This window comes from Abramis brama (assembly GCF_963993115.1).
Source record: "Abramis brama genome assembly, chromosome: 20".
NCBI lineage: Eukaryota > Metazoa > Chordata > Actinopteri > Cypriniformes > Leuciscidae > Abramis > Abramis brama.
Window position 1 is genome coordinate 24,766,043 of NC_139982.1, and position 59,531 is coordinate 24,825,573.

The following is a 59,531-nucleotide window of genomic DNA, read 5'->3' on the forward strand; positions in this document are numbered from 1 at the left end:
ATACTATGGAAGTCAATGGTACCAAAAACTGTCTGGTCAAGTCCCCGTGAACCGGAAGTTGCAAACGACTTTTCTCCAGTGTTGTGACGTATTTCCAAGTGAAACGGAATATTGAACAGAGGGCAGGTTTTTACTTTATCACTCCTCCTCTCCATCTCTGCTCAATAGCAGACTAACGGTTTGAGGGGAGTGGTTAAGCGTTTTCAACCCAAGCCGTCAAACTGACGTCATCAGAAAAGGAACGCCATTCCAGACCGGAAGTAACTTTTCAGATTTTGATTAAAGATTACTACGGCAAACAATTTTTTTCTGTGTATTAACTTGCACGGATTAATTGTTCACCACAAGACTAGTAATATGCGCTAACAAAGTAAATAGGGTCAATTTTGATTTCATGTCGACTTTAAAGTGGAGTATCCCTTTAACAAGAAATTCAATGTAGCTCAGCCGCACCAGCAGAGGTCGCCAGTAAAACCTCCTGCGCTTTTTTGCAGCTCGCTGTAACCTCTGCGCATGCGCACTCACCGCGCGTTTCTTCCCTCCCCGCAGGATCGAACTGCTGCTTGTCCGCGCCACCGAAACGCCGAGCCGACAATGGCACAACTGGTGGGACCTCTCCGTAAAGAGCTCGCCGACTCCCTCTCCTCATGCCGGGTGTTGGTGGTCGGGGCGGGAGGTATCGGTTGCGAGCTGCTGAAAAACTTGGTGCTCACCGGCTTTAAGAATATTGAAGTGGTAAGTTGGAGGAAGGCGGACTCTCTTTGTGCTGCATGAATCAGGCCCCATTATCACCGACCCTCATTTATAATAATCTACAATGAAAATGAGAGGCATGGACTGTATATAACATTGTATTACACGTTGCATTAAGCGGTTTAATAGAGTAATGCTGTTCGTCTCATCGTAAACATAGAGAACAGATTTTTTTTTCTTTGGCGCCATGCTCTGTGACGTAAAATATCCCTTGAAAACATTGACCATTGTGGCCATACTAAATTACCATAGTTTCCCCGGGTCATCACGCTAAAAGGTGCTTTTTCTATTAAATTTTTTTTTTAAATGCAATTTTCTTTAAACATGAAATCTGATATATAACATTTATACATGATATCCGACAAAGAATGTTTTAGTGTTAATAAACAGCTTCTTGCCATCTCTAAAGGTAATTTATGTTATGATATAGTCTCTGGTAACTGTATATAGTATAGTAAATAAATATAGTAACTGGGTTGATGGTAGCAGGATTGATTGTTTTGTAGTTTATTAAGCCATTATTCATATTGTACACAAGCTTATGAAACGTAAAGGTGTTTGTTAGATGGAATTATTTTAATTATCAGTTATCAATAATTAGTTATTTACTGTACAAAATCATGGTAACAGGGTTGATTATTAAAGAAAGTTTCCTACTGACAAATGGGAACAAGCACAAAGTGCTAAAAAGCAGAGACATATTTGACCTTGAGTGTATCTCCTGAAAGAAGGATTGATTATATCAAGTGTTTTATTTATTTATGTAATTGTACATAATTTTATTAAGGCGGTGTTACAATGGAACACAACCTGACAACTGTTAGGGTGTCTTTAAAATGCTTTGTGGGTTCATGGTGATATCAGGGTTTTCACTAACAATTTGTTCTCTTTTTCTTTTCTTTTCAGATTGACCTGGACACCATTGATGTCAGCAACCTCAACAGACAGTTCCTGTTTCAGAAGAAACATGTTGGGAAGTCCAAAGCTCAGGTAAATGGAAAAACTGACTTCAACTCGTGTGTGATTTAGAAATATCCACCAGACATTGACAACTTGGTGTGTTTCAGGTTGCCAAGGAGAGCGTGCTTCGGTTTTGCCCATCTGCGAACATCACTGCCTACCATGACAGCATCATGAAGTGAGTCCAGTTACGTTATTGCCAAGATAAAGACTTATCTTATGAACATGTCTCTGGTTACTGTATCAAACTCTAATTCTTTGTCCAAAAAGTTTGATCTCCATTGTTGTTGTCTTTGCTCCTTGCAGCCCAGACTACAATGTGGAATTCTTCAGGAATTTCCAACTTGTCATGAACGCTTTGGACAACAGAGGTATGATTTATTCAGCAAATCTGAAGGAACACTATCTTAATTCCATCTTAAATGTGTGTTTTCTGTCGTCCTTGCAGCGGCCAGGAATCACGTCAACAGAATGTGTTTGGCTGCTGACATTCCCCTCATCGAGAGCGGCACGGCTGGCTATCTGGGACAAGTCACAGTTATCAAGAAGGCAAGGCTCTTCTATTAAAGCAACTTTTTTTGTATATTTATTTCAATGTACTCTTGGCATTCATGGTTTGTAAATTTCCAAACTGCAGGGTCAGACGGAATGCTACGAGTGCCAGCCTAAACCTACACAGAAAACCTTCCCAGGTTGCACCATTCGCAACACGCCCTCTGAACCCATTCACTGCATTGTGTGGGCCAAATATCTCTTCAAGTAAGTTCTCTGCGATAACATCTGTCCCATCTCATCTCAGTGACTAAACTGATGTAGTTCCTAATCTAGAGCCCTATGAGATCAGTTTTATTTCTCTCCCAAATTACGTTTTTATTTTTCCCCAAATTCCAGAATGTTTTCTGTTCAGTTTTTTTTCTATTCTGTTTTTAATGTTAAGTTTTAATAATTAAAAAGGATTTCTAATCAACTGACTTCATAATTTTTTACTTTAAAACAATTTTATAATGTCTTAACATTTTTATAATAAAAATAATAATAGTGTGAAATGTTTAGTTTTTGCCTTTTTCTATATTCCTTGTTTTATAATTTAATACACATTTATTATCAAAAATGATGGAAATCAAATTAATGTGTAATACTTTGCCGCATTAATATTTTAAATGATCAAATGAAATTTGAACAATACCTTTAATTGTTTGGTAAACAGTGCTGCACAACAGTTGTTTACAGTTTAATTTAAAATATGGATGAAATATGCTGTGATATTCTTTAATTTTTTATTAGTATTATTATTACTTTGAGAAGTACATTGTATGGTACAATGGTAATATATTTCTGCTATAGTTTTTTTTTCAAACCAAACCTTTTTTTGGCTGGTTGTGGTGGAAAACCTTTGAGTTTATGTTTAGCTGGTGATATTTTTGTCAAGTGAAATGCTGTATGAATACAGGCCTGTTGTGGGTGGATTGTCTTGGTTTTGAGAGCTAATTAAATTGCCCTAAGCTTACATATCATATTGAATTGCTCCCATAGTCAGCTTTTTGGCGAAGAGGATGCGGATCAGGAGGTATCGCCCGACACGGCTGACCCCGAGGCTGCTTGTGAGTAGCCGCACATTTACAACACCTTATTTACTACTACAGTGGTGATTATTTGTGTGGTAGGGTGCTTTTATATATACTTGAACAAAAAATAATGTACGATTTGTTGTATAGAATCCAGAAACTACCTTTATATTTATTTATGGAAACTTGTTCTGTCGGGTATGTAATGCAAGTTAACTAATTCTCAACATGCTGTCGTTTTTTATTGGGACCGTTTGATGAAAATATGCTTGTGCATTGTTTATCAACCACAGGGAACCTCGCAGATGCAGCAGCCCGAGCTACAGCCTCAGATCAGGACGGAGACATCAAGCGGGTGTCCACTAAAGAGTGGGCTCGATCAACAGGCTTCGATCCCGTCAAACTCTTCAACAAGGTGCAAGCTCTTTTGCAAGCTTGGTGTTTAGGGGTGTAACAATACACTTGTGTCACGATACGATACTGAACTCATGATACAATACTATTGCGATACTTTAAGCCAAAATAAAGAAGAGGGTTATTACTTCTAAGACATGGTAACAAGTTAACAAAAAATTTACTGTTGATTAAAATGCTAAATTTGGAATAAACTTGGGAGTTTGTCCTGCATGCACAGGGCAGTGGTGAAACCAGAATAAAAAACCTGAACCTGAAAAGCCTTATGAATTAAAAGAATTATGTTAGACACACACACTTGCTAGGGATGAGTCATGATTTTTGAATATTCGATAAGTTGTTTAATTATAGAATATCGAATAGATATGGGGATTTTTTTTTTAAGACAAAAATCGCACTGTTTTCGGTGGTGACGCATTCATAACCAGAGGTTGACGCTGCCAATCTAGTCGACTTGCAGTTGTTCATTTACGCCTTTAGTCAACTTATTGCATATTTATATTAATTTAATTACTTAAATATATTTTGGAGAGAATACTAAATAATGAGGTTAAGTAATATATATACCGTTGTGTATGTGTATATATATATGTATATATGTGTATATATATATATATATATATATATATATATATATGTATATGTATATATATATGTGTGTGTGTGTGTGTGTGTGTGTATGTATGTATGTATATATATATATATATATATATATATATATATATACACATATACATATATATATATATATATATATATATATATATATACACATATATACATATACATATATACATATATACATATATATATATATATATATATATACATATATACATATATATATATATATATATATACACATATATATATATATATATATATATATATATATATATATATATATATATATATATATATATATATATATATATATATATATATATATATATATATAGCCTATTCCGCACTCAACCGCATGCATAAAGCTTGCCACAAAGAACCAGTAAAAGTAATGATTATGAATGTGTCAGATATAGCAAGGAGACATTTCAATTATTTTATATTGTCTGCTATATTTGCTTCTTATTTCGTAAATCCAGACATTTGATTGATTGAAACATTGATTAAAATTAAGATACAATTTATACAAAATGAAATTCACTTTAAAGAAAGGCTTTCTACAAAATTAAATTTAATGAAGTGGTCAAAATCTAATCATCGATCATCGAATATTATTTTGGCTTGAAACGCCCATCCCTAATACTTTCACAGATATAAATAATGTATGCACTTTTTATAGGGGAATTGACTTTAAATTGAGGGACAGAAATCTTAATTTGTGTTTAGAAGATGAACGAAAATCTTATAAATTAGAAACAACATGAGGGTGAGTACATGACAGAATTTACATTTTTGGGTGAATTACAATTTAGAAATACAGTAAACTAAGTCTTGGATAAAACTAACTAGTATCGCAAATCATATTGTTTACATCAAAGATACATGTCATCGGAATTTTTTATATCTCGATATTACGATGTATCATCACACCCCTACTGACATTACATCATTATCCAGTCCGTTCTTTTAGAAGCGGTCTAAAAGTGATCTTGTGCTTCCTTTCAGCTTTTTAAAGATGACATTATGTATCTGTTGACCATGGATAAGTTGTGGAAAAAGAGGAAAGCCCCATTACCTCTAGACTGGGTGGAAATCCAGCAGCATGGTGAGTCTGTTTATGAGTTAAATCTAGTTATGTAAACAAATATATGAAATTTAAAATTGTGTTTAATGAGGCTGTATGGTGTGTGTCAAAGCATGTTCTCAGGAGGAGGCCTGTGGCACAGGTCTGAAGGACCAGCAGGTGTTGGGTGTTCTGGGTTACGCTCAGCTCTTCCAACGCAGTGTAGAAACTCTCCGATCTCAGCTGAGAGAGAAGGGTGAGGGTGCAGAGCTAGTCTGGGACAAGGTGAGTTTCCACAAAATGGCTTGAATTGTCCAAAAGTTATGGTTATGGGAACGGGTTCAAACTAGAGAACAACCAATACACTCAGTGGTCAGGCCAATGTGAGTGTCCAGCAGAATTAATTCAAAATGGTTATGGTTTCTACAGAAATATTAAGCTGCACAACTGATTTTAACATTGATCATAAGAAATGTTTCTAGTGCAGCAATAAGCTTATTTAAATGATTTCTGAAGGATCATGTGACACTGTAGACTGGAGTAATAATGCAGATATTTTTTTTAACAAGCAAAAGTGTTGAATTATATAAAAAAAATATCATCGCTATCTGTCAATTTCTATATATTTAATCAAAATAAAATAAATGCAGTTTTAATTTCTAATTATTAAAGATTGTTCAGCATGAATTTACATTTGTGGTGCTATTTTCAGGATGATCCTCCAGCCATGGACTTCGTAACAGCAGCTTCAAACTTGCGAATGAACGTCTTCAGCATGAACATGAAAAGCCGCTTTGATGTCAAATGTAAGTGATTTCAAGGCTGTGTGGTCTCTGTGATTCTTACATTATTTGAAATTCTTTTTAGTTGTGGTTTAAAAACAATATTGTGGCACTTTTCCACTGCATGGTATGGCACACTTTTAGGGGGTTTTCCACTGTGTACAGTACCTAGTACCTGGTACTTTTTTTTAGTATCACCTCGGTTGAGGTTTTCAAGCAAGCCGTACCGATACTAAAATGTGTTAGAGAGACCGTCATACGCAACTTGGAAAAAAAGAAATGGCTGTATCTTGGTCATTAGACGAGGTGGCGGCCCACACTATAATCCCACCCACTTTGAAGCGGGACTAAACTGCAGTGGAAAAGCAAACCGAGCCCAAGTAAAGCGAGCCGAGTCATACCACGCAGTGGAAAAGCGCCAACAAACAAATGAAACAAATAAACAACATGCTTCTGAATGATGTTTCAATAAAAAGTTGGTTCTGAATTCAATGTGACTTAAAACCATGTTGTCTTCTCTTAGCCATGGCAGGAAACATCATTCCAGCAATAGCCACCACTAATGCTATCATTGCTGGTCTCATTGTTCTGGAAGGACTCAAAATTCTCAACTCAGACTTCGAACAGTGTCGCACGGTGAGCTTGCGGTTGTTCATTTCAAAGATTATGATCAGAAATTTGACAGCTGAATTGCATCATATCCTGTGTTATCTAACAGATCTTTATATTTCTTTTTCTCACTTGGTTTAATTTGATTACATCTCTACAGTTGTGAAGAACATTTTGACCTTTTCCTGTTTTGAAAGTTTTGTCAAGTGGTTTAGTTGGGAGTTATGGTTTTAATTATTATGTTTCTCTTTAGATCTTTCTGAACAAGCAGCCGAACCCCAGGAAAAAGCTTCTCGTACCGTGTGCGCTGGATCCTCCCAATCCCAACTGTTACGTGTGTACTAGCAAACCTGAGGTCACAGTCAAACTTAATGTGCACAAAACCATTGTGCAAGCTCTTCAGGACAAGGTACTGACAAGTTTTTCAGTGCTCAAGCTTTGTTTTAGATGCTGATCTTTGTGTGACCTCGATGAGAGGTTAAAGTTTGGATTGGAAAGTTCTTATTTATATTCACGGTGATGCTTTTTCAGATACTGAAGGAGAAGTTTGGCATGGTGGCACCAGATGTGCAAATTGAGGATGGAAAGGGAACAATCCTCATCTCCTCGGAGGAAGGAGAGACAGAAGGTGTGAATTAAGTCTGCCTCTAGAGGGCATCTTTCTCTACTATAACAAAACTCTGAGCTTTGCTTTAATGTTTTGGTGTCTCTGTTTCTCTATAGCAAACAATAACAAGTTTTTGTCCGACTTTGGGATTCGAAACGGGAGCCGTCTTCAAGCAGATGACTTCCTACAGGATTACACACTTCTGGTCAATGTCATTCACAGGTTGGTGTGTTCATTTGGCTAAGAGGATACTACTTTGCCCTTTCTTGAACATTAAAAGTATTCTTACATGTATTGTAGTGAGGAATTGGAAAAGGATGTTGAGTTTGAAGTAGTGGGTGACGCCCCGGATAAGGCGCCAACTCCCAGTGCCCCGGAAGAAGGGAAAAACATTGCCAACGGTAACAAAGATTCTGCCCAGCCTTCTACCTCATCTAAAGGTAAGAACAGCATTGATTGCCTGCAAACCTTTGGCAAAACATCAGCTTTTTAAAGGAATAGTTCACTTGAAAATGAAAAATATCATTCCAAACCTGCATTTTCAATGGTTCCTCGTGCAAAACTATCACATTTCTCCAAAAAACATGTAATAAAGCACACAGTACTCATACTTGCTTTCTGTCATTTTGGAGTTTTGCATTAAAAAAAATCCAGATTTATATTTCAGTTCTGCTGAACATCATCTGTGTTTCACGGGCGAAAGAAAATAATCCAGCATTGCAATGACAGAATTTTAATTTCATCATTGCTGTTTATGAATACTCTATCTGTGTGTTTGCAGCAGCTGCAGAGGATGATGACATCCTCATCGTAGACTCAGACGAAGAACCGTCCTCGAGCACCATGGAAACTTCCCCGGAGTCTAGTAACCGCAAGAGGAAGCATCATGATGCTGAAACAGACGATTCTGCGTCTAAGCGCAAACGCCTCGACCAGCAGCCGGCCGATGATGATGAAGACATCATCGCTCTAGACTAGCATCTTTGACAAGATATCACCTGCCCAACAATAGAGGACTTTCCTCAAGTTGATTTTTTGTACTGTTTCTCTTACCAAACATGTAAATATATCTGTACAATATGGTTCAAGCTCAATGGATGTCGTCTTTTCCTTCTGTCCTTTGTTTTTTGGGAACAGAAAACGGCTGAGTTATGAACTGCACTCGGTTAGGTTTTCCTCAGATGGATAAAATGCTTTTCAACTTTGTATTTTTTACAAAATGTGTGTCCTGGTATTTTGCAGTGTTTTAGAAAAGGTGACACGGTATTTGAATGCATTTTTCATCTTAAAAACCATATTCCATATTTATTACAGGTTGTTTTTGTTGCCAACCTCAGTAATATTTCAAAATAACCAAATCATTGTACAGTAACACTATTACTGTATGATGGCTTGTCTATCTTCTGTTGCTTTGCTTTAGCACCGCAATGAAAAATATTGTGACTTAAAAAAAAAGAAGGAAAAAAAAAAAGAAAATACACTCAGACAACTATTTATACCATTGTGTTTCATTCTTATTTTGTCTTTAGCAGTATAAATGGAGTCATGCCTCATTTACTGACCAAACTGAGGAGCTGAATAAAGGACATCATCTCATTTAACCTTTATTCATCATAAAAGCTTCTTGAAAGGGTACAATGTCCTAATTGCACGTTGTTTACATTTAGAATGTTTGACGTAAGAACATTCTGTTTTCACTTATTACTCACGTAGGTGTCAAGAGTCCACAGTTCACGTGATAGATGTCGTCAGACTCAGTAGGGTTCATAAGATGCTACGTGACCCGTTTACCCTTCCCCTAGTTGGCACCCCAAGTAAAATACAAGGTTTACGTTTTCAGTGGCATGTTTTGTGGGCGATGGTCAATGTTTTTTGTTTGTTTTTTTTTGGTCTAGATATTTATTTCTTCCGTCTGCGTGATATAAGAAAATAGTCTTTGTAGAAAAATATATTGTACACGACAAATATGTAATACCATCTCGAATACATTTGGAGCAATAATTTAGAAATGTTAGTTTCGTAAAGGAAAGGGAAAAAAAAAAAGACGAGGGAATTTATTTTGCTGGACCATGTGCTGGACGCTCACATCGGCCCGGCCGTAGTTTTTGAGGTGCATTATGGGATTGAATGAGTGCACTCGATGTTCTTTTTAAGGGTTATAGAGCGATTTTTCTTTTACAACATTTTTTTCATTAACATAACCATATAAGTTTTGGACAATCAAACTCAAAACAAGTTGCATTTTAAGACGTATTTGCTTTTATCTAAGTATGATTTTTAGCATCATTTATTATTGTAAATGCAAATTATGTTGGCTCTAAATTAGTTTTACTAGGCATAAAAATGCATGATATGCGGGATGCATGATATGACAATAAACATAATTAAAACTTACATGAAAAAAGTAACACAACAATTTGTTATAAATATTTATTTATAATATTATGGTCACCACAATAACCCAGTTTTAATGTGCATATTTCATTAAATAAATACCCTAAATAAACCTTGAATGTTGGTCCAGCCTCCGCATATAATTAAGACCCAACGCCCCTCAGAGGATGAAGCTGATTGGATTGAGGCGGGACACACGACCCCCAACTGGACCTAGTCCTCCATTTTATCCACCATCTACTGGGATATTTAAACCTGTTCGTCCACATTTCGCCCTGCTGTCTCGACTACAAACAAAAGCCTTTTGAGTTTCGTAAGACCGAGACAATTGGAAACATCTAGATTCCCATTCGTAGTTTGGTGGGTGTTAACCAGCTCTTTTTTTTTTACCTTCATCCGCCAATCGGGAGGGCGCGAGACTAAGTTAGTTCAGTGTTGTTGGCACGAGCTCTGCGCGAGCGCGCACGCTAAAGGACTTACGTTATATTTCACTTGGCGTGGAGTGACACCTTCAATTAATCAAGCTTTTAAGTTTTAATCCGAGTCTTTAGGCAGTTTGGTCCTTCATAATTCATTTTTAGATTGGTAAAGTGAACTGAACACACCATGGTGACACTGACAGCGATCGTAGCGCCTCTCGGTCGACAGATACACAGACATCTGGTGAATCATGTCAGAAGTCAGCGCTGGATACCTGCTCGGGCATGCAACCTGAGTGCATGCTCCAGCAAACTAGCCCTGAGTCAAGGTTAGTGTTTTTTTGCTGTACGTACTTTTTGTTTGTTTGTTTTTTTGCTGAAGTTTTTGCGTTATGTAAATAGTACCCCCTTCCCGGGCCCTCGAATGTTTGGTATTTTTGATGGGCCACTTGTGCACTATTTTTCATTCTCTTACCTCTAAGTTTTATTACAGATGTTATAATGTAATTTATGGCTGGGATGATGATTATGGAGTCACAATGTGTATGTTTAATATCAGCGACACCGCCCTCCTGAATGACTTCCGGGTTTTGAATGACAGAGAATGTTTACATGAAACACGATGATAAATGATCACTGCATTGATTATGTCAGGACAGCTGCAGTAATGCGTTGTGCATCGTTTTTGTGTGGCAAATACACCTTGCGTGGTATCATTTTGGATGTATGAATTGTGAAATAACCCCATCCTTTTACATCGTGCTCTACATGTTTTACATGTCACTGTTTTTCCACAGGCCACGCCCACAAGGTATATGGGCCATGTTTATGATGTCTGCAGAACATTTCTTTGAAAACAGCCCTGAAGATGCAATATAAGTCACAAGTTGTTGTCTGTAAGAGCTTTTAAAAATATAGTTTTATCAGGTTGTAGCAAGTAGGCAAATAAAGAACATTAAAAAACTCATAAAAGTGTTTTTTTATGTAATTTTTGCAAGAATGAGTTGGACACAAGGTTATAATTTTAGGCTAAACAAAGCTGTCTCTCAGTGGGAGTTATTTATAAACTTAGATTTCATAATTTTTGTAATTGGTTTGCATGCAAGAAGTATATCATGTAAAAATGTCCTATTCTTGAATATTATTATTATAACTGTTGTATATGTTTGTACTCATATCTTTACCATGCAATTAGAAGCTGCTTATAGCTTTCATTTCTATTGTGTAGACCTTGTCTTATCTGAACCCGATTAGTTTATCAACGCATAAAGCCAGTCTTTTCCGATTTTAATTGTTTAAGCCTCACATTGAACACCTCATAAAAGCAAAGAACAGTTAAAGTTAAATAAATAAAGATTAAATAGCCTAGTTGTTAAAACAAGAGAAAATTAGCAAAGAAATAGAATTCATTACATTAGTTAACCACTTTACATGAAACTAAGAATGAACAATACTTTTACAGCATTCATTAATCTTAGTTAATGTTAATTTCATAATTTACTAATGCATTGTTAAAATCAAAAATATTTCTTAACATTAGTTAATGCGCTGTAAACTAACATGAACAATGAACAACTGTATTTTTAATAACTAACATTATGAATAAATACTGTAACAAATGTATTGCTCATTGTTTGATCATGTTAGTTAATGCATCAACTAATGTTAACAAATGAAATCTTATTGTGAAGTGTTGCCAAAAAAAAAATAAAAATTTTTTAGTTATTGTGGTCTGACATCTACATGGTTTTGGTAATGAAAATTACAGAGTAAACATCCCAAATCAAGTTTATTACAAAAGTTTATTTTAATTTACATTTAATCAAAGACTAAGCTTAAATAAGTATGTCTTTTGAGATTTTATAAGAGTTATAGTTAGAACCCATGCTGTGTTTGCTTACCACAAAATGTGTCAGGACAGTTATAATCCCCTTTTACTACACCACTTAAATGGTGGACAGGAATGAAAGTAAAGGCCATTTTAATCTCATGAAAGGCCCGTTGGTCACATTCTCTGGCTGATTTAATTCCTTTTGTTGAATCTAGATCATGTGACCACAATATAAGCAGTTATTGTGTAAGAAGAGCTCCGATGGCAAACCTTCTTGCTGTATGTAGGAACTTGTGTTCATGTTTGCTCAAGGATTGGCTATAACGTTCCCAACGCAATGTCTATTCATAAATGTGGCATGCAACTCTGCTGACTGTCTTCCTGTTAAGCGTTACAGTCAGTTTTTCCCTGACATTCCAAACGTCAGTTTTTTTCCTCTTCTTCTTCTTCTTCTTTTGAGTTATCGAGTCACAGGAGGAAGCATAGTTTCTTTTCGACTTTTACTTCTCTAACACATTCCAGAAGGACGGCTCGTCGGCTCTTGGTGCCGCTTTGTGTTGGATTTATTTTTGCTGCTTTTTTCCTGTTGGGATTTTAAGCATTTAATTTTAGAATCAGAAAAAATGTATAACGCAACATGTGAGGCTGCCCTGTGTGCCATAAAATGTAGGTTTATGTCTATCTATCTATCTATCTATCTATCTATCTATCTATCTATCTATCTATCTATCTATCTATCTATCTATCTATCTAGTGTACTGTATGTTTTATAAAGCATTTTTATTCAGCTGTTTTTGTCATATTTGTTGTAAAAAGCTGCATACATTTTCTGAAATGTCTTGTGCTGTTGTCAGACTGTCTAAAAGCCTAGTGTGCTGCCTGTCTAGACAGCATTTTGGAGCATCATGTTTGTTTTTGCACATTTTTTTAATTTTTTATAGCTAAAATGCTGCCTAGATTGCTAGGTTTCCCTATCCTGACCGGTCATTCTCTCCCCAGTACATCCGATGTGGCAGGGGCCACTTGCTATTCCCGGTGGAGATCGCCAGTCACCTATTGACATCGTGGAGCGTAGAAGCGTCTTTGATCCGCAGCTCAGACCGCTGAAGGTCCAGTATGACCCAAGGACCTGCCAGCAGATCTGGAACAATGGCTACTCTTTTCTGGTCGAGTATGACGACACCACTGACAAATCCAGTAAGTCATCTTCATTGTGTTAATTTTAAAATTTGCTATGGTATCCATAGTATGTTTGGTACTACAGTTGCTAAAATAAAACTGCATTAGGAAGTACTGTCATCTATAAAATAAATTAAAATGACTTTAGTTATATTAATTAATAATGGTTTTACAATAGTAACTTTATATATTACTTTGGTGGAGGCTTTGCTTCCCTTATTTCAAGTAGGAATTTCCTATGTGAGCTTGGTTAAAATTTTGGTACCAAGAACAAAACAAAACATTGTTTTAAAAGTTTTGTGAACTGAAATGAACTTTCAGCTCTGAAGGGAGGACCACTGGAGGATCAGTTCAGACTGTGTCAGTTTCATTTCCACTGGGGAGAGAACAACGCCTGGGGCTCTGAACACTCCATAGACCGCCACCTTTACCCTGCTGAGGTACCCTTACGTAAGATTTCAGTATATTTGAAGGATTTATAAAACAACAAAGAATGAAAACTACTTAGTGTCTGACTCATTTTTTACAATGAGGAAGCATTTCTCTCTTGCGAAATAGACAGAGCTTCTCTATAATAAAGGCGGAGACTTTACCGTTAGGAACAACCCACTATTTCTATTGTAAAATCTGAAAGATTGTCACCTCCATGAATATGTGGCACTAACCCTGGATAAGTTCTGTACTTTTTAACTCATCATAGCCGCTTGCATAAGGAGGCATGTGTGAGTGAAAAAGCCCAGTTTGCGCCGGTGAGAATGTGACCTTGTTACGGCTCTCAACACTCCTTTAGCTTTACTGATTTGTCTGTGTGAGTGCGTGTAACAAAGAAAGCTCAGATTTCAGCCCTGTAAATGGATCCTCTATTGCGTAAAGTGCTTTTATTCCCTCCTCCTCGGTTCAATCTAATCGTGCCAGAATGAATGGAGGACTGTCAGATTGTACGGATGTTGGTTTAAGCTATCGTGGCTCTTAAAAAACACAAAACCCTGCTATGTTCAACTGCAGGATTGTGTAATCGTAAACTGAACCAAGTAAAAAGCACAATGGAAAAAGAGCCCTTAATTATAGTTCATATTAGCATGAGTGTTTATCTGTTTTTTTTTGTTTTTTTCACAGCTCCATATTGTTCACTGGAACTCTGACAAGTACAGTTTGTTTGAAGAGGCTGTTATGGAGGATAATGGACTAGCTGTTATTGGAGTCTTTCTTAAGGTACTGATGTGTGTAATTATTCTCAAACTTCTTGGATCTTTAAGCTTAGTAGGCCTTGTAATTAAAAAGCTAATTTGATTTGGTATTTTCACAGATTGGAAAGAGGCACGAGGGTCTACAAAAACTGGTGGATGCTTTGCCAGCAGTCAGACACAAGGTTAGGCATCAAATATTGTGTTTTGTACACACTGGCACTGTTGTGAGTCATAAACTGAGATTAAGAACCTCAGAGAATGATATTTTGGAAACCGAGGGATGAGGGTGGTTAATCTTGTTGCATACATTATTATTTATTTTTTTTGTGTGCAGTCTTGCAGTATGTAATATTCTAATCCTTTGTCACCCAGGATAGCTTGGTAGAGTTTACCAAGTTCGACCCTTCATGTCTCCTTCCGGAGAACATCGATGACTATTGGACATACGCAGGTTCTCTGACCACTCCTCCTCTTACTGAGGCGGTGACATGGCTTGTGATGAAACAGCATATTGAAGTCAGTCACGATCAGGTAGGAGGCTGATATGAGACAGGAAATTAAAGGAATATTTTCCTCAATGGCATATTTAAAGAAATAAAAAATGTTCTATTATTCTATGTAATATTCGTGGACATTACACACACGGACAAGGTAGTCAGTTGATCTTTAAGTCTTACTGTAAAGTAATTAGCGACAGATCAGTTCTCACGTATTCTAACGTATTGTGAATGAAACGAATTATCGTAAGAAAACAATGCATCACGTGGACTGTTCAATCCATCGGTTGTTGTTGATTGGATGGAGTTGCAGTTGATTGTAAAAAAGGGGTGGGGTTTAAGCAGAATAAATGATAAATGAGCCAAATCCAGCCTCAGTCACTCAGTCAAACGCATGGATGAATTGTTCACAAGAGCATTAAGATGCATTTAGAAAACAGATAAAGTGAATTTTTTGTTTCATGCCGATTTTAATGAATCCCTTTTACAGCAAAACATTGTCAATGTAAATTACTGCAGCTAAATTTAAGTGTGATTGTGCAGTAAAATGTCAAAAAGAATTCCCCTGAGGTCTAGTGTTGCATCCAAAACAGTCATAATTAGAGATAAAGGATTTTTAAGGCTGATACCGATACAAATATTTGGTGATTTAAAAATCCGATATTCCGATATATTCCGATATAAAAAAAATCCAGAAACGCGTAACAAAACATGAACAGATTTCCCTAACATTAGTTATTTGTCGTTATTTAAGAGTCCTCAGCCTTACTAAAATAATATGATAATGCAGTTTAAAAATAAACTTGTTTGTTTTATTGTCACAACAGAACAGAATATATTTAAGTTCTGATAAATATAATGTATAAAATACAAACTTAAGATATGAAATAAAGTCCTTTGAACAAAAAAAAGTCAACTATTATTATTAATATTGACAGTAATAATTAAATTATGTAATAATGTGTGTGTGTGTGTGTGTGTGTGTGTGTGTGTGTGTGTGTGTGTGTGAAGAACTGATAAGATTGTAAATGTGTACCTTGAAATGCAATGTAAGTTGCTTTTGATAAAAGCGTCTGCCAAATGTCAATGTTATAATAAGCTACCTTATAATTACAATGTCAACTTGCTTATCCCTTTACCTGCACTCTTTTAATTCTATCCATCTATTCCATCAAGCTACAACAAACCATTTTCAATCATCATTTGCTGCCTGCCTCCTAAAATCTACTACTTAGTGATGCACTAAATACATGATGTGACTCGTTAATGCTGCGGCTAAACGAAGTCAGCAACGCACACTTGGATTTCACACACGTGTAAAAGAAAAGCTAACTTTTATGCACAGGCTATGTTTGATACTTTTCTAAATGTCTAAATGTTCACTCCTCGCGTGCCTAACTTACGTTTTACAATGCAGAGACTGGAACTACAGATATGCTAGTTATAAACACAGTAATCATTACTTTATTTAGGCAGAATAAGTTCGTTGTGATTTCCAAGCTCATTGATGTTAGCGATCTTCCTTGTAGAGTGCCCTCTGGTGGACAAACTATGCAGCGCCAACACTCATAACATGGTTGAAGGGTGTTTCGTCCGCTTTTATTTTATTTTTTAAATATTCATTTATCGGCCATTATAAATGCCGATACCGATAGTTTGGAAAATGCCTAATATCGGCCCGCCGATATATCGGTCCGGCTCTAGTCATAATATAGTTTGACTATTTTCCACCTTCTGTCCAACCTTTAGAATTAAATGGTCAGTTTTTGCTGCTGCACCTTTAAGAAACACCTTCTTCTAATGTAAAATTAGCATTAAAGGAACACTCCACCGTTTTTTCATATTAAACTATGTTATTCCCTTAACTAAGACGAGTTGATACATACATCTCTCGTCTCAGTGCGTGCACTCAATCGCTCTGGCGCGCGGCGATACTTTGATAGCACTTAGCTTAGCCCAGTTCATTCATTAGGAACCAAACAGAGATGAAGTTAAAGCGACCAAACACCTCCATGTTTTCCCTATTTAAATACAGTTACACGAGTAGTTACACGACCAAGTATTGTGACACAAAATAAAACGTGGCGCTTTAAAAAGGATAACTATAATGTATGGCGGAATAGCACTTGGGAGCACTTTGACTCGGCGTAGTAAAAAGTCACTCCTGAAAAATCCTCTCCCCCTCTCCGTCTCACTTCTGTCATTAGAACCAACGTGACTTTTTACTACGCCGAGTCAGTGGAGTGTTCCTTTAAGTGAATATGTTCTCCATCTCTGCTTTAGCTTTGCTGTTGTGCCTGTCCAGTATTGTTTTTTAATTCTACATACTTCAATAACAGCCCCTTTGCAAAACCTCTATTAGATTGTAAATGGATCTAAAAAAAATCTCTATAGACCCTTTTCACATTTCCAGGGTTTTCAGAAGCGGAAGTCGTCGTAGTTGGGTAAACTTCTATAGTGGTGAACGGGAGACGAGATGTTGATAATTGTGGAATCTCGTCATCACACTGTGTGAAAATGGTCCATTAAATTGTAAAAGATGTGTAGGAACAGAGCAGGGTTTGACAAACGTTTGCATTTAACGCTAGTCGTTAGTTCTTCTGGTGTTTAGGAATAATAGTATGGTATATATTCTGCTTCCTTTTGACGTCAGAAAGCTGTGGAAGATCAGAGCAATTTGGATTTTTGCAGCTTATTTCAATAAATGTAAGATGTTTGTGTTCTGAAAGTCTGCGCAGTGGGCCTACATCAAACTACCAACAGCTTATGAAAGCTATGAATTTAAGCTTCAACTCACCTCACACTGGAGGTTTGGACTCTGCTGGGAGTCTTGTTTGTTATTCCGACTTCATGTTCCACCGCTCCATGGTAACCTGGGAAATGGAACGGAAAAGCTCATCTGGCTGACTGCTGACATCTGTTTTCTCTGTTCACCCTGTTTGTCTTTTACATATAATCTCCCTTTTTTTTTCTCTCATTCTAAATACCAATATTTGGATGTTTTCTTTTTTTAAACTTTCTCTCCTATTCTTTTTGTTTCTCTTTCTCTCAGTTGGCAGTGTTTCGAAGCTTGCTGTTCACGTCGGCCGAAGAGCAGGTGCAAAGAAGCATGGTCAACAACTTCCGCGTTCAGCAGGCTTTGAAGGGACGGACTGTACGTTCTTCGTTTTCCCCCTTCCTCAAAGATGATCCCCCGATGGAGTAGCAACACAACTCAGTGACCTTATTCACATCCAAATCACAAAAAGACTCATCAGTCACTTTTTATTATGGGGTTCTGATATCCGTATGGTCTTAACTGGATTTTAAAAAATATTTTCACCATTTCCAACCAGACATATAGAGTATAGATTGGAGAGATTCCATTGAAAGGGATTAGCAAAGATTTCTAGTTATTGAAAGAGTTTGTTTATTCCTCTATGTCAAAAGGTTCATCCAATTCATCGTCATTTTGCTGTATTTGTACAAGTATTGAAAAAAAAAGCTAGAATTCAAGAAATTCTAATTTCACTATGAAACGCACATTTTCTCTACTATAGTAGCAAGGGGTGTCCACGTTTGACAAACTGCCCCCTCTTGTGGATCGCTGACAGAATACACATGCCTTGTTTTGAGGCATTTTTAATTTATGTATACAGTAGTTTTAGTTTAGTGGTACACTTACCTTGTTTGCTGCGAGGTCATTTATTTTACGCATGATACTGCACAATGCCTTTCACTTTTTTAGATGCTAATAAATAATCTAAAGTATTTTCAGTAGATCTAATACACATCTAAAGAGAAAATCTGACATATTTAAAGGCTCTACATTTGAGCATTGCAGTATAAATAAGACTTTAATATAAGACTATAAATAAGAAATGCAGCCTTTATAAAAGGTGCACAAGACATTTAGAAATGTAAAAAGAAAAGGAGTAGATTAATGCGCACAGTTGTTTAGTGAATATGCATTACTGTAGTTGCTATGTGCTTCAGATTTGTGCAAAATAGGTTATTATCATCTCTAGTGCCTTTTGCATTGGACATAATCTCTGATTAGTTCTCCATTGCTCTCATTTAATCAGTAATCTGATCAACTGCACAAGTGGTTGGCCATATTTGCCTTTTGGTAAAATGTGCCTCCAAATCTCTTATAGTTTTTGTTGTTGTCATGATATCACAGTCGTATTTGTTCATCTGTGGATCTTGAAAGTGTATTTAGTGTTGGTGATTTTAAAAAACAATAACAGAGAAACTAGTCTTTATGTGAGAACGTCTTGTAAAATGTATTTGGGAGCACCTGGATGTGTCTTTCCACTATTTCATGGAACACCTTTCAGAGAGGAACCTCTGTTTTTCGAGCATGTGTGCTCTAATAAATTCCTCCACTAGAGGTGGACATGAAACCAGGCACAATGTAGAAATGAGATCTACAGTAAGACCAACTGATTGTTATACTTCAATATTGGTGCATTCCGTTTTCCTTGTCTGAAATATGCTGTAAATGCAATAAGAATGAAAAACTTAAAAACGAGACACTAAAATTGTTAGAAACATCCAGGACCTCTTATGTTAATAGTTTTATTTCTGTGCAAATGAATTTTGCATTTACATCAATGTTTTTAGATTGATGATGATAATATTTAGAGGATGGTTGAAAAGTAACATGGGAGCTGCAGAAGTTCAACACGCAGCTGTAACTGTGAAGAGACGCCGACGGTCTCTTTGTGATGGCTGAATATCAATGCTCTTCTGTAAACTGTCCCTAAAGTGGCCTCTCGTTTGAATGGGCCACCTGGTATTTTCCCTATTGGGTTCATGGTTGAAATTCAAAGAAATACTAACTAGACTGGAAAGCTGGATTTACACTGTACAAACTTTAGGTTACAGGGAGACTCGGATCCCTCCCCTCCACCTGCCCGAGTCTTTAGTACACTCAGAGTTGTGAACATTCTTTCACATTAGGAGGTCCTGGAACAATGTTTTCTCATTGAAGCAGCAATGAATAGCGTGTGAAGACACCTTTTGTTGTTGAATTTGAATTATGCAGTGAATAAATTACGGTTTGAGGTTCTTGGATACTTTTTGCTGTTGGCATTGAGGGCCATGTTGGCCATGAAACATGACTGTTTTTGTTTTTTCCTCCATTGATAGGATTTGCCTCTGTTTTGTATATTTAAGTAGCTTGAGGCTTGTTACTTTTAAGGGAAATTAATAAACGTGATTTAACACTAAATCTAGTTTTGTTTTATAGACTTATCATCTGAATCCATTTACATAACTGTCACTTATGCTGCCTATTATACATTGTATGATGCAAATGTATGCAAAGCTTTATGATTTCATTCTTGTATTGTGTGCAAACACTGTATTATTCGTTGTAAGTTGTATGAGATTTTGTAGGAAATGGAAATGTCTTTTTTTGTATATGGCCCATATTTGGTTGATTTTCAATTTGTTTTACTTTTGGGTGTATGCAAGCTTGTGCCCTGGGGATTTAAGCAGGATGAGGGTGGTGCCGGAGGTTTATGGGGGCCCCATCCCAGCAAGTGTTGTTGCACCAGGTGCTGGTTAGGTCCGGATCAGAAAGTACGTGTTTTGGCAGATTTAGCGGGGGGGGAGCCTACAGACCTTTTTTTTTAGTCTGAAAAATGATATAAAACAATCTTGAGCCAAGTCTTTGGGGGTGGACTGTTACACAAAATTCCTTAAACTATTTTAAAATGCATTCATTACTCTTGTATGAAATAACTGTTTTATATTTAAACCTTTAATCAAAAATGAATTCACAGTGGTGCATAAGTAGCCTAACTACATATTATTAAAGCTTTCAAACCAAATTTACCTGAACTTCTCAATTGTTACATTTACATGTTAATGGCTGGTTATGGAGTGCCACTCAAGAAAGTGTATTTTTAGATTTTTTTTAAGCTGTATTTACAAAAAGAGAATAAATAAAGCTTGTTGTAGGATAATTCTGTTATCACATAAATGTTCCCTCTGCTAAGATCTCCGTCAACCAATATGAACCTTTTTTAGCGCAATTTTCCAACGGACAAAATTGCGATTGTTAACTCATGATTTCTGTTCTGTCTGTGCGCACCAATCTTGCACTTCTATCTCCTCCTCAACCAGACCACCTAGAGACTTCGGGTTTTCGGCATTATGTTAAGGAAGGTCTAATCTCGGGAACGCACACACACAAAAAAAAAAAAAAAACATAAAAAGATTTACTATCTCTTAGTGTTTGTGATCCCATGACGTCAGAAAATTGCGCTAAAACACTCACTGAGTTTTTATTACTTGTTTAGGAGTGTTCTCAAAGGTAAACACCTTTTTACTCATTTCATAACCATGGCCCGCTATCTATTGACCTTCTCTAAAAGTTAAGATTTCAGGCAATACATCTGAACCAGTGGAAAGCAAGTTTCAGATGAGTTAGGGGCTAGACAGCACCTTAAAAATCAAGAGACCGAGAATAAGGCCAGGGTGTGGGTGTTTGTAGAGGCTGGGGAATCTGGATTGAGTTTTGTCTCAAACTTGGTTCAAAAAGATTCCGTTCCATGTTTGTTGTTCTTGGCTGCATGAGTTATAAAAATGGGACGAGACACTGGGTTTTTGCGTATCCCAAACACACCATGGTTTCCCATCATTGTGTGAGAGAATTTAGGAACATGCTCTTTGAGCTCAACAGGAAAAACAAACTATAGAGGTGAACTGATTGAAGAGCAGGAGATCAAGACGACGACTTTGGATAACCCTGGAGATGGTCACAGTTTAGATGAAGAAAGATGTTCTGCAACTGTGGACTAGCTCAAGGGATGGTGGATGGATGCTGGTGTCTTCTGAGATTTCAGGCATCCATAATTGAATAGAAGTCATAGATGAAAGCTAATATGAGGCTTCTTACTATGGTTTAGTTCCTGTGTTTTTGCAGGTTATTTTAAGACAAAAAGAATACTCCATTCAGCTTTCTATAAACAGGAACCTATGGCTTAAAGATGTTTCTCAGAACTCCAATCAAGCTGTTTTCCTCTTTAGATCAAACAATGTTTTGACTTGGTTGAACTGAAAAAAGTTAACGTTTCAAACCAATCAATTGAGTGTTAATTTAAGATATTCACAGAGAGAATGTCAGCACTGATGCACCTGTCGGTGAATATCCCCAAAGTTACGAATTTGTCTAAAACGTACATTAAATCTTGGCACAAACCTGCACTGTAAAAAATGATCGTAATTTTAACGGTAAAAGAAAAAAATGCTACAGTGAAAAACTGTTAATTGGAAATTAAAAGTTTCCGTACTATATATGGTAAATAACTGTGATAGATCTAATGGTACATTTAATGTAATTTTACTGTAAAATACCGTTAAATTTACAGTTTTTGAAAGTGAAAAAGAACAACTCATTGTATAATTTACAGTGAAAAACCGTAAATTGACATTCCCACAATTCCCTGCGTGACACTTCACATTTGATGTATTTTTGTTGAAATAACAAAATTTTAAGTTAAGAAAACCAATAACGTTGCTACCGTATTTTGACGGTAAAGTTCTGGCAACCACAGCTGCCGGTTTTTTACCGTAAAAATCACGGTTACATTTTTTACAGTGTGATAGGCCCTCGAAAGTTTCAGAGCTGATTGTTTTCTGCTTCTAATGACATCCAGCTCTTGTGATGCCAGGGAACTGAGACACCCACGCCCATCTCTCCTGTAGAGAAAGAAAACTGAACTCTTAAATATCAGGCCGCAACACAGCAGAAACCACATAACTTATCAAATAAAAAGTCACCTGCTGTCTCATTTATCTTTAAGCTGAGAAAACATAAATAAAATGTAATTCTCATGATGGGGAGGTTAACTTAAAAAATGTGTAGCCTATATCAGAGCACATGTGCAAAGAGAAGGCAGGTGGCAGCAACATATTTGTCTAATGCTTGACGAATAACCTTTATGCAAACCTAGGTCATGAATTATTAACACACTTCCCCCCTGCAGATAATACTCTTCAGGTCGTCCGAGATTGATACCTTGAAGGCATGTGACATTTCTCTTTGAAACACACAAGCTTGTGGATGAAATTTTAAGTTGTTTTGTTTGAGAACTAATATCTTTAAAGCCCACTGGGAATGTGACATGATGTTTCAAGGGCCTTTACCTGAAAACAGGAAATTAGCAGGGACAACTTTTGTTATTTTTTCATATGCTTCTTCAGACATTATGATCAAGTTTGAGTCTAAAGAATTTTTAAGGGCTGAACCTGAAACGGCAAGTAATGGCAATTCACGTCTAGCCAAGGATTATCTGAATATATAAAACAGAAAATACTTGACTGAAGAAAAAAAAGAAAACAAGACTAATTATGCTACTGGGAAAACTGGTTTTCCAACAAGTTGTTCACACATTTTCAAAGTGAAACTGCAGTGGGGTTGTAAGATTGTGCTAATAAGGCAATTTGAATAATAAAAACAAGTTTATTCAAAATGTATAAAATTAAAAACATCAATTAAAATATTCCAACTGTGTAAGTTAAGAAAAGACTATAGAAAAAATGATAGCACAATTAATAATAAAAACAGCCAAGTCTTTTAGAATATTCTAGTAGCATTACTTGCTCTCTATAGCGTTCAAAAAGTAGGGTGAATTCAGGTTGATTTGCAAAAAGTGTCCGTATCAACTTGAATGCACCCCTATAGTTTGTCCATGCTGTTTGAAATTAATTATATTTGTAATATCAAGATAAATAATTGACCATATTGATTGTCAGAAACATGCAGCCCTAATTAAATGATTATATTTATTTAAATGTCCTGACGTGTCTTCAAACTCAAGGGGTACTTAGGGAGTTCAACCGCATTACAAAATTATGAAAGGCCCTGGTTTGACTTGCTCAACTTGCTGGACCGCTCAGTCCATTGAGTAAATGAGACAGTAGAGGGCGATAGCTATGCCCAATACTACACTGAATGACGCGGTTTTAGGAGGAAAGAGGCAGGCCGAATCAGGAGATGCTTTTGTGAGCCTCACTACAACGTTGACTTGACACACTTCAGAAACCACGTTTCTCTGAGTCAGACCTGACTCCACGGTACCGCCGTGCATCAGAGAGCCCAGTCTGAAGGAGCTGAAAGGGTCGTTTTCACACTTAATAAAAGCAAAACAAAGAGTCTGGCTTTGTTTTACAAAAGGAAGCAATGTCAGCGTTGAAGAAACGGAGTTCAAATACATCCGCGGACCGGGATGAAGAGCAGGTGACGGAGAAGATGCTCTCCAGCAGAGGAGGGAATGGCAACATGAGCCGACCAGGAGACGGCACGCCTGAAAGCCCGACCGCAGATATCAGCGCTGCGGAGGGAGAAGGGACAGTCGAGCTTAAAAGAACTATTACTCTCGTCAACGGCGTGGCCATTATTGTAGGCACCATTATTGGCTCTGGTATCTTCGTGACTCCAACCGGAGTGGTGAAAGAAGCCGGTTCAGTCGGGTTGTCGCTGGTCGTGTGGTCTGTATGCGGCGTCTTCTCCACTATAGGCGCGCTGTGCTATGCCGAACTGGGGACCACCATCTCCAAATCAGGGGGTGACTACGCATACATCCTTGAAGTTTACGGCTCCCTACCTGCGTTTCTGAAACTCTGGATCGAGCTTCTCATCATAAGGCCGTCCTCGCAGTATATTGTCGCCTATGTTTTCGCCACATACCTCCTGAAGCCCATCTTTCCCTTCTGCCCTGTCCCTGAGTCAGGCGCAAAGCTGGTCGCCTGCCTATGTATCCGTAAGTAACCTGTTACCTACCTCGTTAGGTCACATAAAAATGTTTTACCCCTTTATTTCCTATATAAACAAAACCACAGAGGGTTTAAGTCAGTCCTTATTATGAATATCCACCGTTTAATGTTTCTAACGTTAGAATTTACATCCGCTGTCATTGCACGTGCCATTAACGCGCTTCCATCTTCTCAGCGTTCAAGTCTCCTCATTTACTCGCCGTCAAAATATTTATCTCAGTTCGGCCAAGTTATATCTTTTTTTTTATTTTTTTTACTACGTGTCTAACAGAAAAATGTGTAGTTCGAGACAGAAACGCCATGTTTTGACACTGATACGGCGTGTGTAGCTTCTATGAGGAAATGAATAGTATGTTGAAAAGGTACAAAACATTTCATCATCTAGTGGTGGAAGTGACACGCGCTGCTACATCACCTTGGCGGGCTTTATGCAAATTAATTGCATTGTTAGAATTCATTATACCAATTTAGCGACGCTTTAATATTAATTATATTTTTATTTCGAATGTATATTATATTTTGAGAAAATGCACATCAGATTTCTTTTAGCAAGGAACTTAAAAAAATGCAGAGTAATGTAGTGTTTTAAGTTATTAACCAATGCTAATAATGTAAAACAACTTACATTAATAACTTAATAATTACTCTGCTTTTTTATTTTTCAGAAACTCCACTTATATACCTGTTGGCCTGGCTGTATGCAATAATATAACCTGTCTTAACTAAGATTATTAATTGTAAATGATCTCACTACTAATTGTATTCCCATATAGATGGCACAAGTACATCTGGAAAGCATCTGCTGTGTACAAACATCTTATAAACATCTTTAAAAAGTCAGTTTTACATACATTCTTTATCATAAACATCTTAAAGACGTTTTCTAAATGTCTATTTAACATCTAACAGGAAACTTCTCATAGATGCTTTGCAGATGAGCAAACACTGTAAAAGAAATACGTCTTCCAGATGAAAACACGCACATCAAATAGACGTCCCAGAGAAGTATGTGTGCTATTAGGGATAGTGTGCCATAAAATGTGGGTGTTTCCTGCAGTGTGAGTAAAGACCAATAAGAGTTAATGAATGTAGCCCTGCAGTGCTACAATCACACATTCACAGATCTTTGACATTCATGCTCATGGCAATATGTTGAGGGTGTGATACACCATGGCAGCAATGTGAGCAATGAAGCCCTCCCGCAGGTTTAAACCAGTCAGGATTAGCAGAATTAGCTCAAGCCCTAATTAGCAATTGGCCAACAAATTAAAACCCATATTTGGTTCTTTCTTTCCCTGTATTTTTCTTTCTCACTCACCTCCTCCTTTCTCATTTAGGCCAGATGAATGCTTGATTGGGGTACAGGAATGTGTATTATTTGTGATTGTGAGGGAGTGAATTAACACAGCACCCACTATCCGCTGTAATCTCGCCCTGCTAGTCTAATCCTTCTATAAGAACCCACATGACAAGACAGAAAGGGAGGTAAAGACGACTATGACCATACGACAAGTTATGGGATTTACTCATTTGATATAAACACTGATTGTTAAGCTTAAGTGCCCAGTTTTATGGTCTGGTTCCTCATAGACAGTATTTGTGTCTGTTGGCGTAGCAGCTGGCCATTGTTCCCCTGACCCAATTTCTCATGTGTTTTGAGGTTATGATTGAAAAAGGGCCTTCGGGATTGGTTCGTGGCATTAAACTATGCTGCGTAAGTGTGTATCCATGTGAGACGCCCCTTGAGCCAGACCATGCTCTTGCCATGAGGGATTTCAGGGAGGAACCTGTCTCATGATCCTAGTCTATTAAGAACGAGAACTGCAATGCCCGACATTAATCCAACAGTGTGTGCATGTGTTCTTGCTTGAGGGGCCCAGGCTCTACTGTCCTACCCAATACAGACCCCCTTTTGTACATTAGGGGCACACAAAGGCTTTTGGGTTTCGCCTCTCTGTTTGGTGCCTAGACCAATTTACAGCTAATGCTGCTTTGAAGTATTCGTTAGGTAATCACATTTAATAGGGAGCTTGAGGCTGATGTGATTGGGGCTCATGATTTTTATTATTCCTTCAAAACCTGTTTACCAGTATTTGGTCGGTGAACTTTTATGTTTCAAGCCTGTGGCACATATACCTGCTCATTTTATTTTTTATACATCCATTTGTTTTTCAAACCACTTACCTTGTTTAACTCATCCGGTCCGTAGGCAGGGTAACACAGAAAGGCCTCATGGTTCATCCAGGACTCAAGCTGGGGACATACTTGCTATGCTACCCATTGAGCCACCATGCCACCTATATTCATACTGTACAGTTATAATCATACAGTCATACAATATAATTGTATGTATTTTGTACATTTTGTACAAATATTATGACTATAGTATATATATTTATTGAACAAAACAATATGACTAAATAATTTCCAAATTATTTTTTTGTTAATTCATACAGCCCTACACAAAAGCATAGCAAACCTGTGGGAAAAAATCAGAAAAAATTGCAATTAAATGTGTTTTCCTAAATCGTTACCCACACGGCTATCAGCCCAGACAAATTCAATCAGTCTTATTAAAAATTATGTCACATAGTCGTCCAGTCAATAGGCTTTCTGTTAAAGGGTTTCCATCCGTGATTAAAGTAATCCATACAGCTCCAGGGGGTGAATAAGGCCTTCTGAAGCAAAGCGTTTTTGTGAGAAAAATATAAATTGTTATAACTTTATAAACTAGAGGCCTAATCAGTATATTGGGCAACAAACTCAAGCTCCTCCGTCATTTCTCTTTAAAAATTCTCATTTTAGACTTCTAATTCGTGACCAGTGTTTTGTTTCGCTCTATCCTCTGCGCTTCCACGTTCATCAGTACGTCACGCGTCGGGTCAGAGTTCACTCATCCGCCAGAACTAGACTTGCGTACAGCTATTATCAGAAGCCAGTGATTGTAGTTATACAGTTAAAAATATGGATATCTTTCTTACAAAAACGCAACGCTTTGCTTCAGAAGGTCAGTCAATTATGGGATACTTTTTATTTTTGGGTGAACTAACCCTTTAACCACATTGAAACAGAATTAACCAGACAAAAAAGTAAGTGGATGGAATAAGTAGGGCTGAGACATTTGAGTATGATTCAGGTAATCGTTTGCAGATCCACCCTGTAATACAATTAGAACCCATTAGGCAGATTAATGTGTCCTGGAGAATATGATATTTATATTCATTTGAACCTTACATTTGGTGCTGACATTTTCAAGATCGGACAGATATTTGACCGCACTTTATTTGATGTCTGATAATAAGTAAGTACAATTTGGCAGCCATGCTATTTCATTAGAAAAATGACGCACTAGCGAGCGTGCTGCCACGTGTAACTAAACGTAAACAGCGCTTTGTGAGCGACGCCTCCTGAGTTAAAGCATGGCTGACAAATTCCCTCCTAATTAGTTTACCAAGTATTTAGGTTAACTTTCTCTGAACCTGTGTTGTGAAAGACTAAAAATAAGTGCCTGTGGTTCTTTTTCTGCCTCCTCTTCTCCCCATAGTGTTGTTGACTGCTATCAACTGCTACAGCGTGAAGGCCGCCACAAGGGTCCAAGATGCCTTTGCCGCTGCTAAGCTACTCGCCCTGGCCCTCATCATCATTATTGGCTTTGTGCAGATTGGCAAAGGTGGGTAACACACACAAACACATACAATATACAGTTCCAACAATTTTCATTACAATGTTGCTTTTGCGCTTTGCTTAGCTGGGTTGAAAGTATTTGCAAGCTACACCAAGTTTGACTCCAAGTTCAGTTCAACATCAAAAGAGATTTTCTATGAAAAGGGTACAAATTGGTGTCCCATTATTTTTTTTAAATCAATTAATAGATAAACTATTAGCTAACATAAAATAAACATAGCATGTATTTTTAAACACATCAAATATCCTACCTCAGAGGTTCTGGACTTCTCGACTGTATCCAACAATTAAAATCACACATTATTAGAAATAATTTCAAAATTAAAATCATACAAAATAAGTAAATAATCTCATTTCATAATCTCAAATTTGACATAGATTTAGTGTTATATTTCTTTAGCCATTTAACCCTTTTTCAAAATATATGATGAAACCATTATTTTACTATAATTTATATTAAATGTAAGTATAGCACTAAAAACAAACATTTGATCCCAAACTATCTAGGTTTTTTTGTCATTTTAATTTTTTTTTAATCTAATCATTATATTGTATTTACAATTTTGTTTACGTTTTAATTTAATTTAATTTGAATATATATATATTTTTCATTTTTATATTCAATTTACTGGTTATTTCTTGAAAATAATGTATATGATCGTATATAAAAATAAGGTTTATCAGCAGTCTTGGTTCAGCAATCTCGACGCATGCCTCAGCCACTGATACGTCAGCACTCCATCACTTTTAGGGCTTTCTGTTGCCTGGACTCAGATTCAGAGAATTGGACTCCACCACCATTGTAGACCACCTGAATGTGGAGCCAGAACAGCAGCTCTGATTGTTTGCCATTGAGACACTAAAGCACTGACAGCAATAGTCTAGAGAAATAGTGTGCAAACAAAAAGAAAGATTTGTAGTACTAGCTGGCAGACCTTACCCCCTGCCTTGACATGAACTACAGTAGTTTCTGTTTAAATGGGCCACAGTAACCAAATGGAATTAACATCAGTGGTTTATACATTTAGCAGATGCATTTTTGGGTGCACTGTTCCTTTATGTAACTTTTTTGGTTCGGTTTCTCATTAGCTTACTGTATAAGCTCACAAATTCAGAAAGGAACAATAGGATTTCACAGTCTGAGATGGAGATTAAGAAAGGTCCATTCACTTGCTACATGCCCATGTCTGCTGCACAAACAAAGGCCTGAAGCTGGTATCACTCAGTCAGTTGTGAGTCAGCAAGACAGGACAGGTTAATTCGAATGGATTATTAGATTATTAGATCTTTTATGTCCCCTCCACCTACTCTTACTGCCCACAGCAGTGGACATGTAGTGACAGACAGCAAGATGGTTATTGAAAGAAAGAAAAATGGGAAGGAGACACTGTGCTACTTGTTAATCACTGAATCCGGCAGTATGGGAGCCAGAACTGTTTTAATTGGACTGTCACACCCAAATTTCGGCAAGACTGCCAGAGTTTGGCCTTGCCTTTGGGTGTGGGTTTCTTTGATTGGTTAAGCCTTTGAGTGCGTCTTTTATTTGTTGAGGTTGCCACATGCATGATAGAGATAGAGTAAATTTCGAGCACTGAGAGGTCTCAAAAACAAGTACTCAAGTGCTCAGGGGCGGGGCCAGTCTGGGCAGCATGTTGTCTAAAGCTAACCAATCACACGGTTTCTTTTTTTCAGATTGGTTATTGTGGCAAAATACCGCAAAAACCAATCAGAATTTTCTTTTTCTTATATTTAAATAATATAATTTTTTTTAATATGCTGATTTGGTGCCCAAGAAACATTTATTATTGTTCTCATTGTTGAAAACAGTTGTGATGCTTAATATTTTTGTTCACTGATGAATAAAAAAAGCATTTATTTGAAAGTAAAAGTCTGTACTGTCACTTTAGACCAATTGAATGCATCCTTGCTGAATAAAGTATTCATTTCTTTTTTTCTTTTTTTTAAATAAAGAAAGTTTCACAGTGAAGCAATTCAAGAATGCACGGTGACAATCTTAAAAATACTGAACAAATATAAATAAAATCTCATTAAGCATTGCAACATGCTCAATGAAATAGTTGGTGAATGAGATGAGATGTTAAATTAAAATGGAAATATTATTTTAGCAGATATGTGCATGTATTTTGATGTTTAGAATGTGATATTCAGTTAGGGTCTAATGTGAATTGCATATTTAGCATAGCAACATAAGATTAAACTTTATAAATGCGTCCCAATTCTTGTACTTGTGCACTATTTTGTTGCCTTTTTTGTTAGTATAAATAGTGTGAGTAGTATTTTCACACTGAAAAAGTACACTTCAAATACCCAGAAATTGCAATTAATAAACTGAAAAACATTTTCAAAAACTGAAATGTTGGACATTTTATGAACTCAACTGTTGCAGCTTTTCTTATGTAGCTGAGGAGATTCTAATGATGGATGAGTGCACAGTGTATAGTATAGTATGCCATTTGGGACACAACTTATTTAAATTAGTTGTGAGATGAGTTGATTCCACCCATATGCCTATGCACAATGTTTCAGATTAGTCATGTGTAGCTTTCAGCTTTAGTTAGAATGCATTAGATGATTGTTCATGTTGACTGAAGACAGTTTGCTGGCTAACTATTGGGCGTATTTGTGGGCTAGCTAGATAAGCAAATGCAAAATGATTGTGAGAACAGCGAGGCCAGAGAATGATGCCTGTGTCTTTGATCCATAGATAGACACACCCTCCCTGTCCTGAGAGAGTAATATTTTATAACATATGTAGGTAGACATGTCCTAAGATATCTGTATGGCTAAAATGACAAGACAAGTGTCCTATTTAATTATTTATGAAGTCTTGCTGTTGAAAGAGCTGTTTAATTCATTGTCTTCTTCTGTGACATTTCCTCTGTCTGTGTCAGTTTCTGTGCACAAAGTGGCTTCTGTTTGACTGCTTGATAGACTTATCTCACTTAGAAGACCAGGAAAGGTCTCAATGTGTATCTTAGTGCTTGTGTTTGTTTTGAGAAAAGCACTAGTGCTTAATACCACTACGTTATCACAGCAAACCAGCCAGCCGTACAACAGGACACCTTGTGGTTTATCAACCATGGTGAACTTTTCAGGGACTGGAGCTCCGCCCACACTGAGACAGTGGGACTCTGCCCACTCCCCAGACTCCACTCGCTAATTAACATAATCATTGGTGGGAAGTTTTCAGCTTTGGTCTTTTTGCCACTGTAGTGATAATTTTAGTTGAGAGCTGAGTAATGATGGGTAAAAAGGAGGGAACAGGAAATGATGCAAGCTGTACTCAATCTGAGCATCGTGGCTCACGCTAAAATAGACTTGCCATTGTGTTTATAATTTGTTGTTTTGTTTTTGGATTTGTTAATTTGTTTTCAGTCACCGTACACTAAAGTCTAAAGTCATGCTGGGTTAAAACAACCCAAAATTGGACAAACCCAGTGTTGGGTTGTTTTTTTACCCAACTGGTTGGGTTAAATGTTGAGTCAACATGCTGGGTTGTTTTATTAAACTCAACTATTGATTAAAAATAACTATATTGCTGGCTTAAAATGAACCCAACATACGTTGAAAATTAAAATCACACACAGAATTACTATAGTAACAACACAGGCAACAGTAATAATCAAAAGCTGAACATTTATTAATAAGCAAGAACACCCAGAAATACACAAAAATATAGTCAAGAGTTAAAACATGTCAACTCAACAATTATATAGCTTATACAGTTCAACGAAATTGCTTTTTACAAGTAAAATATTTAATAACTTGCGTTTGAAAACAAATTTGACCATATTTAGCTTATTTTTCTCATGCCAACGAACAGACTAAAAGCACTATGGCCAAAACTCGCTGCAGCCAGTTTTCAAAGTTCTCTCTCCTCTCCACTTCAATTAGTTTTCCTCTATTTTCCTCATATATTCCTATTGTAAGAAACTTTTAATTTACTGAAGTAATGCACCAATTCGGCGGCGTTAAGATCTGCTCTCTCCTGATGAGGATGAAGAAGCCCACACTCTGTGTAACCCATCAGATGGGTTGTTGTAGTAAAGCCACCGCTGGGTTGTTGCGTCGGAGGGCTGTATTGTTTCAAATAACCCAACAAAATGACCTATAAAATGAAATTTTAGAGTGTAGGACGCTCAACTCACTGAACCGACTCACTTTCACACACTGAGCTGTTGCCTGTTAGAAAAGTGTGTGTTTGAGGTTGCGTGTTGTTTTTAGGAATTCTTCAGTTTGAATCTATGCTATGTAAGCTGAGATTTGCTGTCGAAGCATTTCTCTTAGACAGAGATTGGGTTGTTCTGTGCTAGCATAGTTCTCTGAAGCTCAGGTCTGAGCCTGTAATACTCAAGTTTATACAAAGAGTTTATACAGGCTTTCAGTCTCGTTCTGCGCCTGATTGCCTCGGGCCTACAGTCTCACACACACACACCTCGCCTGTCGTGTCATGTGACCTGGTGGCGTTGGCCTCCATCGATCACACTGATTCACATGAGCTCGCCTTGGGCAGCAATCGTTCTAACACCGCAAACATGTTCACAAAATTACTCTCACAATACATTGCCATAAGACAACACTTTACAATAAGTACTTAATTAATCTGGGTAATGTTAAGAATAGAATGTATAGTGTCTTATGTTCACTGAATACAGTAAAAAAAAAAAGAAGTATAAAATATTATACCAATGTAAAATGTTTTCTATTTTAATATATTTTAAAATGTAATTTATTCCGGTGATGGCAAAGCTTTTTTCTTTCACATGATCCGTTAGAAATCATTCTAATATGCTGATTTGTTGCAGTGTTTCTATTTAATATTTTAGTAGTAATAATATTTTTGTGGAAATTGTGATACATTTTTTCTGGATTTTCTGAAACAGTTATTTGAATTAGAATTTTTTTGTCACTTTTGATCAATTTTAATGTGCTTTTGCTGAATAAAAGAATTAATCTTACTGACCCCAGACTTTTGAACGGTAGTGTATACATAATATATACAGTATAAATCCCAGTTGCCATAGTTAACTATTAATTTACTATGGGGGAACAAAGAGAAATATTCTATTGATTGTCCATTTTTTAGATTTAAGAAGGTTGTGCTTATCATGTGCTTCTTGGCCTTAAGGTCGTTAAACCTGGAAAATATGCAAATTAGGACATTAAATCAGTTGATGCTATTGTGTTAAAGAGCTGCTCAGGAATGAAAGAAGAAATAACCACACACTCTCAAAGAAAAGAAAGAGCAAGCAAGAAAGAAAGTACAAGAGAGTCTCCTTGTGTAGCGATATTCACAGAGATTATATCTAGAGTACTCAAGTTGCAAGCCACTTTTTTATGATTTAGTCTCAGATTCTTCTGTTCTGCATATACATTTCTTCAAACCTGTGAAACTAGTTCGTTTCGGACCCCTGTTTCGTAATCATAAATTGAACCAATACGGCGTCTACTGTTAGGGAAGCCCTTGTCGTACGACCCACAGGCTTTGGAGAGATGGATGCACGTAGATGCTTGGTCTCCCCCGGCTTTCTCATGGAACGGATGGAGAGCGGGCCTCAGCCTGAAAAAACACTATGTTCATCTGTTGATCCAGAGGAAATTCACAGGCTTTGGGTGTTCAAGAATGTGCAAACCCTCCGGTTTCTCCGGTTCTTGTTTTCCCATCACTCTTGCGTTTCAGTTGTCATCTGCGACATTGACCCTCATGTGCCGACCTTCTGCCCACAACCAGCCTTGAGAATGTCAGCATGTTGATTTTGAAAATTCATCGTATTATGATAGCAGGAAACAGTCTTCCACCTTAAAACTCTTTCCATGCAAGCTTGTTTGTTCCTCTCATGGGACATATTATGGGAGTTGTAGAGTACTCTCCAGATATTATGACTTGTTTGGGTTGTTTATGTTACATAATGTTCCTGATAGTTTGCAACAGCACTGTAATCTCATGTTTCACGCTGATTGTTTCTGTTGCAGGTGATACTGCTGATCTTCTGCCTGAAAATTCATTCAAAGGAAGCAAAACAGACTTTGGCAACATCGGATTGGCTCTTTACAGTGGGCTGTTTGCTTATGGAGGATGGTAAGACCAGACCACAGAACTTCTCTATATTTGGGTGAAACTAGGGCGAAACAGGAAGAGTGAGACTTTGACTTTTAACAAGGGAAATCACTAGTAAAATGTAATGCTACACCATGTGATCCAAGATCAGAGTCTTGACTACAACAACGTAGAAGAAGGTATTCTGATGAACGCTTGATTTCTTTTTTTCGGTCATGCTGATTATACCCGTCCACTGTGAAATCCCATTGGTCCAAAATCCAACATAGTTGTTTTGATAACTCCAGTGTTTGCACTTTCCATGGAAATCAGCTGATCTTATACTTCACTCTGCATATTCAGCTGGCGCAGGAAGAAGAATTATAATATCCACAAAATTTGAATATAATATCCATATAATGAATATAATATTAGTATCCAACTTATTTAGAATTCAAAACTATTTGTCGGTCATTCTATAATTTCTCTGCATCCTCTTTCAAATTATTATAGTTTCTTTTTCTTTATAGTTTCTACGTCTTAATTTTTGGCCTTCAGCAGTTGAAATTGTAGGAGAGTTGAAATTTTATTAATGTTTGCATTTACTTTTTCCTTTTTTACCAGGAATTATTTGAATTTTGTCACAGAGGAGATGATCGATCCATACAGGTAAGTCAAAAATATTGTTTCCCTTTTTTTAGTTGTTCAAAACACAACTGAGTGCACATTAGGTCTTTCATTACATTTTTTTAAATTAAAAAGCATAGTGAAGTTTTTGAGAGTAGTGGGTTATGTTATGGTGTATGTGCTGGCGTTTTACAGAAATCTGCCTCTGGCTATCATCATCTCGCTTCCCATTGTGACCGTTGTCTATGTGCTGACCAACCTGGCCTACTTCACCACTCTCAGTCCGGAGCAAATGCTCTCATCTGAGGCTGTTGCTGTGGTGAGTGTCGCCACATAGACGCATTCTATTCCATATTTAGCCCAGTTACCTTTATTAACTCAGTGTGTTTATTTATTAACTCAGTTACTAGTTTCCTTTTTATTAATGTTTATTAAAGTTACATAATAACGATTAAGTTGTTTTTTGTTTTTTTCAGGACTTTGGAAACTACCACCTAGGGCCAATGGCTTGGATAATCCCTGTGTTTGTGGGCCTGTCCTGCTTTGGCTCTGTAAATGGCTCTTTGTTTACTTCATCTAGGTAATGCACACATACACTTGTTATAAATATCCTTTGTTGAAAGAGGTCACATTAATCAGATCACTTTACTTTAACCATACAGATTAATCAAATAAACAACTTAGTGTTGTACTAAAGTCACCCTGCAGGCTTTTCCATTGCATACGCTGCTCAGGTTATCTTGAAACAGATCTGTTTGTAATGCTGGTTAGTATCAGACCTAATGGCCAAAACGGTCTCTTATGTATCTTTCTCTTTCCCTTCAGGCTGTTCTTTGTGGGCTCCCGAGAAGGTCATCTTCCCAGTTTGTTGTCGATGATCCACCCTGATCTGCTGACCCCTCTGCCTTCGCTTATATTTACTGTAGGTGTCCACAACCAAACACATCCCTCATCCCTCACTATGACTTTCAAATTATGTTCAGTTTCTTGGTGAATTATTCTTTCTTTTTTTTCAACGTATTTGAACTTTTTTAATTTGTGAGTGAATCATTCCTTTGAGTCGGATCTTTTCAATGAATCATTTTAACCAGTTCTAATTTTTGAGTGAATCATTCTTCTGACTTGGTTCTTTTCAATAAATCATTTTAACCGGTTCCAATTTTTGAGAAAATTACTCAAGCCAGTTCTTTTCTTCGAATTTGATTTGACCAGTTCTAATTTGTGAGTGAATCGTTCTTTTTAGCTAGTACTTTTTGAATAAATTGGTGTAACCGATTCCAATTTTTAGCAAAACGGTCTTTTGAGTCAATTTGTTTTTCTTCAATGAATTTGTTTAAGTGGTACCAATTTTTGGACAAATTAATCTTTTGAATTGATGATCCGGTTCCCATTTTTGAGCAAATAAATCTTTTGAATCAGTTCTTTTTGATGAATCATTTTAACAAATTTTTGGGCAAATCATTCATCGGTGTATGACATCAAAGTACCACGAGAGTGATTAGAGAGCAGACGTCTCTGTATGCTTTCGAATCGCTCTTGGATTACTTTGATGTCATACACGATACGTCTGTGCAGCACTGCTTCAAGTCAAACACCTAGTTATTTTGAGAATCTGCTTAATTTTTAAGTGACTCATTTGAGTGATCATTCTTACGAGTCGATTCTTTTCAATGAACCGGTTTAACTAGTTCTAATTTTTGAGTGAATCAATCTTTTGAGCGAGTTCTTTTTAGTGAATTGTTTGTACTGATTCACAAATCAGAATGAATTAGACTGCATTTTACTGTAAAGGTAGATTAACACAAAGAAATGTTTGACCCACATAACCAACTTAAAATAAAAGATTGCTGGATGCCAAGTAATTGGCAAAATAGAAAGTTTAAACCACCTTTTCTTTACTTTCCCCCCACAGTGTATCATGACTCTCCTCTACGCTTTCTCCAATGACATATTCTCTGTCATCAACTTCTTCAGCTTCTTTAATTGGCTTTGTATTGCCATGGCGATCATTGGCATGATGTGGTTGCGCTACAAGAAACCTGAGTTGGAACGACCAATTAAGGTGAGCCAGGGGGGCGGAGAAAACAACTTTTGATTGGCTGAACATCTGTAACTGAACACAGATGGACTTTGTGAGGGGGAACGAGGTCATACTTTCAATTCCATGAGAAGTGACCTGCCATAATATGTGTTCTCTGCCTAAATCCGGACACAGCCAGCAAGAGAACGGTAACACACAGGCGCTTTTGTGCGCCCCTCTCATTCATCCACATTCTGTCTCCGGTCATCTGCTGGACACAGAGAGATGTTCATCAAAGAAGATTTGGAGGCACTGGAGTGAAAGAGGCCATTTGCTTATTGCTCATAATCTTTTTCTCATTTTCGATCTCATTAGGGACAATCCGTTGTCTGTTGGTGTTTATTACTGCCTCTAATGTTGTCTTTAAACACTTTACTGACTTCATTGATGGTTTTAACTATTGAAGTATCAAACATCTAGATCGTAGGAATCCATATAATTCACTGGGAATAAGGAGTATTATAATATTTTCAAAAAAAATTACTACTATTCAAAAGATTGGGTTAGGTGAGATATTAATACTTTTTTTAAAAATGGCAAAAATGGTCTTTTGTGGCTGTTCAAACACATTCGACTACATTGCAGCACGAAAGCAATCCTGTTGAATGTGTTTTCGACGACCTCTGGAAGTGGTCGAAAGTGGACAGGCTTAACTTTTTAGACCCCGTTTACACCTGTATTTAGCGTCGTCCACTTGTGATCCGATTGACCAAAACGCATCTTAATACCAGGTATAAAACCAGATCAGTCCGGCTATCACAAAGAGAATCTACTCTGGGAAACTTTGTGATGTAGTTGTAAAAAGAAAAAAGGAGAAGGCTATAAAAAGATTTGCTTTGAACCTTGGAGCACTGTGAAGTTCATTGTGTATAAATGGAGAAAACACAACCCAAACATCAAGGATCAGGATGTCCTACCACACTGAGCAGCCAGAGAAGAATAGTGATTGTCAGAGAAAAGGGCAACATTAAACTGTACACTTCTGCAGTGTGTGTCTTTCATATGTGAAATAAATGTTTATAATAAGCATACTTTATACTTTCCGACAGCACTTTAAATAGACTTTTGATCACATTTTCAAAGCTTTCCCGCTTCTCTCTGTCCACTAGGTCAATATTCTGCTGCCCGTTTCCTTCGTACTGGCCTGCCTGTTCCTCATCGTGGTTTCCATTTGGAAAACCCCTGTGGAATGTGCTATAGGATTCGGAATCATCGCCACAGGAGTTCCCGTCTACTTCTTCGGCGTTTGGTGGCAGACCAAGCCAAAATGGCTCTTGGATATCATCTGTGAGTGTCTCTCCTCTTGTGTGCTTCATGACAATGAGAAAAAAGATGGTTTTAGACAGTTAAAACTGCATTCTTGAAATCTGAAACACTATTAAGGTATTGAAGGTAAACATTGTTTTTAACTGACTTTGAGTGCCATTCTTACATCCGACAAAGTTAATGTTTAAATCAAACTTGTGACTACACTGCTTTTCATGACAAAATTAGATATTTACAATGCATTTAACCTCCATAATTTGACAGATTTAAAGTGTTAAAAGAATATTTGGCCATAAATAGTTTAGGGTTTGATGTGGCTTGTTTTTATCCAATGAGATTGGATTGGATTGTTAAAAGTGGGCTGTTATATTGCTTTTTTTTTAGGCATGAGCAAAGTTATCTCGAATCATCAGGAAAAAATAAAGAAAATTGAAAACACTTAACCCTTGTTAAGTGTTCAGTTGATTACTCAATATGTCATGAGACAATTCTAGACAGTATATTTCTGATATTGTCATGGTCAGCACTTCAGAATTTTCCATGGACACAATATTCAGAGAACATTTTGGTACATTTTGTTCAAATGTTAGAATGTTAGGCCTAAAAGGGAAGTAAGGTTTAGATGTTAGAATCATGGTTAGTTTGAAAGATAGTTTACTATCTTATCTATCTATTAAAGAAGGTGTCTCGGCTAGTAGGCTATATTGCGTGTGAGGATGTTGGAGGTGGAGATTTATAGCCTTTTCTCACAGCACTTGATATAAACTTATCAATTTGATGATCCAGAAAGGTTCAAACAACTATCACTAGTGACAACTGGAGATTCACCCGTCGTAAAATGCAAAAGACTTCGGACTTCGGAGTGGCTACAGAAAAAAAGAGACTGCAACCGGACTCATGCGAAAACAAGGATAAATATCGGAAGGGCATTAAATGTAGTCACGCAATGCTGATGTTGTTAACATTAACAATTTGAGAACAAAGTATAATTTGCACGGTTTGACGTGATATGATAAGCGATCGTTAGATTTAATCAGCGCAATTTACTGCAATGCTTTTTTTCCCCTTAGTTGGTCAGAGCAAAAGTGAATGTTACTTGTTCAGATGACATTTTCGGTCATACTTCCAAAACGTGTTAATGTTAATTGTTCAGATGACATTTCGGTCATACTTCCAAAACGTAGAATCTGTGATTCCGAATGACAGTATCCACACCTGCGCGGTGACTGACAGCCGCACATTCTCCCCAAAACATTGGATTTATGCCGAGGCACAACCCACGTAAAGTTGATAATTCTGCGAAAAACTGCAATTGCAGATTTCGAACAGAGATGGCGACAAAGAGGAAAAACTACGGACTGCAGCTTTAAACATCCAGAAAAATCTGTAATATTGTGAAATATTATTACAATTTAAAGTAGCTGTTTCCTACAGTAATATATTTCAAAATGTAATTTATTCCTGTGATGCAAAGCTGAATTTTCAGCATCATTACTCCAGTCTTCAGTCACATGATCCTTCAGAAATCATTCTAATATGCTGATTTTCTGCACAAGAAACATTTCTTTTTATCATCAATGTTGAAAACAGTTGATACTTAATGTGGAAACCGTGATACTTTTTTCAGTATTCTTTGATAAATCAAAAGAACAGAATGTATTTAAAAGAGAAACGTTTTGTAACATTATAAATGTTTTTACTATCTTTTTTGATTAATACATATATAATATTTATTTTTCTCTGTCCAGTCTCTACCACGGCGACATTCCAGAAACTGATGGAAGTGGTTCCTCAGGAGTCCTGAAGACCAAACGGAGCGACAGATGCCTCATATCCACCTCAGACTCCCTTACTGTATTCCTCGTCTGCCTCACCTCTCCTCGTGTGAGCCAGGAGAAACGTCTTATCCTGCTGCCACAGGCAACATCTATATTAATCACCACGTACGAAACCAGAATGTCACAGGAGCATTTCAATTGAGATGTAGATTTTGTCAGTCCTTTCACAATCAAATGTATCATTGTATACGTTTCAGACTTTTATGTTCAAGTTACAAATTTTCAATGAGGATTTTATAGATATTTTTTCAACCATTGGCGATATGCGTCGTATAACCACTGTGAGTGGTTTGCTTTGGTCATCCCTTTATTTTAGGGCCTCGTACGCGTGCAGTAGTATGATCATAAGCTTCCTGTATCGCATATCACCAGCTTTTGTTTCAGAATGTACGCGAGGAAAAGTGCGTACCGAAAATGCTTGTGGGGAGGCGCCATCGTCTCTCTTAGCAACCAGAAACATGATTCCCACCTTACTATTACAATATGTTTTATTATATCTACATTCATTTCCGTTTCTGCAGCAGATTTGACCTGTTTGCTGTGCCTTTTTCTGCCGGTGTAGAAATGTATCATTTGAGATCAACTTGAAATGACTTTATACTTCGACAGATTTATTTTTGATAGCTTAATGCATTTTTTTTTTAACTGCTACTAAGAATTTCAAGGAATCTCCATTTTTTGGGGCGGGTCATGGTCCTCTAATTGGATAAATCCAATTTTTTATTATTATTATTATTATTATTATGTAAGGCATAGACATACAGTATTCCTAAATTCAGAACCAGAATACCTATAGCCTTTCTGCTTACCTCAGTGAATACATAGTAGCCTACATTAGACTCATAGACCTGGATATGTTTTGTTATGCCTAATTATGATTTTATGAAGCACAAAATGTGAGGCGCTGTTTGTCTTATTTCTTTCAAGTACATTTAATATTAAGCACCTTTTTTCTGCGTCTGTTCACATAAATACGTGAAGTACTTAACACTGGACCATCTATTTTATTTCATTCCCCTTGTATTTTGGCAATTATTTAAACCAAGCAAATTAGCTTGGTAACTGCGAATTTTTTAAAGAAAATTGTCCATTTATAATTAGTTTGTTGCTTTTGTAATACGTATGGCCTGTTGGCTATTGTGTCTCTTTATTGTACCGTAAAGGTATTGTTAAAAAAACCCTTACCGAAGAGATTTTAGTGCCTCATCAGTTTGTGGACTGATTTTGCTGTAAAATGCGACATGCATCATTGTGTTTCAGTTTTAGGCTGCATTCAGATGCAGTGCTTTTTGATTATCCTAGTTTTGGTTAAATGGTTATTTGTTCCTATACTGGACCAAATTTGCTGTATGTGTGAAAATTCTTTGGTAAAAGTGGTGAGAGAAAAACTTGGAGTGATGGAGGGGATGATAATATTTTAGGACAAATGGAAGTTGTCCTCTGATTATTATGATTACGGAAGCATTTCCTAGGCTTCTGCTTAGAAGGACTTACAAAACTGAGATGCTTTTCTTTAATGTTGTTATGATTTTAGCAGGTGATAATGAAGCTTTGTATTATTTAGAGAATTACAGCAGTATGACTAACACTCCAGCCAATAAGACCAATTTATCTAATTTAAATAGCTGTGTAGAAATGTACTTATTTGTATTTATTTATTTGTAGGGTCATTCAGTTAGTGCTCTAATAATTTTTACAGGGCATTTTCTATAAAAAATGCTAAAAATGGTTACTGATACTTTTTCCTTTTTTGTGAAACTGTAAATGTTTTTTGTTTTTTTTGTAACTGCTGGCTTGGTTAGTTTCCATTCGTGCCCATTAATATAAAAATAACTGAGGGGGTGTTTACACTACATTGTTTTCAATTAAATACAGAAAACTTTTTATGCGTTATGGCCGTTCATTTACTCAAGGCGTTTTAGAAGGGTTTAAAATGCAAACTTTTGAAAATGGTTTCAAAGTGTAAGTTTTTGAAAACGATAGTGTTATCGTCTCGGTGTAAACTACAAAAACGTGAGATTGTGAAAACGACGTTCAGTCTATAGATAGATTTCCGATGACGTCACATTTCTCCCGCAACTCCTTACGGCGCCATCTTGTGTGTCAAGTGGGTCAAGCGTTTGTGTTACGGAGCATGATAATATCCTGAATCGGCATTATTCTGAACATAAAAATCATACGATTATTCTCTGTTTGGCTGGAGTTAATATTCAGTGCTGCTCTTGTGAACATTTAGAGGTTTTGTGCTCTGGAGATGTGACACTTTATCTAATCATTTCCAAGATGGGCTAGCTAAATGCGCTAGCTCTCATCGGCTGTCAAATCGCTGTACCCAGGCGGCTACTATCGACACAGCCCTTGAGAGGTGTTGGCTGGGCAGAAGCACACTCTGACGATTGTCCACCTTCATCACTTTCTCTGTGGCCACATCAGCTGGTCGAGCCAGAGGCAGAGGCTACACCTGGAGCACATCGCTCCGTGCCTCTGCTCTCCATCTCTCTCCTAAGTTACACTAAATTAGTTCGGAGCGTTGTGTTGTTGTTGTTTTTTTACCCAGATGGTGTTGTCTTGACACTGAGTCTAAATGTACCATATAATAAGGGCTGTGCAGATATCAGCCGCCTGGCTACAGCGATGTGAACCGTCAATGCAGGGCTCCAGACTAACATTTCCACGAGGGAGAGAGAGCAAGACAGCGCTTAGTTTGGAGACGGTGAAGTCTTGTTTACATGTTCGCCTGGCTCCGAAGAGAGAGAGAGAGAGAGTGCGCGCGCGCGCGACCGGCTCTCTCTCTATCTGCTCGTTCTTTCAGTTAAACATGCACCCAGTTCATCTACATTACTCACCGATCAAATAAGACTTTGGCGGGACAAAAATTCACTTTGGCGGGCGCTAAAACAAGTTCAATGCAGGAGAATTCATGCGTGAATTTAAGTGTAGTGTATGACCATGCACTCGCACAAATGCGACCACTCAATTTCACATCATATCTTGCCTTGCAAACATCGTCTAATGTGTCCCTGTAAATAACCTTAACCTTGTCGCCAGGTTTGGAGGAATTTGTCATCGTTATCTCACACAAAAGAGTCAAAAATACTTTATATTAACTGGCTTTCTATTAATGCAGCACAGTGAATGAGCCGTGTCTCCCAGTGGCTTACTGACAGCTTTGACACACAACATGGCGGCGCGCCGCAGAGGATAATGGGTAATTCGAGAAACGGAAACCCATCTATAGCGGAGTAGTTTTCGTTACAAAGAATTTTTAGTCGTTTTCGCCGATCCATGTGAACAGAAGATTATCACTACATTTAATTACGTTTGTTCACAAGAGATTTGTTGGTATTTTTTTTTTTTACTTTAAATTGTAAAAAAATACAATTTAAATAAAGAAAAACAATCTCAAAGATATGACCGATTCTTATTTGCATGTTTATGTTTCAGAATAAAATTGGTTCACTAAACCATTTCTTTAAAAACTACATATTTTTGCATTTACAAACTGGCATGAATAATGAACCTTTAGACCACAAACATGAACAGCCATCTTTGTGTTACACATAGGCAAACCCTTTTACCCGAGGGCAGACTCAGTCTTTCGTCACTTCACTTCGAAGCTCGTTTGAGAGAAGACTTTTTGTTTTCTTGTGTGATCTGTAAATTCCATGTTCAGCTGATCTCTGTTCAGTCAGTTACTCTGCTTGTAGTACCTGGACTCCGTTAATAGTTGTAAGTATTCTGTCCTGTCTTCTCTGTGATGTGAAATACAACTACGAAGATATCCTATCGAGCAGTTCGTAATTCATTTTCTTTTGATGCCATGGTGATACATCTACTGTACAAACATTTGTTTAGACATTAAACAGTTCATGCTCTGAAGTGATTTTTACTTTGCCACATAACATTGTTGAGTATTCAGAGAAATAAAACATGAATGCGTTCAAAACTTGAGTACTTGTGTTTTTGCAGATTAGATGTTCATTGATATAGCAGCACAAATATGAAGATACTTAAGTTAATAAATTACTAAAGTTAATAATATAGGCTTATTCATAAAAACAACCTCTATAAAATTATAATTAAAATACAATATTTAGAAATAAAATTTAAATATAATTTATTATGTGGTAAAATTAAATAATTTGAACATCATTAACATATATATGATAAATATACAAATATATTTTAATTTAAAATTAAAATATATATTAAAAAAAACTTTTTATTATGCACGCCACAGAGTCTGAATGGAAGTTTTTGGTGTTGCTATAGGCTACCATTATTAAACTACTTTTGACTGGCTGCCTACAAGAATGAATTCTCTCAAGAAAACTTTCTCTTTCATGAATTCTTGTAGCTCGTGACTCCTAAAAATGGGCTCATGCAAGTTGGACTCCAAGAATCTGTCCCAAAAGCCATTTTTCTCCTAAGGGTATTGCGTTAAAACTCTGGTCTCGCATCAGCTGCTGTGGCCTAAGGAAAGCTTTCGCGTCATGTGAGTTGCGTGGAAAAGATTAACCAATGTCATTTGACTTCCTCTTTTACTTGTTGTTTTATCCAGGATTCCAACTATCTTAAAAAAAAAAAAAAAAAAAAAAAAAAAATGAACCGCTTCAAAAGCGTGAAGGGCACTAATCAGGCCTGTTTGCTGCGTGTGCTCTCTGATGGGTGTAGGAAGTCCTTATATGGACATGGTTTAGGCGCGTTTTATGCAAATTACTAGCTGGAAGTTTTTGACGAAAAAACTCGGAATTTCGGAAACACCAAAAACTTCCATTCAGACTCCGTGGTCGTGCATAATAATAAAAAGTAGGTTATTTTTTATCTACCAACGTTAAAACGAGGTATATATGTGCGAACATGTAGGTTAGTTGTGAACATTTTGTCTGAGAACCTTTTGTACGTAATAATTTTCTACTTATAACCTTTTCTACTTATTAATACGTAATAAGTTGTACGAAATATCAGTGAAGCCCAGCTGGTCGTTTGATTTCAACAACGGGAAATATGCACTTTATATTGTTTTTTTGTACAAGTTTATAAAACTTTTTTTGTGGGAAGCAGAAAAGTTATTGAATTAAATTTTAAATATTCCGCTCTTTGCATCTGGAAAATGAGCTAATATTTTTTTTAATGTTTTGGCTATTACAACCTTATTGTGAATTGTTTTAACAAGTCAAGCACCCTAAACATGCTAATGAAGAGACTATAGTTCACCCATAAATACTTTTTTTGTCAGCATTTACTCACCCTCATGTTGTTCCAAACCTGTATGAGTTTCTTTCTAATTTTGAACTCAAAAGAAGATATTTTAAAGCCTATTGGTAACCAACCTAATACTGCCGACAGTTGACGGCACCCATGACTTCTATATAGCTCTTTTTTTTCTACAATGGAAGTCAATAGCTACCGTCAACAGTTTGATTTCCAACATTCTTCAAAATATCTTCTTTTGTGTTCGACAGAAGAAAGAAATTCACACAGGTTTGGAACAACATGAGGTTGAGTAAATGCTGATAAAGTTTTCATTTTTGGGTGAACTCAACTGTCCCTTTATAAGTTTCAAGGCACGGGGCTTGTCTATAAACAAATTTTTTGACAAAGTGTTTGTGTAATAACTTTGAGTAGCTTTATACTGTTAAATGTAACATGTAGACACCGACTGACCTCCTTCTGACTGCAGGCCTCATCATGTGAAAGGACAGTGTGTCGTCTGTCAACAACAGCACCTCTTGTCGACTGACCGGTGTGATGCTTGACACATAAGTCAGATCTGCAGCTCTATTTTCCAATTTTTTATGTTAGAGAACCTGCCAGGTAAGTTATGTCCTTGTTTGAAGTCAAATAATCAACATCTCCTGTTAGTTACATGTAAAATGTAAATGTTACCAAATACTTTTAGTGATATTTTTGGTATTGCATAAAATGTGAGCATTTTGTAATCAACATTTCTTGAATCATCTGCTTTCTAAATGTTTTTTTTTTTTTTTTTTTTCACTGAGCTTGTCACAATGCATTTTGGGATGGCCATGTACACCAAGGATGTGATGCTGCCTTTTTATTTGGTAAAAAGAATAAGCATACTTTTTTGGAAGCCTTTGTGAATGCTCCCTACATAGGCAGCACACTAGTTTTTGGAACAGAGCTAATATTACCCCTTCATCGCCCCTATCTGCACTGCTCAAAACTTCTATGGTCTCAGTGTCAGGGAACACATGTGATTTTACACCTAAGTGTTTGCTGTGATGTACATCTTGGAGAACAGGGTTCTGTGTGCGAATGAGCCAGCATTACCAAAGAAAACAGACCCTCCCATCCGTCCCGATATCAGCTGCGCAAAAGGCTTCTGTATTAGAATCGTGACCACAGAGATGTCTGTGATATAAAGAAATGAGATGAGATCGGAAATTGACCATAATGAAAATATTGAACACTGTGGATACAAATGATGTTATCTTTGAACCAGAGAGAAATTACTGATGATTTGCCTGTTGCCAAGAGACTAAAGCAACAGTTATTTCTCTCAGGTAAACACACACACACACACACACACACACATGGACATACAATGTCAATAACTGCAATACCTTTTTATTAGAAAAATTTAGTGTATGGTAGGCAACACGACAAACAAAACAGTTTTATATAAAATATTATTTATAAAATATTAAGTAAGATTTAAAAAATTGAGGACATTAAATTGAGCAAAAGTGATAGTTATAACATTTATAATGTTTTGGTCTTCTATTTCAGGTAAATGCTGTTCACTTGAACCTTCTATTCAAATGTTGTCATCATTGATAATAAGTAATGTTTCTTGAGCAGCAAATCATCATATGTGACCCTGGACCACAAAACCAGTCACATGGGTCAATTTTGTGAAATTGAGATTTACACATCATCTGGAAGCTGAATAAATAAGCTTTCCATTGATGTATGGTTTGTTAGGATATGACAATATTTGGCCGAGATGCAACTATTTGAAAATCTGGAATCTGAGGGTGCAAAAAAATCGAAACATTGAGAAAATCGCCTTTAAAGTTGACCGTTTATGTTCGCGATTATGCTGCATTCACTCACAGAAATAAATGTTTTATATATTTATGGTAGGAACTTTACAAAATATCTTCATGGAACATGATCTTTACTTAATATCCTAATGATTTTTGGCATAAAAGAAACATCAATGATTTTGACCCATACAATGTATTATTGGCTATTGCCACAAATATACCTGTGCGACTTATGACTGGTTTTGTGATCCAGGGTCACAATGATCTGAATGATCATGTGACACTGAAGACTGGAGTAATGATGCTGAAAATTCAGCTTCGCATCACAGGGAATACATTATATTTTTAAATATATCAAAACAGCTAAATTGTTATAATATTTCACAATAATACTGTTTTTACTGTATTTTTTATCCAATAAATGCAGCCTTGGTGAGCATACTGTATAAGAGACTTCTCAAAAACATTAAAAAATCTTACCAATTTTGTCACAATTCCGGTTCTGTGTTCAGTGAGGTGATTCATGTTATTGTGATTGGCTTGTAACCTTCTAGCAAACATAGGCGGCCCTTGAATATATTTCAGGATCTCAAACCTCTTATTTACCTCAGGCAGACTGACGTGGCTCTGAGTCTGACTGTGAGCAAAGCACTACTAAATCTCTATGTCCAATAAATATTATTTTCCTTTCTCTGCATTCTGAGGTAGAAATTTCCATCCGGTTGCCACATCTGAAAACAAACCTCATTGGCACTTAATCATTTAGCAGACACTTTTATCCAACACTTTACAATAAGGTCCCATTTGTTAACATAATTTCTTCTTTGTAGTTCACAGTACATTAAGTGATCACAGATATAACTTTTGATTTTAAAATAATGTATTAGTAAATGCTGAAATTAACACAAACTAAGATGCTGTATAAATGCTGTAGAACTATTGTTCATTGTTAGTCTAATTTTTATTGGACTATTTTACTCTACACTAATTTGCTCTATAGATTTTAGAGTGTCTAGTTATCTTAACGGGAGATTGACAGACGGATCAGTGCAGCTTCTGCAGTAATGCAGTCGCTGTACCGGTCTGATTTACCGGTCAATCTACATTCCTACTCTCACCTATGGTCATGAGCTGTGGGTCATGACCGAAAGGACAAGATCCCGGATACAGGCGGCCGAAATGAGCTTTCTCCGCAGGGTGGCTGGGCGATCCCTTAGAGATAGGGTGAGAATGGCTATAATGCTGTCAACCATGAGAACACTATAGTCTCAGCCTCATACATCACGCCTAAGGACCGTTGGTTGAACGTCTGATGCATATGGCACACAAAATTGGAAACACTTCAGGAGTTTCAAAGTTGACATCCATTGAGTCCAAAATCGCATACCGAGAACGTACTACATTTGAATTTGAATTTACTTTGTGACCATAGTATGCTCTATACAGTATAAACATGGGTAGTATGCAGGGGGTCAATCCAGCGCTCGAAAACCGTACCACCCCCGGGGGCCGCCATTGTCTAACAAGCCATCATCTGCTGTTACCATTCCATTGACTCCCATTCATTTTGGCGTCACTTTGACAGCGAATAACTTTACATCTGAGGCGTTTAAAGACTCCATTTGTCCATTGTTTATTTCTAAAGAAACACGACAATGTATAAAAGGCTCCATTACCTTGTATCTTACGTTATGGCCCCGTAGAAGCAGTTTTTGTAAAAATAGGCTAACGATTGTGTCATAACCACGCGACTCTCTAGAAATTACCGTATAGACAGGAGGAGAAGCTCGCAGTCAATCGGGGGGACGTGGAGGCATAAAGTCCCATAAAGTCAAGGGAGAAGCCCATAGAGAGTCATAAAGTTGCTCCTAGCTCATGGACAGCTCCTACTCACACTCTCCGTCTCTGCAAGATTCGGAAGGGAATGATTCAGATTTTTCTTGGCACAGCTACTAGAAGACTTACAACTGTCAGACAGGTTGCTCACGTCACATCCACGTCGTCAAGCTCAGTTTGAGTCTGCGCAGTACGCTCAGCCATCAGGAAGTGAGTGCTTCTAATTTGCTTCACTTTTCTCCGTTGAAACCTATGGGGTCGCTGTGTCCAGTTTATATACTGTCTATGGTAGTATGAATAAAATTCGGATGTACTACATTCGCCATGTTGTTACTGTCACGTGACATACCAACGTCACTTGCATCGCTTCACTTCCATTAATAAATCCCCTACCGTGGCCTCATGGGATTGTAAAGTGTCAATTGAATGCGCACTTCAGAATGTCGGTGGAAGTGGTAGGTCATCCGGGACTGAACTGTGATTGGTTGCTTTACATGTCAATCAGACGGCCTCTGGGCGGTCCTTGGCCAATGAAAGCTGCGATGGAGTCCAGACCTTCTGCCATCAGTCTGAAGGTCTGGTTACGCGAGACAAGACCACACTAACATGTTGACATTTGAACAAATGCCCGCCTACATTTACATATCAACACTTGTTAAGTATTTAGCAAGTTTCTGATAAACAACTTGAACTATGTCGGTGTTCGGAAGTTAGCCACCCATATCAATCATTTTACATAAAGAAGTCTTTAAAGTACACCTTCTAAGGGTAAAAAGAGGGTGCGATATGGTCATGTAATGCTAAATTATGTCTGTTTGTGGTGCAAAACTAAGACTAACATGATAAGTAGATAGAGGTTAACAAAAAGTATACAGCATGTCTCTTTAACTTATTGGAAATAATCATAGCTGTCCTCAGTGATCCTGCTTGTTGTGCACTCATATACAAGAAATGAAGCAGAGAAATCACTCCTGACAGGCCTCGTGTCCTTCTGCACCATTAGTTTACGGAAAACGCATGGCTAGACAAAAAAACAACAGGAGGCTGGGATTGGAAGGGGTTGAGAGACAGGAGGTCAAAAGGTGTGGGGGTGAGACGTATGACTGAAGTCTGGAGGCAGAGACACACACACACACACACACACACACACACACAGAATTAGAAAAATCTCACTGAAGGTCACAATTCCACCCTCACAATGGCGGTCAGGTGACTGGAAGAAAGATTCAAGCAGTCATGTGCTTGGCAACAGACTTTTATTTGTCCTTTATGTTAGAAAGATTTAAAAGGGACAGCGCGCCATATCTATACTAACCAAGGTTGTTTTTTGTTTTGTTTTTTTACTTTGCTTGGGAGATTTTAAAATCAAAATGCACAGATGCACTGTTATACTCACTAAAATTGCTTGTATGAACTAATTTTTTGGGATCACTTTAAAGCCTATTTTCATGGTCTCATTTTTCACTTTTTGAGGCCAACAGTTTCCACGGTGTGTAAAGAAAACCAATGACATTTCATACAGTTTCTCTTGCACATGCATAGTACTGACTAGTAATAAATAAAAGTGCCTGTCTGATAAGGATATCTCCTCTGCTTCTGAGTGTCAGTACGAGAGGATATGTCTCACAGATTCATATCATTTTAATTTCCTCTGGCCTCCTGGACCGCTGCGTAACACTGAAACGTGCCGCGTAACAGAGTAGTGTCATTGTTTTGTTTGTCGAGTCAACACATTATAATGGATGTTCTATATTCCACATATTATTATGGAAAAAGCTTTGCATGGGACATGTATGTTAATTAGTGTCACAGTTATGAGGAGGATGGGAAACGGAGCTTCATGTGGGTCAGGGCCCGTAGGAGTGGTCCCATGGTAAACGAATGTAAACCTTATCAGTTCACTCTGTTAACACATTCCACATTGTTCAGGGGAATGTAGAGGCTTCATATTCATACATGATTTGACATTTATATGACCTTTTCTGTGACAGCGAATTATAAAACACTATATCCATATAATATATAAAGCCCCCTGCTGTTTGCTGCATGATGTTGTGCAGTATATCGTTCCAAGACGTAGGGCCTATGATTGGAAGATTTTTTTTGTGCTATTTCCATTTTTAGAGATGTTTAGTTTTAGACATTGTTGTATTTGTGATATATAAGTGAAAACAAGTTACTATTGGACAGTGTACTGCAATTCACAGCAGCTCACCCAGACCAGCAAGTGTCGCTGTAGCGCAGGAGCGTTCACAACAAACCATCGAGCGTGTTGTTGGCGGAAGTATATCATACGTCCGTCTTGTAGTTCATTTAAATCTCCATGTGGCTGTAATTGTCACGCTTACTTCATTCTACGTTCCCTAAAGCATTCAAAATGGGTAAAAAGGGTAAAAAAGAAAAAAAAGTGAAAGGAGCGGAGAAAACCGCCGCCAAAATGGAGAAGAAGGTGTCAAAACGATCGAAAAGAGAAGAGGTGAGGGAATTTATACCAACACGAAACACTCTAAACCAGCATACATGTCAGAAAACATTACTTTTGTTCTGCGTTTTACTGAAATAGGAGGATTTAGAGGCTTTAATAGCAGAATTTCAGTCTCTGGACGCGAAAAAGACGCAGGTGATCGAGAGTGCGTGTGACCCTCCGTCACCCAGGTGCGCGTTCATGTGTACAGGTGTGAATCAATCATGTGACTGTTACTGTGACATTTGACTGACAGCTCGTTCTCTCCGCAGGTTGAACGCCTCTCTATGTGCGCATCCTGAAAAAGACGAGCTGATTTTATTCGGAGGGGAATTTTTCAATGGGAAGAAAGTAGGTTTTTGATTGTACGCCTGTTGGTGAATGTGTAGCCTGATCTATGATGGTCATTAGCTGGTCAATCAGCTGTCATGTTCCAAAAACCATCTTGACCACCTTATTCTGGTTTGGTGCTGGTACAAGATGGTCTACTAGGTAATGACCAGCTTGGACCAACTAGAAAACCAGATACCAATTTATTTTCCAGCACAGGTCATATCATATCCCTTACAAATGGTGCCATTGTAAATTAAACCATAGTTTATAGCAAATGCCACACTTGTTCATTACACAGGGGTTTTCTAACTGGAGTTCTGGGCCTCCCAAGTGTAGAGAAAACAGTGAGGGAAAAAACAACTAAAAAAGATTAAACTAGATGACTAACTAACTAAATAAAAATGGATAAAATTAAATAAAAGTTCTATTAAAATGATACAAATTTATTTAAATAAATAACACATCTAACAGGACAGTATTATAGTGTAGGAAAAAAACAATTGTATTATATAATAGAAACAAACATACACATTTTTCACAGTATAAAATTTGTTATAGAGTTAATAAATAAATATAATAAATTTTAAGTTTTAGGATGGGGTTGCATGAGGTTGTATATATTTGAGTGTGATTGTGGCATCAAAAAGATTGAAAACCCCTGTATTAATAGACTTAAATAAAAAAATCAATGTAAATTTACAAATGTACAGATCAGCTGATATATTATGTGTTTAAATGGAAACTGTGAAGGCTTTGGTTGATAATTACTATGTGCAAACTATATCCTTCCCAAAAAAACCTTGACTTGATGTCACTTAAATGTTTCCATTCTTCCAGACTTTTCTGTACAATGAATTATTCTTCTACAACATTAAGAAGAACACCTGGGTGAAGGCAGAGATCCCGAACCCTCCTCCAAGACGCTGCGCTCAACAGGTACTTCTTTAACACACTTGAAATATGTAAAAAATAATATTTATTTTTTGACAGAAAATGTATGAACAAAAAGCATGATGCAGCAAAGGAACCATGTTCTATTTTGGTAATGAAGGACATGTTATTACAGACTTCACCACCAGGGGTCAGACTGTCTTTACATAATAATCATTTATCTCAAGCATATTTCTGTAGCTCTCTCTCCATCTCCCTGCAGGCAGTGGTAGTTCCCCAGGGTGGGGGGCAGATGTGGATATTTGGGGGGGAGTTTGCGTCCCCTGACGGTGAGCAGTTCTATCACTATAAAGATCTGTGGGTGCTTCACCTGGGGACACGCACATGGGAGCAAATCAAGTGAGTACTGTTTTGTTTTTGTCAACTCACTGTGGACTACGCAATACTCAACAAGGTATTACAAGTGAAAGACAATGCAATCTGAGCTAATATCTAGACACCATCATCACATATTTAGTTTTTGCAAGCCAAAAGCTGTTAAAATGTGCTTAAAGAGAACATGACACCATAAAAGACCCTATTTACACAAGCAAAACTAGTTTTTTCTATGTTTTATTATTATCTTCAATGCTATAGTTGATAAAAAGGTAATCATTCAGTACCATAATATACCGGTATATCAAAATTCTTTAGTGCATGTTATACAACTAAAAAGTTTGTTTTTGCAATCTTTCATCATAATATAATATATAATAGCATAATAGTAAGCAAAAATATAGCTTTTTTCCGCTTAAAATCGAATATTGTGGGATTTGTGACATCATATGGGCAAATACATTTGCATATGCCTGCCTCCAGAGCAAGACATTGGCGAATAGTTTTTCATCATCACACCATAGGCCCCGCCTTCTGGCGTTCACTTGCCTACACCGGATGTGAGCGATTCGTCGCATCAAATGCAAATATAACCCATTATTATCACTGACGCTGTCGACACTGGATACAGTATACAGATGTTTGTTCAGTTTCTGACATACTCCATGCACGTGTGTCTGCCAACGACAGGACATATGGAAAAATAAATTGAAGCGTAAAGTAACGTTCACTTTGATGCCTCCTGTTTAAACGGCTCATTTACTAATTTCTGTAGAGACTTCAGAATGATACCAGCATCAGGAACAAGTGGATGCTTTATTTTTAAGGGTGTCATGGATCGCAAAACTTATATTCTTATATATTAACATTATAAGTGAATATTAAATATAAAGCAAATCCATGTTATGAGACCTTTAAAGCCGGCATGAATCGGAATTTACAACAGTTTTTTCTTTTTGACGTAAAACAAGTAAAACGGAGTAAAAAATGTATTATAAATGTATAATAAATACTGCAATATTTAATAAAAAAAATAAAAATAAGAATTGATTTTTGTTTTTATTGTGACTCTAACTAAAACTATAGCTAAGAGCAAAAAAACGAAAAAAAATTTTTTACATCTGAAACTGAAATCAAATATAAAAAACATAACTTTTGATGTACTAAAATAAAAATACCTAAAAAAAACAAAAACTGAAAAAACTATATAGACATTTTTAAAAAGCAATACCTAATAAAAATGACAAAACACACAACAAAATAACTAAAATGTTAATTAAAATGAAAATGGAAAATAGAAAAATAAAAACGATTATAAAGTATTAAGGAAAACAATAATGGTATCTCAATAGTAAAACAACTCTGACACAATCCATTTATGACGACTGTATTCATTAAGTCGAACTGGAAGTCTAATTGTATTTACTCTTTATGGAAGCTCAGCAGGGACTTTAACGTCTGTCCACTGTTTTGTCGTCATGCTGTGACTAGAGTTTATAGAGGTTATCCCTAAACTAACAGGATTGACTTCAGACTTGGCATCCTGACCACCTGTTGAAATATGTCTGCTTTGTCCTCTCAGAGCTCCTGGCGCTCCGTCTGGCAGGAGTGGACATCGCATGGTCCTGAGCAAAAGACAGCTGCTTGTGTTTGGAGGTTTCCATGAGAGCACCAGGTACAGGCAGATGCAGAGGTCCCCATCTTCAACTTGTCATTATTAAAATCAGTATTGTAAGGAACATTTTAACTTTTTGTTGTACGTTGAAGCGGGAATGAGATCTGCGTCCCTGGCTACAGGTGCCAATATAAGAATATGAATTAATATGTTCAGTGAATGTATTTATTTATTAGATGAGATGACCTAGGAAATTTATATATACTGTGTATATATATATATATATATATATATATATATATATATATATATATATATATATATATATATACATATACATATATATACACATATAGATATATTGGAAATCAATATTCAAATGAACGTTTATACTGTTTGAATATTCTTTATTCTCTGCTCTACAGGGATTATATCTATTACAATGATATCCATGCATTTAACCTGGACACATTGACATGGAGCCGTCTCCAACCCACGGGAACTGGCCCCTGTCCACGTTCAGCCTGTCAAATGACCCCCACTCCCGACGGCAATGGCGTCATCATCTACGGCGGATACTCCAAATCTGTATGTGTTTTGGTTATTACTGTGATTTTCATTTATTATTCACACTGCAATTGATAACTCAGATTTTACACTAAAGGGGTTCTTCACTGCTGGCAAAATGGGCTTTCAATAAAACTAGGCTGCATATACAGAAGAAATGCAAAACATTTTGTTTTTTAAAAACGGTGCTACCTGACTAGAGACAACGGAGAAAAAAAAAGGCTGTTATCTTCCCTTTTGCCAAATAGGTAAGAACTTCAACACCCATAATTCACTGGGCATGTTGCCATCCGAGGCCACTCCCACCACACTGCTTTGGATATGGTTGACCAGAGTCAAATACCGCCTTGCTTTAGTCGGAAATACTACTTAGCAAACTTTTAGACATAATGGTGTCGACTTGTTCCTGGGTGCAAGAATTTATAGAGTAAATGTTTAGCGGAGTGAGTTACTTTCGGTTTAGGATCCAGCGCGTTGTAGGAAGTGGCTAAAGGCTGCAAAGAATCAGAAATATGGAGAGAACGCTGCGTTGGAAAATCAGAAAAACCTCTGTGTTTGTACTCAACATTTCAAACTGGATGACCATCATGAACAAAGTGTTTTAGGCCAAACGGAGGGGGCCAATCTGTAGTTTTCACGAAAGCCCTGAGAGCTGATGACGCAAAGCTTTTGCTGACAAATAAACATGAGTTTCTCTGTCCAGGCAAAGCGGAGACCAAGTAAAATGTATTCATTTACGTATTTGTCCAAACGTTTCTGTGTGCGTGTGATGTTATGTATGTGAAAACAGTGATTAATATAGAATATAGAATATATTAATATAATATAGAAAACAGCTATATTAATATAGAATGGTGATTCAACTGACTTGGAACTACCTGTGCATTAAACGGTTTTATTGCACACCTTCCAGCCAATCAGAATCGAGTATTCAGACAGACCATGGTATAAATAATATATTATATATAAATATATAATATTACCAGCACAACTGTTTTCATCATTGATAATAGTGAGCAGGAAATCAGCATATTAGATTGATTTCTGAAGGATCATGTGACACTGAAGATTCAACTTTGATCACAGTATTTTTATGTATATCAAAATACTGTATTCACTTTCTACTATACTGGTACTAATATAGTATACGTACTGTGGTAATACTGTGTTTTTTGTAATTACATGTCCAATAAATCATGGTAATGGTTGCTAAGCAACTTGCCACATTATTATAGAATCCTATTGATGTCTGGTCACATAAACTATTTTACAATGCCTTAATTTGTACAGCCAAAATTACACAACAAAATGACAATTGAATTGAAGGCTGTTCATTTTAAAGGCTTAAAATGGGGATATTCAGCACCTCCATATTTAACATGCAAGTTTGTGTAATTCATTTAAAAGTATGTTTTTGCCTTATTTGTCCATCATTAGGTAAGCTATGTTGTGTTTAGCCTCGCTTTGCATGAGCATGTTGATGCCAACTTCAACTGCTCTACACAGAGAGCAAGGCATTCTGTCATTTCCAGGAGCTTGTCCTTGAGTAAACCCACAAGAGTAAACAGGCGTAGGTGGTAATGGCCGCTTTTCTCTTCCAGAGAGCGAAGAAGGATGTGGATAAAGGAACCATCCATTCTGACATGTTCCTGCTGAGGAGGGAAGGCAAAGAGGAGCAAGGTACCATAATTAGAGCCTCAGTGATCGCTTGTTTAATGTGGGCTGCTGTGGGATCGCTTGTTTAAATTTTCTCTCCATTTCTCCGTACACTTTCCCATTTCTGAGAAAAAGAGTAGCTCATGATTTTTGGCCCCTGTCCTGCAGAAAAGTGGACATGGACGCGAGTGAACCCTGCAGGAGTGAAGCCCCCTCCTCGTTCTGGCTTCTCATTGGCTGTGGGCCCCGGGGGCCGAGCGCTCCTCTTCGGTGGCGTCTGCGATGAGGAAGATGAGGAGTCTTTGGAAGGAGACTTCTTTAATGACCTTTACTTTTATGATATCAACAAAAATCGGTGGTTTCCTGCCCAGCTAAAGGTTGGTGTGACGTTTTGCTTTAGTTAAGCCCCTGAATAGAGACATTAATATATATATATATATATATATATATATATATATATATATATATATATATATATATATATATATATATACAATATATTTTACTTTTCTTGGCAGGGCAACAAGTCAGAAAAGAAGAAGAGGCGCCGTGGGGCGAAGGTAGAACAGACGAATGAAACTGAAGAGGAGAAAGAGGAGGCACGGGGTCCCACCGAGATTGTTAAAGAGATTGTCGCCGAGGACGGAACGGTTATGACCATCAAAGAAGTGATTCCAGCCGCAAAGGCAGAGGAGGACATTGAGGACGAGGAGGAGGAGGAGGATGACGAAGAGGCGGAGGCGGCTGCAATGGCTTCCCTGGTGGAGCCCTGTCCTCGCTCTAGCGCCATGGCAACAGTAAAGTACGGCAAGTTGTACTTGTATGGCGGTATGTTTGAGGTGGGAGATCGGCAGTTCACCCTCAGCGATCTCTATAGCCTGGACCTGCATAAGATGGACCTGTGGGACGTCCTAGTGGAAATGGACCCCAGTAAGTGGAAAGAGCCCCAGAATTCTCTTAACTTCATCTATCTATCTATCTATCTATCTATCTATCTATCTATCTATCTATCTATCTATCTATCTTTTAAGTGCTCTGTTGTTGAAAGGTTTATATCCACAGTTTTCAGAGAATGATAAAAGTTCTCACAGACTGCTGTTCAAACTAACGTCACATATAAATGTTCAGTGGCAACAAGTATGCCAACAGTATTTTGATATTGCCGCACTCAAGCGCTAAATTCCTTATTTTAGAGACGCAGGAGTGGCTGGAAGAATCAGAAGAGGAAGATGAAGATGAAGAAGAGGAGGCAAAGGGAGGTGATGAGGAGGAAGATGATGAGGAAGAGGAGGAATCTGAAGAGGAGGGTGAAGAAGGTATGTATTTTGCCAATGTCCTCTTAATTTTGAAGTTCATACACATTTATGACAGGGAAAAGTATTTTGATAGTCTGTTTTATACCCATTTAAGCAATTCAAAGCCCATCCCTGGACACACACATTTTCCTTTAGTGATCAAGGCCATGATTTGGGTCAGGTCCATGAGGTAGACATGACCAGAGGTTTAGCTGCCAAGACCCAGATCAACATCCACTGATCCTCTTTGACAACCAGAGCTGTGTGTTTTGCTTTGGGGTCCTTCTCGCTTAAATTCATTATTGTTAGATGCCTGTTTCGCTTGTCAGTTGTAATAACATCACTGATTGTTAGCTTGTGGCTGCCTAATGGTTGGGTAGCACTCTAAACAAAGAGACTTTGTTGCCTCATCATCCTTATCAGGGGTGTTTCGTGTTCAAAGTATCTCCATTTCAGTACTTCAGGTCCCAGATTTTACATTGAACAACAAGTGGCAATACCAAAGTTGTTGAGGTGAACAAAAAGGTATATTTTTGGGATTTTTAAAGAAAGCAGAAGTGGTAATCTGAACAGGTGTTGACATTTTCTCTGTATCTCTCTATTAGATGCGGACCATCCCCCAGTAAATCCCGGAGAAGCTCTTGCGGATTATCAAACACGGACTGAGAAGTATTGGCTGGGTCTGGCAAGAGCAAACATGGGTCCTGATGCCAAAGAGAAGAAAGTACAAAAGGTCGGCCACGCCATGGCAAAGGTGGTCTTTGAGGATCAGGAATGAGATTAAACATGTATAAGTGTGTGTGTGTGCTGAGATAATTAAAGGGTTTGTTTGTGAGAAGGAGAATGTATATGTGTTCTCGTGTGTGTGTGTGTGTGTGTGTGTGTGAGAAAGTGAACAAAAGAGAACGAATGGATGTGTGTTTGAGTTTTAAAAGCAGCTAAAGCATGTTCTTCTGACTTTAATGTTTATAAAACACGGCCTTACCTCTTTTTTCACCATTTTGTCCTTATTATTATTTCTCCATCACAGTAGTTCTAAATAAATGCACTGTCATAAGGATAGAAGCAGTGTTAATATAGTATTATAATATGTATTAATATTTTAAATGAGCTTTTATTTAATTTTTTTTTTTCATTTTATCATATTTTTAAATTTCATTTGATCAAGATTTCTATTTTTCATTGAAGCTTTTTTTTTAAGTTTAACTTTTTTTAAATGAATCAAAATCAATTTAATAGTTTTAGTTAACAATAACAACACTGGAAAAACTTTTTTTAAGG

At 37.1% G+C, this 59,531-nt stretch overlaps 4 protein-coding genes across 7 annotated transcripts; all 4 read left to right on the forward strand.

The window, feature by feature from the left end:
• The first annotated feature begins 527 nt into the window (after positions 1 to 527).
• Positions 528 to 8,471, forward strand: uba2 (ubiquitin-like modifier activating enzyme 2). Its single transcript, XM_084094304.1, has 17 exons — positions 528 to 735; positions 1,660 to 1,743; positions 1,821 to 1,891; positions 2,020 to 2,084; positions 2,162 to 2,262; positions 2,351 to 2,472; positions 3,247 to 3,314; positions 3,572 to 3,693; positions 5,322 to 5,421; positions 5,513 to 5,664; positions 6,092 to 6,185; positions 6,685 to 6,797; positions 7,024 to 7,179; positions 7,302 to 7,398; positions 7,494 to 7,599; positions 7,678 to 7,817; positions 8,159 to 8,471. The coding sequence occupies exons 1-17, from the start codon at positions 595 to 597 to the stop codon at positions 8,353 to 8,355; spliced, it is 1,929 nt and encodes a 642-aa protein (XP_083950430.1). The 5' UTR covers positions 528 to 594; the 3' UTR covers positions 8,356 to 8,471.
• A 1,462-nt stretch (positions 8,472 to 9,933) lies between these two features.
• ca5a (carbonic anhydrase Va) lies at positions 9,934 to 20,591 on the forward strand. Of its 4 annotated transcripts, XM_084094307.1 has the most exons (8): positions 10,379 to 10,519; positions 10,988 to 11,086; positions 13,021 to 13,218; positions 13,522 to 13,640; positions 14,317 to 14,412; positions 14,507 to 14,569; positions 14,760 to 14,918; positions 17,937 to 20,591. In XM_084094307.1, the coding sequence occupies exons 2-8, from the start codon at positions 11,059 to 11,061 to the stop codon at positions 18,087 to 18,089; spliced, it is 816 nt and encodes a 271-aa protein (XP_083950433.1). In that variant the 5' UTR covers positions 10,379 to 10,519; positions 10,988 to 11,058; the 3' UTR covers positions 18,090 to 20,591. The 4 variants fall into 4 exon arrangements, with proteins under 4 accessions (XP_083950431.1, XP_083950434.1, XP_083950433.1 ...); XM_084094305.1 differs by lacking the exon at positions 10,988 to 11,086 and having other exon boundaries at positions 9,934 to 10,519; XM_084094308.1 differs by lacking the exons at positions 10,379 to 10,519; positions 10,988 to 11,086 and adding an exon at positions 9,941 to 10,131.
• Positions 20,592 to 23,890: 3,299 nt separating this feature from the next.
• On the forward strand, positions 23,891 to 44,151 carry slc7a5 (solute carrier family 7 member 5). The gene is made up of 10 exons (XM_084094309.1): positions 23,891 to 24,639; positions 28,197 to 28,322; positions 34,331 to 34,436; positions 35,019 to 35,063; positions 35,217 to 35,340; positions 35,498 to 35,601; positions 35,847 to 35,943; positions 36,934 to 37,083; positions 38,211 to 38,388; positions 40,116 to 44,151. Exons 1-10 carry the CDS (start codon positions 24,060 to 24,062, stop codon positions 40,169 to 40,171), a joined length of 1,566 nt encoding a protein of 521 aa, XP_083950435.1. The 5' UTR covers positions 23,891 to 24,059; the 3' UTR covers positions 40,172 to 44,151.
• A 7,177-nt stretch (positions 44,152 to 51,328) lies between these two features.
• klhdc4 (kelch domain containing 4) lies at positions 51,329 to 59,246 on the forward strand. The gene is made up of 12 exons (XM_084094755.1): positions 51,329 to 51,530; positions 51,618 to 51,709; positions 51,791 to 51,869; positions 52,689 to 52,787; positions 53,005 to 53,141; positions 54,700 to 54,792; positions 55,158 to 55,320; positions 56,901 to 56,979; positions 57,124 to 57,332; positions 57,474 to 57,885; positions 58,149 to 58,271; positions 58,856 to 59,246. Exons 1-12 carry the CDS (start codon positions 51,432 to 51,434, stop codon positions 59,026 to 59,028), a joined length of 1,758 nt encoding a protein of 585 aa, XP_083950881.1. The 5' UTR covers positions 51,329 to 51,431; the 3' UTR covers positions 59,029 to 59,246.
• The last annotated feature ends 285 nt before the right edge of the window (positions 59,247 to 59,531 follow it).

Excerpts from the sequence above, each read along its gene's own strand:
- uba2 (XM_084094304.1), top strand. The coding sequence starts at position 595 with ATGGCACAACTGGTGGGACCTCTCCGTAAAGAGCTCGCCGACTCCCTC. Across the intron at positions 5,665-6,091 it reads CAGAGCTAGTCTGGGACAAG|GATGATCCTCCAGCCATGGA; the intron begins GTGAGTTTCCAC and ends TGCTATTTTCAG. Across the intron at positions 6,798-7,023 it reads ACTTCGAACAGTGTCGCACG|ATCTTTCTGAACAAGCAGCC; the intron begins GTGAGCTTGCGG and ends GTTTCTCTTTAG.
- ca5a (XM_084094305.1), top strand. The coding sequence starts at position 10,378 with ATGGTGACACTGACAGCGATCGTAGCGCCTCTCGGTCGACAGATACAC. Across the intron at positions 13,219-13,521 it reads CGACACCACTGACAAATCCA|CTCTGAAGGGAGGACCACTG; the intron begins GTAAGTCATCTT and ends ATGAACTTTCAG. Across the intron at positions 14,413-14,506 it reads TTATTGGAGTCTTTCTTAAG|ATTGGAAAGAGGCACGAGGG; the intron begins GTACTGATGTGT and ends GTATTTTCACAG.
- slc7a5 (XM_084094309.1), top strand. The coding sequence starts at position 24,060 with ATGTCAGCGTTGAAGAAACGGAGTTCAAATACATCCGCGGACCGGGAT. Across the intron at positions 28,323-34,330 it reads CTTTGTGCAGATTGGCAAAG|GTGATACTGCTGATCTTCTG; the intron begins GTGGGTAACACA and ends TTTCTGTTGCAG. Across the intron at positions 35,064-35,216 it reads GAGATGATCGATCCATACAG|AAATCTGCCTCTGGCTATCA; the intron begins GTAAGTCAAAAA and ends GGCGTTTTACAG.
- klhdc4 (XM_084094755.1), top strand. The coding sequence starts at position 51,432 with ATGGGTAAAAAGGGTAAAAAAGAAAAAAAAGTGAAAGGAGCGGAGAAA. Across the intron at positions 51,531-51,617 it reads AACGATCGAAAAGAGAAGAG|GAGGATTTAGAGGCTTTAAT; the intron begins GTGAGGGAATTT and ends TTACTGAAATAG. Across the intron at positions 56,980-57,123 it reads GGAAGGCAAAGAGGAGCAAG|AAAAGTGGACATGGACGCGA; the intron begins GTACCATAATTA and ends CCTGTCCTGCAG.